This window comes from Pinus tabuliformis, chromosome 3_1 (assembly GCF_031772625.1).
Source record: "Pinus tabuliformis cultivar Carrire ecotype Pingquan chromosome 3_1, CPIR1, whole genome shotgun sequence".
NCBI lineage: Eukaryota > Viridiplantae > Streptophyta > Pinopsida > Pinales > Pinaceae > Pinus > Pinus tabuliformis.
In genome coordinates, this window is record NC_142301.1 from 418,512,346 (window position 1) to 418,584,434 (window position 72,089).

General features: G+C 39.2%; 1 pseudogene; it reads right to left on the bottom strand.

The window, feature by feature from the left end:
* Nucleotides 1–18,663: 18,663 nt before the first annotated feature.
* LOC149187518 (F-box/kelch-repeat protein At1g80440-like) lies at nt 18,664–26,354 on the bottom strand (annotated as a pseudogene).
* Between the last annotated feature and the right edge of the window lie 45,735 nt (nt 26,355–72,089).

Genomic DNA, 72,089 nt, shown 5'->3' on the forward strand with positions numbered 1-72,089 from the left:
CACCTCCCTTTTCTCTTAATTTCCATTATTTTCATAAATAAATGTGTCAAAATTCCTTTTAATGCCTTAGTCATTGCATTTGCCAATTTAATCAGTAATAATTAACCACATGAACACCCGCTAGGACATCTTGCCCAACATTCAGCTTCGAATAAGTGTCCCAGTCATCCGTGGTTATTTTTTTAACTTTATTACATGGAATTTTCACCAGGGTTGTTATAGTTATACAAGATATCGAAGGTAGCCCTGCCTATTGCCATCTCTTTGATCTCTGCTAAGAAAAGAAGTAATATCATCTCCCAAACTGGGAAACTCAAAGTAAGGGGAAGGTTGTAGCCACATCCATGGCCCCCAGGAAGGGTTCCTCCATGCAACAGAAGCAGGTGGATATAATTGTGGAAGAATACAGGGACATCTTCTCCTCACCCACAGGGGTATCCTTACACTGTTAGGTCAAGCATCCATGAACCTGCGATGAGAGTCTTCCCTATGTGCAACATAGTTATAACAAAGCTCTCCATATCTTGACTGGTTGCAGTCCCTTTCAAGTGGGTCTAGGATTTCAACCATTGTGTCAGATTGATGTTGTCATGCCTCATGTGACTACATAGAAAAAATCCACACATGTATTTTTCAAGGTTGATGAAGTGACCAAATTTATTGAACACATCAAACACATCTGTCAACAGGTTCACAACATGTTGGACAAGTCAAATTCCAAGTACAAGCAATGACATGATCAACATCGAGTGCCCTACAAGTTTCAGGTGGGCAACAAATTTTGGTTGCAGTTGTAGAAAGAAGGCCTTACGAGAGCCCATCAGAAGCTCAGAACACTCTGATATGGTCCATACACCATTACCAAGGTTGTGGGAGACAATGTGTTTGAGCTTAGCATTCCCCCATTCCTTGGCTTGCACCCAGTGTTCAATGTGGACCGCTTTCGACCATACTTCCCACCATTATTGGACACATCGGACATTGCAGAGAAAATCACACCAACATAGTTAAACCCAGACTGCATGGAACAGGTCACAACTTATCAGATCATGGAGACACATATAAAGAACACTCACCAACAGAATATCCAACTATATCGGGTTGTCAAAGCTGGCCAACGCTTACACCAAGGAAAATGAGTCTCCAGGGACCAAGTTCAGTGGAAGTTTCCCCATCTCATGGAGGCACTCAATGCAATGGGGACAATTGCTTCCTAAGGGAGAAGGACTGATCCACATGGATGTTGGTGGCCACCCATCTATTCCACTTGGACCCCACCACTGTCTTTTTTAGTTTTTCAATTTCCTTAACTGTAGCACAATTTACTATTTTTGGCATTTTTTCGGGTCCTCAACTTCGAGAACCATTTTGAGGCCCTAAACGAAATTTTGAGGCCCTAAACAAAATTTTTGAGGCCCTAAGTTGTATTCCTCATATAGATCATTATTGTGCGTGTTAAACAAAGATTTTAGGTCAAAGTTACGACCTCAAGAAGTTGATGTACCAATTTACCCAAACAGGGCCCATAGTTTTGGCGCTTCATCTCCTAGGGTTAGATTATTAGATGTTTAGGGTTATCCATTGTTTCTTAATAATAAATAGGCCTTATATCCTCATTGTAACACAATTTAGAGGCATGTAGTCACCAGATCTCTTCTCAAAGATAAGCTACAATCACCCGAGCTAGTCTTCTTTCCATTATGTTTGTAAGCATATTTCAGTATTTGATATTAAAGAAATGAAGTGTTATTTCTACTTCATCTCTATATTTATGGATATATCTATAATTTTTTGCATTCCTGTTTAAGTTTAGATTAAGATTGTTCATAGCAATATTTCAACTTCCTAATCGCATCCTCAAGTGTCTGTGGTTCATCAAATTCAATTCGGTATTTAAATGTTAATAGCACCTGATTGATGTACCGTTGAATATTTTCCTTTTCATTCTTGAGGTAGGGTACATATCTCAACAACTCTAGAAATTTAGTGGTATACTCTTCATCTATTATTTGTCCCATCTTGAGTTCATAAAACTCTTTAGCTTTGTTATTGAAGTATCTCTCAAATAGGTACTTGCTCCTAAAATATTCCTCAAATTTCTTCCAGGACAACTATTCTTCTTTTACACCTTTTATTTTTTTCATATCTCCCCCCAGATATCAGCCTTTCCATTAAGCTAAAATTACCTACCTTCAGTTTCATGTTCTTTGAATAGTCATGAATTTGGAAGAAATTTCTCATTCATTGTAGCCAGGCTCTGACAACTTATGATTTCTTCATCTCACCATCAAATGTGGGTATTTTGTGATCCAGGTGGATATTGGTGGCCACCTTCATATTCCACTTAGACCCCCAACATTATTTCCTTTTAGTTTCCTTAATTCTAGTGAAACTTTCTATTTTTGGCAATTTTTCGTGTCCTAAACTTCTAGAGCCGTTTTGAGGTCCTAAAAGACATTTTCAGAGACAACGAAGAGTCTAGAAAAGTGTCAAATTATGTTTCACATATTATTTTTTTTACTCCTCTTCAAGGTGAGGTATTATGATAGCCAGGCAAATATCATATGAAACAGTTACAATCCCGGGAAGTTGGTAGTCCCACTTACTCCAACAGGGCACAAAACAGTTAGTGCCTCATCTCCTACGGTTAGGGTTTCACACTTCTTCTTTATGATAAAAAGACCTTTGAGCCTCATCCTCTGTTTATTGAGATAGAAACTTGACTGTTAAAAGCAGTCTCTAAGGTAGAATTCTTATTTCTATCTACCTTCGCCTCATGGGATAGAAGTGATCCCATCAATTCATCAATTGTCAGCGTTGTCAAATACTTGGCTTCTTCTATGGATGCTACTACAACATAAAATTTTGTAGAAAAATATATGAGGACCTTCTTAATCAATATTTGATCTTCTATGTAATCACCATAAATCCTTAACTGGTTTACAATAGTCAGAACTCAATTCATGAATGAATCGGTATCCTTTGTTTCCTTCATCTGTAGACTTTAAAAAATTCTCCTAATATTCTGCAACTTAATAGTATTGACTTTGGTAATACCTTTATAGCTCGTCTCCAAAGCCTCCCATGTTGTCTTTGCGGAAGACGTGGTGATAATCTTCTAGAGCACTGCTTGGTCCACTCCTTGTTGGATAAGCCACAATGTTTGTGCATTCTTCTTTTTATGTATCCTTAATTACTCCCTCTCTACATGTGTGAGGGTTTGTTCTTCTTTTTCATCCTTAGGTTCTGGAAATATAACCCCGACATACTCCAAAATATCATGAGCCTTTAACGTGGTCTCCATCTTAATGACCCACATGTCAGAGTTCTTCCTTGTAAGTGGTGGAAACTGTGGGTAAAAACTTGATTAAGCCATCTTTAAAAGAAAACCCTTCAACAAAAGAAATTAAAATATATAATTTTGAAAATTTTATTAATTTTTTTATATATAAAATCTTCATATAAAAAAATCCTTATAATAAAATTGTTCTATTAAAAAAAATTCCTTTATAAACTTAAAAAAAAAAAAAACTTTAATACACCACTTAATCAAGGTCCTTTTAATAAACACTTTGCAATAGTGTTCAAACCCACTTGTCTAAAAAGTTTTTTTTTTTAATAATAAAAAATCATTGTGACCTATTAACATGTAACCTTAGAACACAAGTTTCTTCACTTTTGTATTTTCTCATGAATAAAAGCTAAGTTGCACGGTTACCGCTCCCGGCCATTGGCGAGAACGTACCCTAAGCTCCGACGCTCTTGGGAGCTCGGGAGCTAGTACGAAACATTCCAAAATTGGCGAGAGATTCGTTTGGTACTTTGAAGTATTTTGGGAACTTGATGATTTAGAAATAGGTGTTCCAAGTACTAGTTTCTATCGGGAGTGTGGCTCGGGAGCCTCTGGGAGCTCCCGTCCATCGAGGAGCGGGTTTCTGTGGGGAGTGTGGCTTGGGAGCCTCTGGTTGCTCCCATCCATTGAAAAGCGAGTTTATGTGGGGAGTGTGGTTTGGGAGCCTTTGGGAGCTCCCATCCATCGAGGAGTGTCTGTTGGAACTACTACACACCTACATGCAGACTCTTAGTTAGAGCATGGGATTTCATGCAAGATTCCTTTTGCATGATTTACTCCTTGATTTTCTCCTTCTTTAACTCCGCAACTGACTAGTTATCTCCGGAACTTGTTGTAGGTGTTGAGTCTTCTCATTGATCACCACTATAGTGCATTACCTTGGGATCTTCACCCAGTGATGCTATATCATGAGCATTGTAACATATTTTCGAACGTATCATTCTTTTCTTCTTTCAATTTTCTTTTAGTGTTTTTGCTCTGCAAAGCTGTGTGTTCAACCTTTACTAGCTAGATTCATCTGTGCAAGTTTTCTAACACATTTACATGGTATCAGAGCCCACATGTTGCTAGATAAAAGGCGCACCAGTACTTTATTTTGCAAGTATTAGAACTTGGAGATCGAAGATTGACAGAAAAATGGAGTTTCCCAAAGCATCAATCCTAACATCGTACAACTATCATGAATGGAAGGACCAAATGGCTTGATACCTTCATCATAAAGGGTTGTACAAGATTACCATGGCTACAGAAGTGGAACCCACTTCAGCCATAGAGAAATCCAAGTACCTCAACCGTATGGATGAGGCCCACGGATCCATATGCATGTGCATCTCTCCAGAGTTGCAGTTTCATCTATCTGCCTGAAATACTCCCAATGAGATTTGGAAAAAGGTTGAAGATCTCTACGGGAAACAGGATGAGATGAAAGGACATCTTCTCGAAGTGGAGCTGCTATCATTGGATCCACGGAACTATGACAAAATTCAAGACTTCTTCACCAAATATAATGATCTATTGCTGCAACTCAAGGGTTGTGGAATTGACAAATCCAAGGAGGAGAGTCGCCAAGTTCTCTCTATTATGTCAAAGCTCGGACCGGAATACTTCGTCTTTGTGTCTACATTTCATTCAGTAAGGCTCGCAATAGGTAAATATTACACTATGCCTTCTCTCAAAGAATTTATGGAGTCCCTTATTTTTTAGCAAGATAAACTCATTGGCATGGGGAAAATCAAACCTCCAAAAGCACATGCACTTGCTGTGCATGATGGCAGCCACAATAAAAATCACAGATCTGATTCAAATCAGAAAAATCAGTAGCAAAAAGACAAAGGAAAAGCACATTCCCATCCAAAGAAGGAAGGGTACACCAAGCCCTTCAATGACTCCTCCGGCTTGAGAAATGAGAAAGGGAAGAAAGGAAACAGATGCACCTAATGTCAAAGAGGATTCCATCCAGAATCCTCTTGCATGAAGAAACAAATTGACCAAATGGCAGAAATCCTTCAGAAGCACAACCTTGGGGACCACATCCCTCAGGGTGCCAAGAAGAAAACTGAGGATCCGCCACACGGGAAAGGTAACAATTTTCATGCTTTAGTTGCAATTAATTCTTCTCCTGAAGCATGGATTATAGATTCTGGTGCATCACATCATATGGCTGCTGCAAAGGAAGTCTATTCCTCTTTGGATGCATTCAAAGGACCTCCCATCCTCATGGGAGATGACTCACCTATTGAGGTCACTGGAAAAGGTAGAGTGGAACTTTTACACGGAAGCTTTGAAGATGTGTTTCATGTTCCAAAACTTTCGGTAAACCTGCTTTCAGTTTATCAGATCACTCATTCCGGCACCAGAAAGAGAGTGGAATTCACTTCAGATGTAGTGAACATATATGATCTACATAACAGCGCCAAAATTGCAACTGGTGAGGTAAACAATGGAGCCAGACTGTATACATTTTCTGAATTTATTGAATCTGAATCCTCCTTATTGCTTACACATGCTGATGATAGTAGTAGGCTTTGGCACGAGAGGTTTGGTCACTTAAATTACAGGTATATACAGCAGCTAAGCAAGAATGAGATGGTGCAAGGCTAGCCAAATATCAATTTCTCCAAATGAGTTTGTGAAGGGTGTGTTCTTGGCAAACATCCCCGAGAAAAGTTTGACACCGGCAAGACTCACAGAGCATCCTCTCCTCTAGATCTGATCCATAGTGATCTCATGGGGCCTTTTCCTCATCCTTCCATCAACAAAGCAAGGTATGTGCTTACATTTATTGATGATTTCTCACGGTATACTTGGGTGTATCTTCTCAGGAACAAATCTGAAGTTTTTGAGCACTTTGAAGATTTCAAAGCACTAGTTGAGACACAGTCAGAGAGAAAGATCAAAGCCCTCCGTACAGACAATGGGGGGGAATATGTTAACACAACACTTCGAAACCTTTGCCTTCAGTCTGACATACAGTTGCAGTACACAGTTCCATACACTCCGCAGCAGAATGGAGTTGCTGAGAGAAAGAACCGATCTCTCAAAGAGATGGCTTCCTGCATGTTGCATGCCAAGTCACTGCCTCATAAGCTCTGGGTCAAAGCACTTAATTGTGCTAACTACATCCAGAACATATCTCCTCATAGGTCTGTCAAGGATCAGACCCCCTTTGAGGCTTGGAGCGGCACTAAAATAGAGGTCACTCACCTCCGTGTTTTCGGCTCTCGAGCATGGGCCCGGATCCCCTCTGAAAAGAGGAAAGCTCTTGATCCACAGAGCATTGAGTGCATCTTTGTTGGATACCCTGTTGGTGTGAAGGGATATCGACTCCTCATTCCCTCTACGGACAAGCTCATCATTGAGCGAAGTGTCAAATTTGAGAAAAGTTTCTTGCATGCACCTCAAGCACCGCATGCAGACACTTTTTATCTACCTCATGTCCGAGATGATGACTCAGTGCACTCAGATGCAGATACCGATCATGCAGATGCCAAGGAAGAGCATGCAGATGCAAAGACAGAGCCTTCAGATACAAATCTAGTGCATGCAAATGATGATCCACATCCAAGCCCAGATCGGGCTTCCAGCAGTGAATCATATTCCCCTGTCATAAATCAGAGAACAAGGAGCTTATGTGAGATATATGCACAAGACCAACCAACTGCTAGAAATGGTCTTGTGGGGGATAATTCTGATCTGCATAGGACTAGCTCAGAGTTTATTGAGCCTCCTCTTGTCCTCACTGCCACTGAACCATCGCCCTCCCGACATTGTCATTTGGTTCAGTCTTCTGATCCACAGTCTTATGCTGAGGCTGCTGGGCATCCATCTTGGGAGTCCGCCATGGAGGAGGAGTATAACTCCCTCCTCGAGAACCAAACTTGGGATCTGGTCCCCCTTCCTTCAGGAAGGAAACTTGTCCGATGCAAATGGGTCTACAGGACCAAGAGTGCTGCAGATGGGCAAATCACCAGACGGAAAGCAAGGCTAGTAGCCAAAGGCTTCCAACAAGTGCATGGCATTGATTATGACGAGACCTTTGCTCCAGTAGCAAAGATGGATTCCATACGCCTTACACTTTCAATTGCAGCTGCACAGTGGTGGGAAGTACATCAGATGGATGTGAAGAATGCCTTTCTTCACGGAGACCTATCTGAGGAGATCTACATGGAGCAGCCACATGGTTTCATTCAGGATTCATCTTTGGTCTGCAGACTGAAGAAATCTCTCTACGACCTTAAGCAAGCCCCGAGAGGTTGGTAGGCGAAGATGGATTCTTTTCTCTTATCACAAAACTTTGAAAGATGTAAGTCTGATCCGAATGTTTACATGCTTAGGACACATGATTCTCTTCTTATCTTAGTTTTGTATGTAGATGATCTCCTAATCACTCGCATCTCAACTTCAGCCATTGCTACAGTCAAGAGGGCCTTGCATGATAGGTTCTTGATGACGGACATGGGTCCATTACACTTCTTTCTTGGTCTTGAGATCAGCCAGAATGCCACAGGCATCAAACTCTCTTAGGCTAAGTATGCACGGGATCTCCTCAAGAGATTTCGCATGACTGACTGCAAGCCAGCACCGACTCCTTTTTTGTCTGGGGTCTGCCTTGAGAATGGAGGTGAAACTCCATTAGTTGACAGCACTCTCTACCGACAGCTAGTGGGGAGCTTATTGTACCTCACCCACTCTAGACCAGATCTCTCATATGCAGTAGGGGCAGTTTCCAGATACATGTAGGAGCCGCATGAGCTACACTGGAATGCTTCCAAGCGCATCCTCCGATATGTGCAGGGCACCATCACCTTCGGGATTCACTATGCAGCAGGCACTGCATTGAATCTCCTTGGCTTCACAGATTTTGATTGGGCGGGAGACAACATTGATCGCAAGTCCACCTCCGGATATTCACTCAATCTAGGATCTAGCCCTATCTGTTGGTCGAGCAAGAAGCAGGCTGCTATTGCTCTCTCTTCAGCTGAGGATGAGTACCGAAGAGTAGTCAACATCACCATTCAGGCTCTGTGGCTACAACACTTCCTCACTGAGTTGGGCGTCCAATTCCACCAACCCATTGTCATTTGGTGTGACAACCAGAGCACTCTCAAATTTTGCAGGGATCCAGTACAGCAGCAGCGGACGAAGCACATAGAGATCCATATGCACTACATCAAAGACTTAGTACATGATCGGGTCATTGATTTGCAGCTCTGTCCTTCAGCAGAACAGACTGCAGACATCTTCACCAAGACATTCACTGAGCAGAAGTTTTGCTCTTTGCACGATAGTCTTGGAGTGAAGGACACGATTGCTTAGAAACTGTATTTTTCTTCCTCTTTTCTTTTGATTACATTGTATTTTGAGGGGGGGTTTTTCCCATGAGGTTTTCCCTCTTTCCTCAATTTTAGTACAAGTTGCACTGTATTTTGGGTGACCTTTGGCCTTAGTTGCCAGGGCCCATTTTCTATTTTTCCCCATAGTGGTGTTCAGGGGGGGTGTTGGAACTACTACACACCTACATGCGGACTCTTAGTTAGAGCATGAGATTGCATGCAAGATTCCTTTTGCATGATTTACTCCTTGATTTGCTCCTTTAACTCCACAACTGACTAGTTATCTCCAGAACTCGTTGTAGGTGTTGAGTCTTCTCATTGATCACCACTATAGTGCACTACCTTGGGATCTTCATTCAGTGATGCTATATCATGAGCATTGTAACATATTTTCGAACGTATCATTCTTTTCTTCTTTCGATTTTCTTTTAGTGTTTTTGCTCTGCAACGCTGTGTGTTCAACCTTTACTAGCTAGATTCATTTGTGCAGGTTTTCTAACACATTTACAGTGGCTAGCTGCTCTTCAATGGATGGGAGCTCCAAGAGGCTCCCAATCCATGCATACCGCACATTCCGCAAAGCCAAGGAAAAACCCATGAAAAAACCCAAGGAAAAACCCAAGAAAAAATGGGGTGAACATTTGGTGGCAAATCATTGGTACTTTTCTATATAATCAATCATCCAAAGTAAGTCAAGCCATCATTCTGATTTACCATTTCTCAGACTCAGCATGGGTGAGGGACACAGTTATGTGGTGAGGGAGACAATGAGGTTCTAACAGTTGCAAGTGCTTAAAAGGCACAAGTGCTACAATTGTCTAGGTACCTGTCATTTATGCACAGAGTATTCCATCGTTGCTGTTGCAATATGTCTTGATTTTAGTTTTATGATTTATCATTATGATTAATAACAGGTTGAATCGATTTCTGAAAATATTTTTAAAGACTTAGCGAGCTATTTAAACTTTAATCATGTGATGAGTGTTGTATAGTGTATTGTCTATTCTGCCTTCTACATTACAAGGATCAACTATGTTAAAGTTGGATTCTCTTATTTTTAAGGATAGTTATATGAATAATCCTTTGACACGTGGTCTTACTCGCTATGATCACTATTATGCTCAAGTGTTTCACAGTGTTTGTAGTGTTGCAGATCTTGGCAATTTTTTGTGAGTTTTCTGAGTTTTTCAGGTCACCTAGTTCTTGTCTGCAAATGCCAAAAAATCCCGAGTTAGATGCTCTTTTTTATATGGGCCAATTTCCAAAAGAAAACCCTGTTTACTATTTAGTTAATTTTATTGGATGAGAAATTAGAGTCCTCTCCCATTGTTCGACGATTTTCGCAGAGATTAGTGTTAGATTTCAATTGAAATTTCTTCATTTCCGGGAAGTTTTTTCAACAAATATGTCGTGATGTTGAGCATTGTACCACATAAAAGTTAAATTTTAATAGTTTGCTGACCTTAGCAATGAAACAAGGTCTCACTAGCAAGTTTCAATGGATTTGAATTTTGTTAATATTTGACTTTTGAAATAATGGAAGTAGTTTGTTAATTGCCAGGAAATAAATTAATAATGAAGTAGTTTAATGAGATTTTGTCATTGCACTTACTTTAAAAATATTTGTGGAATGTTTAGTTTAACATCCAATTTATGAGCCAATTTCATTGTTAGCAGACAATCACACTGCATTATAAATAGTGATATATCATATTTTTAATGCTATTTTTATATTCAAAGTGAGCCTTTGCAAAATATGTGACAACTAACAGTGCGATGTTTTGATTCACATATAAATGGGAAAATATTGTTAATAAAACAAACCTTGAATGTAGGTGTATGAATAAAGAAATACTATTACTTATTTAAATATTTTCATCTAAGTAATTTTTTTAATTTGCTGCACTTTTGGCATTTTTTTGGTAGCAGAACTTATAACACCACCGCCTAACATGTCTGATTGATAGCTTTTAGTTTTTAATATTTTATTATTTTAAGAGTATGAAATATAGTATATACAATACAATTATGAATTTACTAATTTAAGCTTATGGGGCTTTAGATTGACAATGAATGGGTGCATGTTAAGGCACTCCTTGCAATAGGTCACTGGTTCAAATCCCCCGTGGGTGCTTACCTACCAAAAAAAATTTAGTGATTTAGTAATTTTCTTTGTTTTTAAAATTTTTGGGTTTTAACTTGAACCTACAATCATGACGGCATTAACAATGTTAGTAGTTACCATAACCTTGAACTTAATTAAATTAGGAATTTTTGAAATATTTTGAAATTTATTTTAATTAATATTAGACTGTTAGTTCTGGATTTAAGACCTCTGTGGTACATTATTTTCAAATTAGTCACCAGAGATTCCACAGTAAGAACATTTTTCTGCTAACTTTTCAAATCCCAACCGGGATCCATCATCAGAACAACTTGAATGCTTGATAGAAGAAGAGCAGATTTTTAGGGTTAAAATAGAAATGAGGAGAGAAAAGAGGGGAAGGTCGGCTCTCAATTTTTTTTTTTTTTTTTGAGAAGTCGGTTGCCTCTTGATTTAATTAATTCATCTAATTAATTAATAATTTTTTATTTTTTTTTGAATTTTATTATTATTATTAATATAATCATTAGTAATAGTAATATTAATTAATATAAATTATTATTAAGATTAATTGAAAGGTTATAATAATTTTAATAGGATAATTAGTAGTTAGAAATATTAATTGTAATGATCAAAATTAATGATTATTATTACTTTAATTATTATTATTAATATAATAATTAATATAATAATTGATATAGTAATTAATATAATAATGGGAAATTAGTAATACTTGTAATATCAAATCAATAATATATATTATTTTTAAAAATTAATTGAAATGATTATAATTATTTTAATTATTATTATTAATATAATAATTAATTATATTAATTATTATTAATATAGTAATTAATTGATTATTAATATAATAATTAATTATATTAATATAATAATTAATTATTTTAATTATTATTAATTAAAAATTAATTATTATTATTAATTAAAATTAATTATTAATAATTATTATTATTAATTAATATATTATTATTAAAATTAATAGAAATGATTATAATTACATTAATTATTGTTATTAATATAATAATTAGTAATTAGTAATACTTATAATACCAAATCAATAATATATCTTATTAAAAATAATGGAAATGATTATAATTATTATAATAACTATTATTAATAAAATAATTAATTATATTAATTATTATTAATATAATAAATAATATAAAACTTAATTAATTATATTAATATAAATATGATAGTTAATTATATTAATTAATATTAATTATTATTGATTATTATTAAATTTTATAATTATTTGAAAGAATAAATATTTAATGATTATTATTATTATATTAAAATAGATATTTTTATAATAGGAAATTAATAAGGGTGATTAAATTAAATACCTAATTAATTAATATTGTAAAGTTTAAAGGAGAATTATTATTATTATTATTATTATTATTATTATTATTATACTGATATCGGGTTAATTTTCCTGATTAGGGGAAACCAGCTTCCACTAATCTCCATACCATTGTCTCTGTTGAGATTATGCGGGTGTTTGATAATTTCAAGAGCTTCTCTGATCTTTCGCTTATGGTGTTGCTCTTCCTTAGCGATAATGGAGGCGTTTTCCAAGAAGACGTGGTGCTTAGTTTTTGACGAGTGTTCTGCGAGGGCGGAAGAACGAGACCTTTCATTTTTAATATCAGCTCCATGTTCCTTGAGTCTGGTCTGCAGAGAGCGACCTGTTTCACCAATGTAGCTTTTTCCACATGAGCAATCGATCTTATAGACCCCTTTAAGTTGATGTTTATCAATATTATCCTTAACCGATCTCATACTTTGCCTAATTGTTCCAGGGGCTGAGAATTGCGTGCTTATGTTTTTCCTTCTTAGGACTTTCGCAATCTTATCTATAACTCCATGAATGTAAGGAAGAAAAACCCTACCCCCCTCAGGTAGACTGTTAGTTATTTATTTTTATTTATTATGTTTTTAAATTAAATAATTTTAAAATATTAAAAAAAAATTCTTTCAAATTTTATTAGATTAGAAAATTCAAAATATGAATTTTGTTTATTATTCATTTTAAAAATTTAATTAATATCATTTAATTTTTTTATTTTTAATATCTTTTAACTGTTTAACACTTTTAAATTCCTAGTAAGTTCTACTTCTAATCCTTTTTGTTTTTGATGAAAATTTCCAGTATTGATACCATGGATAGAGGGTTGGGTAGACAACCGGGGGGGAAACGGGATGAGACCCCACTACCTCCACAAGCCCCACAAGCTGAAGAAAAAATGCAGAGACAATGATATCTACCCACACTCAGTCAAGCAACGTTTCCAAGACGCGCTTACTAAGTTTCATGAAAAAAGATAACACAAAACAAGGCAAAAATAGTAGCGATTATGAGGAATGGAAATGTATTTTGTGTGATCATGTATTTAAGGGTAGATATACAAGAGTATGACATCATCTTTTGGGCATACCTGGGTTAGAAGTGAAAGGTTTCACTTGCAACCTTGAACAAAGAATGAAGATGACTAAGCTTCACATGAAAGCTAATGGAAACAATGAATGTGATAGTAGCACAATATCTCCTAATAAGAGAGGTAAACATGAAGATTCATCCAAATGTTTGAATGAACAAAGTCACATCCAAATTGAGCCTACTTAAGGGGGTTCTAGTACGAGGAGGACTAATATAAGTGAATCCATTCAAAAAATGTATGATTTCTTGCATAGGGATGAAGCAAATGATGCCATAGTATATTTTTTATGACAAATGGAATTTCATTCAATGCCACTTGTTCACTATAATAAAAGAAATGGTGAGAAAAAGCATAGTTGCACAAAAAAAATATGCACCCTTAGGTTACAACAAAATGAGGAGTTCATTGTTAGATAAAGGGTGACAATAATGCATGGACTTATGGAGGACCTAAAACAATCTTGTGTTCAATTAGGTTGTTCAATTGTCATGGATGGTTGGACAAATATTCAACAAAGACATTTGTTGAATGTTATTGTCACATCACTAGTACGGCCTTATTTTTTAAAAGCAATTGATTGTAGTGGAAAAACTAAACATGCTACATTCATGTTTGAAATTTCTAGGGATGCAATTGATGAGGTTGGTCCTTCAAATGTGGTACATGTCATCACAGATGCAACACCTATTTGTAGAGTAGCAAGATTGATGATCTAAAGTCGATATAGACATATATTTTGGACTCCTTGTTGTGTACATGCCCTTAACCATCTCTTAAAAGACATTGGTAAAATATAGTGGATTTAAAAAATCATTACAGATGTGAGGGAGGCACAAATGTTCATCTGCAACCACCTTGCTTCCTTGGCAATTTACAGGATGTATTCAAAGAAGCATTTCTTAAAACCCGCAGAAACAAGATATGCCACATACTTTATTTTTCTTGAGCACATGGTTGAGGTCTATGCATCATTACAAGACACTGTTGTTTCTTCATAGTGGAATTCATGGATTGAGTCTAAGTCACCTCAAGTGAAGAAGATAAAAGAAATGCTTCTTAATTTGTATTGGTGGGTTGATTGTAGATATGTTGTCTCTTTCACAACTCCAATTATGGAGTTTATCAGGTATGTTGATTTAGATTTTCCTACCCTTGGAGAAATATATGAATGTATTGATACCATGGTGAGCAAGGTAAAGCACATCATTCGCCAAAGAAACCCTTCTTTGGAGTTTTTCCATGAAATCCACAAGCTAATTGAGAAAAGATGGATTAAACTCAATACCTCCCTTCACATGCCTGCATATGCCCTTAATCCACAGTTGTATATGGAAAGACCAAATAGAATTCTTCCTATTGATGATGAAGAGGTAAAAAACGGGTTTCTTGATGTTATAACTAAGATGTATATTGTTGATGAAGCAAGTGTGATACATGAGAAATTTATTGATTTTGGTACATTAAGCCCTCCTCTATTCACCCAAGATGCAAAGACGGACATCAACCATTATGCTTAGAAGAAACCCCTTGGATGGTGGACAATGTATGGGGGCTAGGTCCCAGAGCTCCGAAAGCTTGCTTCACATTTGCTATCTCTATGTTGCTAGTTCCTCAACTTCTGAAAGGAATTGGTCCACGTATAGCTTTATACACTCTGTTAAGAGGAATAGACTTACCTCTAAGAGAGAAAATAAACTTGTTTATGTGCATAGTATTCTTCAACTTTGTTCAAGGAAGCTACCTGAATATTTAGAAGGACCTGTCGCTCGATGGAATGTGAATGTTGAAGATGCTACCCAAATTAACAATGATGATTACAATCCTTTACCAGATGCAAGATTGGTTGGCATACATTTATATGACATTGTTTCATCTGATGATGATGATGATGATGTTGATCCAGTCCCTAGTGAGGCTCAAACTTATATGGATCTCCTTGATGCTAAAGATCATACTCTATGATCATCTTAAGCTTTATATTTTTGTTGCTATATTTTGGCTCTTGGGCATTTTGAATTATGTACTACTTTAGGCTTTTGCCTTTTTTCTAGTATGAACATCAATATGATTTGGGTGGCTTTTAGTTTTGGTTTTAACTTTTTATGGTTGTCTCTTGAATCATTTAAAAATTCAATTTTGTATGTACATTTAATATTTACACTTTATTTATCTATATATATATATATATATATATATATATATATAGATATATTTTAAATTCAAATTTTTAATATATATATTATTGCCACTCCAACTTGATGCTTCCTGTAAATTTCAGCAAAGCTTCTAGGCGTACTGGATACTCGTTCCCACGTACCCAAAGAACCCACATATTGGAAACTCGTGCAACATAGAATAAAAGTCTTCTTGAGGAAACTTGCGATGAACCACAAGAATTTACAAAATCGTAAGTTTACCCTAAATCATCGTACCTTTTACCCTTCAAACATACGATGGTTACACCTTATCTTTCAACAAAGTGTCACACTTGTAATCTTTTAAACCTGGATGATTATGTCGTTATGATTTTTAAAAAATTGTTAGTCTTTTTCTCTCTTCTTAAAGCTCTATTGGCTCCCTAAATATTGTAATCCTTCCTGAGCTTTGCTACCAATTTGTTGGAAAGGCAGATGAGGAAAGACACAAAATTTCACACACAACAATAACACGAGTTATGACTCTTCTACTGATAACACAAACTTCATGATTACAATGAACTTGGTGAGGGGTATTTATATTTTTTTGACTAGTGACTCACTCAAAATAACTTCAACATGCACACACACTTTAAAGTCAACTCAAAGTCACTCACACTTGACTCAATTAACTAACACTCTAGATTTAGAAAACTATGCACCCATGTATTCGAAACTCGTGCAACATAGAATAAAAGCCTTCATGAGGAGACTTGCGATGAATCGCAAGACTTTGTAAAATTGTAAGTTTACCCTAAATCATCGTACCTTTTACCCTTCAAACATGCAATGGTTGCACCTTAGCTTTCAACAAAGTGTCTCACTTGTAAGCTTTTAAACTTGTGGTGATTCTGTCTTTATGATTTTTGAAAAATCGTTAGCCTTTTTCTCTCTTCTTATAGCTCTATTGGCTCCTTGAATCTTGTAAGCCTTTCTCAGCTTTGCTACCAATTTGTTGGAAAGGCAGATGAGGAAAGACACAAAATTTCACACACAAACAATAACACGAGCTGCGATTCTTCTACTGATAACGCAAACTTCATGATTACAATGAGCCCGTGAGGGGTATTTATATTTTTTCTACAAGCGACTCACTCAAATTAACTTCAACATGCACACACACTCTAAATTCAACTCAAAGTCCCTCACTCAATTCACTAAAACACTCTAAATTTAGACAACTCTACACCCACATATTGGAAACTTGTTCAACATAGAATAAAAGTCTTCGTGAGGAGACTTGTGATGAACTGCAAGAATTTTCAAAATCATAAGTTTACCCTAAATCATTGTACCTTTTACCCTTCAAACATGCGATGGTTGCACCTTAGCTTTCAACAAAGTATCGCACTTGTAAGCTTTTAAACATTTTTTTCTTTATGATTTTTGAAAAATCGTTAGTCTTTTTCTCTCTTCTTATAGCTCTATTGGCTCCTTGAATCTTGTAATCCTTCCTTAGCTTTGCTACCAATTTGTTGGAAACGCAGATGAGGAAAGACACAAAATTTTACACACAAACAATAACACGAGTTACAACTCTTCTATTGAGAACACAAACTTCATGATTAGAATGAACCCAGTGAGAGGTATTTATATTTTTTCAACTAGACTCACTCGAAATAACTTCAACATGCACACTTTCTAAATTCAACTCAAAATCACTCACACTTGATTTAATTATGTGACACTCTAAATTTAGACAACTTTACATGCTGAAATAATTAGCTATCTTTAATAATTATTTTCTTGTCTATAGGTTAAAAGAAGAACGTCGGTTATTTAAATGTTTGCATATCAAAGTTTCTTACAAAAAGATTGCATCTATGGGGTTTACACTTATTTTGTACGTTCTAGTATTTGATATGTTTCGTCGGAGGTTGTCAGATTAAGGGATGCATATCTGCATTACATGAGAGGTTTTCAGGTGAAAACTGTAATTTGGGGATTAAGGGTGGAGTTCAATACGAATCCTTGGAAAGCCTTTAATATTACTTATCTTCTACTTAAGTTAGTTTTTATCGCCTCATTGCACAATATTTATAATTTGTTAAACTTATGAAGTGCCATTTGAGATTTTTATCATGCTATTATCCATGCCATTCTCTGAATGTATGGCAACACAAGGATTTCGTAGTTTTAGGTCTTAAGTTTTAATGTATTTTGACAGATTTTATTCTTGTGACTGGTTGTGGGTATTTATGTTATTGTTGATACTTATGACATAGATCGCACAAGCTCTCAAGAACAAAAGCCACGACTTCTATAAAGTTTTCATTTCCAGTGCTTCGGGTAAAGCTCTATTTCTTGATTCCATCGACATGGACGAATCCATTGAGCATAAGTGAACCCATACAAGGAGGGCGAAGATATTACTGCAAAGTGGTGCCTGTAATGGCTAGACTTGCAACCCGCCAGATCAGTGCGGTTCGTGAGCTTTTGACAGTAGGGTGGCCATTTTAATCTCTCTGATAGTAGAACTCGCGGGGTTAGATGGGAATGGGAAACGGTTGCTCTAGGTGTTGAGACCTTCTATGGTGGTCAGCGAGGGATTCATTTCATCGAAGTCTATAGCCCATCACAACTAGAAAATCCGCGTACAGTACCGTCCTGGGAAAGATTCTGGCACTCGCAAGCGGGTTCCACGTGTCAGAAAATGAATAAGACAGACGAAAATGACAATCGGCATTATGATGAAGAGTGTTTGCCCAACCCAGTTATAACAGTCCTATAATCACTTCCGCTTTGTGCTGTCCACACTATTTTACATGCGATTAGCCTTAAAAATCAACCACTCACATCCTACGGTCAACAATTACGCCTCCATCCATATCGCTATATTATAACTTTTTATTTTCGCTTGCATTTGCCATTTAAAAGAAACTTCAGTGGTGATGTTATTTTTGGCGATCTTACTGTGTATATGAATGTTATAATGGTAAAAGGACTGCCTTCAAATTCTAGAATGGACACGCCACCATTTTCGAGTATCAAACGAAGGACACAAAGTCTTATGCAATGATATCTTAAACAAATCAAATTTCTGTGTTTAAAATTTAAAACCATGCATACTTCCCAATAATAACCGGCAACCTTCCAGACAGGATAGAAAATACATTAAATATGTTTAATAAACTGCAAGTTGTTGATCATGGAAAACTACAGTGGATGGATTCCAAACATAATGGCATGGATATATAAAATATTTCCACAGGAATCATTTTGCAATTTGGTCAGCCTGCAGAACTAACGGATTTTTCATAATTCCACTGTGCACACTTATCATAATTGAGGACCGATCAGAATATGCTAACAATTCCACGGTTATTTCACTCTGAATAAATCTTTCAATGTCATGTGGTTTCTCAACGGGAACCGACTTCCCAGAGTTGTTGAACATGTAACACACCTGCTCACCCCAACGCTTGCGGCTTGGTAGAGCCGCTCAGGAATATCTTGTCATGCCACATTGTAGCGTAGGTGGCAACGTCCATACTTTCAGGAAGAGAGGCCACCATTTGTCAAACATTCTCCTTACTATTAAATCGCATCACTTGCCGAATATGGAAGAAATACAAGTGCCCCAAGGCAGCTAAGCACGACCTCGGGCTTCCCCAAATAGTCCACATATTCTCCACTCTTCTCCAAACGGCTGAACTGGGATCGAATTCTTCCGCACTCTTATCGCATCGACCCTGTGAGTCTGTCGCGTAGCCGCTTATCACAGTGAATTTTCCATCCAAAAATACTCCGGGCATCGGTCTTGCTCTTCTCTCATGGCAGGCAGAACCTCCCACTTGTCATGTTTAACACTATGTGCATCTGCAATCCGTAGAGCGCTTTTCTTGCTGTCCTGTCCTCCGGCGAAGCAGATAAGCCCCTCCGGAGAAACAAAACAAGCGAAGAAGGATCGACTGGTTGGCATATCGGCTCAGCGGCGCCAAGTACCAAACATGAAGTCATAGATAAAGACAGAGTTCATGGCCTCCCAAGCGGAGGAATTCCATCCCCCAATCATAATTAGTTTATGATTTACCCAAACGCATGTTGAATGTGTAATTTCAACTGCGCAGCCGTACCATCGCCAGAAACCGTTCACGAAGCCTGCCTGAAATATTTCAAGCCTTCCGGCGAAGGAATATTCAGGTGATCGACTCCGATACGATATGGTGGCGACACGTGGCTCTCCCCATACGTCAGCCAACTTAAAATTTTGGAACGTATTGTTCAGTCATGTAATGGTTTCCGATATTGTTGTCCACCATCCGATTCGCTTGAATGTTCTCCGCCGTTGATCGTTTGAAGCTGCATACAAACCAACATCGAATTAAAACATTGAGTGGAGTAAAAGTTTTTGGGTTGACAGCCGTTAAAGTAATTTAATGAAATTAAATGTGTTGGTAGGATGGTTGGTAAATATTTTGTTTTTAATATTTCTTTTATGCACGAACCTATGGAGAACTTAAAGATAGGTATGGTGCATTTAAAGAAAAGCATGGACTTTGTGTTAATTTTTGTTTTTACGCAATGTAATATCCAAAAAGAAGATGGAGCTCATTTTTTTTTGTGGTGGACCATTTTTGAAAAATGGAGAGTTGTGCCTGCGCGTGTTTTTTGTGTGGCATGTATTGAACGCACAACAGTGCGAGAAATCATATAGAACAGAGATGTATTGTATTGGTTTGCCATCGCAGAACCAAGAAATAGCATGAAATCGTTTTGTAATATCCACAGCAGTGGAAAACAAGAAGTGGAAGAGTGCATGGTGTGAGTTTTTTTTATAACTGAATGTAATGAAATTTTTACTGTGTATATAAAAATTTGTTTTACAGCAGTAATGTAAAATGGGTTTTACAGCAGTAAACCCAGCACAGTAAATTCTCATGTGAAAACAGAGTTTTGGTTGAATGTTGTTTATGGTGAATCCCTCTCAGCAAAGAGGATGAAGTTTGTATCAGAGATTTTGTTTTAATGAATAGAAATCATTTTATGGTGGTGTTATACTCTGTTCCTCAGTAAAAAAAATTTAAGCTTCCCTGTGCACAAAAAGATCCTGTGGAGGTGAAACAGAGCATTGCCTCTGTGTTGTTTATTTTCTTTGTTTTTGGGATTTTCCCATTAAAAATCCCCAACAGTGGTATCAGAGCAGGTTTAGGCTCTTTGAAGGTGTTCAAGAAGCTGAAAGGAGGAGTTTGTTGCAGCAGTAAAACTTCTCAAGCAGAGTGAAGGCTCAGTCAAGAAAATACTCAGGTATTTCACAAAGTTTTTTTTGTGTTGCTGAAGAAGCAGTCAGTTGTTTTAAAATACACAGTCAAGAAATTGAAGCATAGTTGAGGCTACAAGAATGGCTGGCACAAGCACCAGTAATAGCATGGGTATGCAGCTCCCATTATTTGATGGTAAAAACTATGACTATTGGGCAATAACAATGAAAGCCTTGTTTGCTTCCCAAGACTTATGGGAAATAGTTGAGGAAGGTTTTGAACAACCAGCAGATGAAAATGAGTTTAATGCATTAACTCAAGGAGAGAAGGATCTGCTGAAGAGCTGCAAGAAGAAGGATTCAAAAGCCCTTTTCTTCTTGTATCAAGCAGTGCATGGAAGCGTGTTTCCAAGGTTAGCAGCAGCTAAGACATCCAATGAAGCATGGCAAACCCTCAAGACAGCCTATCAAGGCATGGAGAGAGTGAAGACAGCAAAACTGCAATTGCTGAGGAAGGATTTTGAGAATCTGAACATGAAGGAGTCAGACAACATTGACTCATTCTTCACACATGTTATTGGTTTGGTCACACAGATAAGGACTCATGGAGAAACCCTTGAAGATAGGATTGTGGAGAAAATATTGAGGGTCTTACCCTCAAAGTTTGATGCGATTGTCACCACCATTGAAGAGACAAAGGATCTCTCAAAATTTTCAGTTGATGAGCTTCATGCATCACTGATAACACATGAGCAGAGGTTGAGTAGGAATGAAAACTCATCTCTAGAGCAAGCCTTCAAGACCCAGATGTCCTTTGGAAGAGGAAGAGGTCAAGGCAGAGGAAATAAAAGAGGAAGAGGCAGAAGCCAGAACAGAGGTGGAAGGAACAGTCCAGCAAATGCTCAAGGAAGAGGCAGTAATCCAAATCAGAACCAAGGCCAAGGCATCAGCCAACAAGGAGGACAACATCATGCTCAAGGACAAAGGTATGAAAAATCCAATGTCCAATGCTATTATTGTAAAAAATATGGGCATTATGTCAGTGAATGTAGGAAGAAGCAGCATGATATGAGTAATAGACAAAATGCAAATGTTACTAGAGAAAACAGCAGCCAAAGTAATGTGTTATTAGCTTGTAACATGGCTGAAACAAATAGTGAGGACATATGGTTTTTAGACTCAGGTTGCAGCAACCATATGACAGGAAACATAGCCTTCTTTTCTGCTCTAGATCAGAATATGAAATCAGAAGTTACACTAGGAACTGATAGTAAAGTCTCTATTATGGGAAAAGAAGAGGTAAAAATATTTACAAAGCAAGGAGAAAGGAAAACCATAGCAGATGTCTACTATGTCCCTGGAATGAGATGTAACCTCTTGAGTATTGGACAGCTTGTCCATAAGGGGTACAATGTTTTCTTTAAAAATGATGTATGCACCATCATGGATATATCACTCAGCAAACGATGCATTGCTGAAGTAAAAATGACAAGGAATAGGATGTTCCCTCTCAGGATAAGGGCAGATTTGAAAAACAAAGGAGAAATTGCAGCAGTTACCCAAGAGGCTTTCCAAAGCGTGCCAAAGGATGATAATTGGTTGTGGCACTTGAGATTTGGACATCTCAATTTTGGAGGTCTTAATTTGTTGAGCAGGAAAGGAATGGTAAGAGGATTACCATTGATAGAGAAACCGGACAGCCTATGTGAAGGCTGCATATTGGGGAAACAACACAGAGAAAGTTTTCCATCAGGTAAAAGCATAAGGGCAAAGGCACCCTTAGAGATCATCCACTCAGATTTATGTGGACCAATGCAAGCTCCATCATTAGCAGGCAGCCAATATTTCCTAACATTCATTGATGATTTTACAAGAAAAACTTGTATATTTCCTTAAAAACAAAAGTGAAGTGTTTGAGAAATTCCAAAATTTCAAGGCATTTGTGGAAAACCAAAGCGCGCTGCATATTAAAGTTTTGAGAACTGATAGAGGAGGTGAGTATATCTCCTCCTAAGATTTTGTAGAGAAAATGGAATTCACAAACAGTTTACAGCTAGGTATACCCCACAGCAAAATGGAGTTGCTGAAAGGAAGAACATGACCATCATGGATATGGCGAGGAGCATGTTGAAGGCAAAGAATTTGCCAAATGATTATTGGGCTGAAGCTGTAAATTGTGCAGTGTATATTTTGAACAGGTGTCCTACAAAAGCAGTGTTGAACAAAGTGCCGAAAGAGGCATGGAGTGGGAGAAAGCAAGGAGTCACCCACATGAGAGTTTTTGGATGTGTGGCCTATGCACACATACCAGATCAGCTAAGGAGGAAGTTGGACAGCAAAGGGGAGAAATGTCTTTTCATTGGATACAGTGAGGAATCCAAAGCCTACAGGTTGTATATCCCATCTACCAAGAAGTTTTTTGTCAGCAGATATGTTCAATTCATTGAAGAGGAAGCTTGGGATGGAAGCATAGAGAAAACAGTGAATGTTAAAAATTGTTTGTCTCATGATGAAGATGAAGAGGAAGTGGCTGAAATGCATCCCCAAACAACAGCGCCAACACAAGGACAGCAAGGGACACCATTGAGGATAAATGAGAGTGCTTCTCCAAGCACACCACAAGGAGGAAATTCAAGTGCATCTTCAAGCACTTGCACACCAAATGAAAGAGGTAAGAAATTTAGAAATCTAAGTGATATTTATAATGAAGGAATGAATTCCTTATTTGCCTTGTATTGTCATGTTGATGATCCTATTCATTTCGAAGATGCAATCAAAGATAAGAAATGGATAGAAGCTATGGATGAGGAGATGAATGCCATAGAGAGAAACAAAACATAGGATTTGGTTGAGCTACCAAGAGACAAAGAAGTCATTGGTGTGAAATGGGTCTACAAGACCAAAAGCAATGCTGAAGGCAAGATAGAAAGGCACAAAGCAAGGCTGGTTGTCAAAGGGTACAAGCAGCAGTATGGGAGAGATTATGAGGAGACTTTCGCACCGGTTGCAAGAATGGAAACCGTGATAGCAGTGCTGTCCATAGCAGCACAAAACAAATGGAAAGTCTACCAAATGGACGTGAAGTCAGCATTCCTAAATGGAGTGTTAAAAGAAGAGGTGTACATTGAACAGCCTCTCGGCTATGAGAAGAAAGGTGAAGAGCACAAAGTGTGCAAATTGAAGAAAGCTCTTTATGGGCTGAAGCAAGCGGCAAGAGCATGGTTCAGCATGATAGATTCATATCTATTGGATAATGAATTCGACAAGTGTGAAGGAGAACCCACCGTCTACATCAAAGAAAAAGATGGTAAAATTTTGATTGTTGTCTTATATGTTGATGATGTGATTTTCACAGGTAATGATGATCAACTCATTGAGAATTTTAAATCAGTCATGAAGGAAGAATTTGAAATGACTGATATGGATTTCTTGAGATACTTCTTAGGCATAGAAGTAGATCAAAATGAAAAAGGAATTTTTATCTCACAAGCAAGATATGTAAATCAAGTATTGAGCAGATTTAACATGCAAGAATGCAAGGCAGCGATCACTCCCACAGTAATGGGATTAAAACTCAGCAGAGAGGACAGCAGCAAGGATTTTGATCCTAGTTTGTACAAGAGTATTGTTGGCAGCCTTATGTATTTAACAGCTACTAGGCCTGACATTATGTATGCTGTTAGTTTAATTTCCAGATTCATGGAGAGGCCAAAGGAGGCACATTGGCAGGCAGCAAAAAGAATTTTGAGGTATGTCAAAAGTACCAAAATGTTTGGAATTTTATATAGTGTCTCTGAACATTCAGATTTGGTTGGATACACTGATAGTGATTGGGCTGGAAGTGTAGATGATTGGAAAAGCACTTCCGGTTATGTTTTTTATATGGGTTCAGGAGCCATTTCATGGGCTTCTAAGAAGTAGTCCATTGTAGCATTGTCTACAGCAGAGGCTGAATATGTGGCAGCTACAGCAGCAGCATGTCAAGCAGTGTGGATGAGAAGAATGTTGAGGAGCTTAGGCCAAGAGCAGGCAAAAGCGACAATGATCTTTTGTGACAATAGCTCAGCTATTGCATTGTCAAAGAATTCAGTGTTTCATAACAAAACGAAACACATTGATACAAGGTTTCACTACATTAGAGAATTGGTGAACAATGGAGAAATTGTCCTAGAACATTGCAGGACTCAAGAACAGGTTGCAGACATCTTGACAAAGCCTCTGGATCATAAAAGCTTTGAATTTTTGAGAAAGTGTTTGGGTATGACCGAATGCCCAGCAGTTGAAATTAAAGGGGAGTGTTGAATGTGTAATTTCAACTGCGCAGCCGTACCATCGCCAGAAACCGTTCACGAAGCCTGCCTGAAATATTTCGCACCAGCCTTCCGGCGAAGGAATATTCAGGCGATCGACTCCGATACGATATGGTGGCGGCACGTGGCTCTCCCCATACGTCAGCCAACGTAAAATTTCGGAACGTATTGTTCAGTCATGTAATGGTTTCCGATATTGTTGTCCACCGTCCGATTCGCTTGAATGTTCTCCGCCGTTGATCGTTTGAAGCTGCATACAAACCAACATCGAATTAAAACATTGCGTGGAGTAAAAGTTTTTGGGTTGACCGCCGTTAAAGTAATTTAATGAAATTAAATGTGTTCGTAGGATGGTTGGTAAATATTTTGTTTTTAATATTTCTTTTATGCACGAACGTATGGAGAACTTAAAGATAGGTATGGTGCATTTAAAGAAAAGCATGGACTTTGTGTTAATTTTTGTTTTTACGCAATGTAATATCCAAAAAGAAGATGGAGCTCATTTGTTTTTGTGGTTGACCATTTTGAAAAATGGAGAGTGGTGCCTGCGCGTGTTTTTTGTGTGGTATGTATTGAACGCACAGCAGTGCGAGAAATCATATAGAACAGAGATGTATTGTATTGGTTTGCCATCGCAGAACCAAGAAATAGCATGAAATTGTTTTGTAATATCCACAGCAGTGGAAAACAAGAAGTGGAAGAGCGCATGGTGTGAGTTTTTTTTATAAGTGAATGTAATGAAATTTTTACTGTGTATGTAAACATTTGTTTTACAGCAGTAATGTAAAATGGGTTTTACAGCAGTAAACCCAGCACAGTAAATTCTCATGTGAAAACAGAGTTTTGGTTGAATGTTGTTTATGGTGAATCCCTCTCAGCAAAGAGGATGAAGTTTGCATCAGAAATTTTGTTTTAATGAATAGAAATCATTTTATGGTGGTGTTATACTCTGTTCCTCAATAAAAAAAATTTAAGCTCCCCCGTGCACAAAAAGATCCTGTGGAGGTGAAACAGAGCATTGCCTCTGTGTTGTTTATTTTCTTTGTTTTTAGGATTTTCCCATTAAAAATCCCCAACAACGCAGTGACAGAAGATGGGAATGCCATCAAAAAATTGGGGAATTGAAGGGAGCCGATCCCAGGTACCTTGTAGAAGGTCATACAGAGTTAACACTTAAACGAGGGCTCTCTGCCACTTATCCTTCTTAGTGGAATTCCCTTGAGGAATAGCCAGAATCAAACATATCAACTGCTCGCTAATCCCCTAGATCTTTCTGTCTTTGTAAAACCGAGAGCTACACAACATATCCTCCCAGTGTCTGCACACAACAGTGTAAGGGACTCTGAGCAGGCACTCTCGACCAATTTCGTATGGAATATTAGGTATAATATCCATGGATATCAGTATAAATCCATATATTACTCAAAATCAAACCAAAACCAGTCTATAGTTAAATCACAGGGATTTGTAACCATTCGTCTATCCTAAAAACAAATGAAGGCTATCAGCAAATATGGAAGGAGAAAAAAAAAGGAAAATCTTGCTCTTACCATCTGAAACTATTGTGCTAAGAACGAATGCAGGTCATGGCCAAATATGGAGATCGGAAAATATTGCACTAAAAACACCGGAAAATCTTGCCTTAAACAGGAATGAACAATATGAATAAATATGGAGAATACAACAGATGAGCTTGAGCAATTACAGAGAAGACAATGGATAAGCTTACGCCAAAAACATCGGAAATTTTGAGCTAAACCCAAATGAAGAGTCTCAAAAAATATGGGGGATACACTGGAAGAGCTAAGCACAAGAAAATCTTGCACTAAACCCTAATGAACAGTATAAACAAATATGGAGAATCCATCGGAAGATCTTCCGCTAAAAGCGAATCAATTATGTAAAAGTCATAAAGGAAAATCTTTCACTAAAAACACTAGAAAATATTGGACTAAACGCGAATGAAGAGTATGAACAAATGTGACAGAATACACAAGAAGACCTTGCGCTAAAACCAATGAGAAATTACCGAGAAGACAACGAACAATCTTGCACGAAGATCAACTCTTTAAAGCGAGGAGAATGAGAGACGTGCGAAAATATATAGAAAGTGAAGGTAGCCTAAATTTTCATATTTAAACTCATAAAATCACCGATGCAATCGAAGATGTGAGCGGTGCAAATATTTATGTATTCTCACACAACATTCCTGTGTCTGACGTGGTTCTTCAATCTTTGAAGGTATTTCAGAGCTTATCCGTTGAGTCGTGAAAAAAATTAATAACATCTCCTTGGGCACATGTTTCTCGAAACGCGAATAAAATATACTATTCTCACCATTTGGTAAAAGAGACTTGTGCTTAAATTAATTGTCGATTCCCTGAATATTTTGAGATCTTAATAAGTAAGTTATTTGAGCCCAATGGAGCTCCATGTATGATCAGCTCTGATGGTTAAGCTAACGCACTTGACCACAGTTTGTAGAAGAAAAACGCGGAACTAGGCTTCTATGGGAATACACAAATAATTTTCGCAAAGCCCACACTACATAGCGTGATATCACTTATGTAGTCAAACAAGGCGTTGGGGTTTGGAATTACCCCATCTATAATTGGTGGTATTTAGTTTAAATTGTTTACTTGGGACATAGCTTGAAATACAAAAACAACTTAGATCGTGATTTTTATTATTTTGTTTTAAACCATCAACAGTAGTAGTTTATCTAGCAGTATCCTATATAGCATCTGGCCCACCAGCGGTAGAGAAAGCAGAGGTGGGTAATAGGTTGGTAGGGGCTGCCTCGATATGTTGTGCCTTACTTTTTCCTCTGTCTCTGGAATCATGATTGACTAGTAAGTTAGGTCATGATTTTAAAAAATAAAAAATGGGGTGGGGGAGAATGGGAATATGAAATCCGTTAGATCTATGGAGATTTGAGTAATTTAGGGGTTATTAGTTTATAAGCAAATAGTTTAAAGTAAATGTGTGTCTGGACAAATATTGGAAACTCATTTTTAGTTACAATATTTCAATATTCAATCCTATCATATACTAATTTTTTGTTGTTGTTTATTCCATAAGAACCTAAAAGCTTGGTTGAAACTAATTAAGTTGTTTTTTTAGGACTTTCCACAATCACTTTTAAAAATATGTTTTATTTAATGATTTTTCCATCCTAAAATATCCAATAGCCATGTTTAAATATCCAATATTTAGTGTTTTATTTAATGATTTTTCCATCCTTACTATTATCATCACCGTCACCATCACCTTAGAAAATATGTTTTATCCATTATTTCCCTCCACTTTCACTATCTTCACCCTTAAATAGCTCCCTTTAAATATCCAATATTTAGCCTCACCCCATCCTTATCCTCACTTACGTTTTATCCAAGGTTTCCCCTTACCCTCACTTATGTTTTACCCAATATCTTCCCAAAAGCCCATCCCCATGCTCAAGAATACACTTTATTCAATATTTCCCCAACCCGCCTTCATTCTCAAAACATATTGTGCTTTATCTAACATTTCTTTCCACTCCTACCTTCCCCCTGACCCTCAATATGCTTTATCCAATATTTTTTTCCACCCCCACATTCAAAACTACGTTTTATAGAGTATTTCTCCCAAACGTTACCCTTAAAATGTATTATGTTTGAGGATAGGGGTAGGGGGAAATATTGGACAAAACATAAAATGTTTTGAGGGTGATGATACCCAATATTTTCCCCCGCTTGTCACCCTCAAAACATATTAAGGGTGAGGAGTGGGGGGAGTATTGGATATCATCACCCTCAAAACATATTATGTTTTGTGCATTTTTGGTTCCCAAGTATGATCATTATAGGGAATTAGGAACTCAATGGTCTCTGCCATATTTTGAAACACTTCAATCAAATCTAACTTACAACCAATCCACTCTTCAATGGAATTTGCACCAAAAAAAATAAAAATTACACAATAAATATATGTAACAAAAGAAACTTTCCAAACACTTCAATTAAATTTGAATGGACGATCTTGCCAAAACATTTTCCCCAAATTTCTAAACGGTCTTGGAAAATAAGCAGCTCATTGACATTTTTATGTGGATAAAAAAATGATGGTTCACTATGATTGATTGTTGTGGACAAAGAAAATCAGAACCAATATGGTTCGGTCTCTTCCCAAACTTAAAATTTGTGGGTTCAAATATGCTTGAATCGAAGAAATGTTCACAACTTGCACTAGTGCTTGAAATTGGACCATTCTAGCAGATTTGTCTGGGAAGAGATTAAAAAATATATATTCGATACCACTTCTCCACAAGTATCCATGAACTAATGGCTTTTCCAAGGTAGAGGGAAAGTTACCACAATGATCAAGGTTGGATCATATTTCAAGGTGACCCATGGATATCTACTATCAAATCAATGAATGTGTAGTGAGATATAAAAAAACATGGGAAGTTGGGGGAAATTGGGTATGGTCATTTCCATAGCGCAAAGTTCATAGCTGGTAGAATAGTGCAGATTGAAAAATTGCAAGTGCATGTGAATAAGCTTGTTGAACATCGGGGAACATTGTATAAGATAAACACAGATATTTTCCACCAGCAACCACTACATAGATTTGAAATGCATCCACAAAGAAACTAGACTAAAAAAAATAGGTGCCACAGAAATCCATGTAATCCATATATTCAGTATCTCTAAGATCAATATCTAGATTTGCACACTAGATCTCAAAGAAACTCGATTTTGTTTTTTAATTGCTTCTTCCTACCATATCGGATAAAATCCAATTGTTGTACAACAGATATATCACAAAAACAATGAAAAGGGCCTTATGATCATTCTCTGATGCTATGTAGATGTGAAAACAATACCTAAGGACCAAATTGTGAAACCAAAACACTCTTACAAAGAGAGATGATTGAAGAACAATGGAGAAATTATCTTCATTGTTTAAGGAAAAAACTAAAAAACATTCCAATTGAGTTGAGAGGCACCGTACAACCTAGTACAGGGGAGATGTGTAGATGTAATGTAAGTATATCAACATTTTTTAAATATCAAGAATATCTATCTATATATATATATAGAGAGAGAGAGAGAGAGAGAGAGAGAGAGAGAGAGAGAGAGAGAGAGAGAAATTAAATGTTGGTTTCATATGCTTTAATTAATATTTAAATTAAAAAATATATACATGTAAAATGTAAAATACAAAATGTAAAATGTATGACACAAAGCTACCAATTTGATCAAAATAAATTGTTATGTCTATAATATTAAGTTAACATACTATTATTTATTTAGATGGTTATTTCTTTCTATATCATTATTAGTATAATAATAAATATATTCTTGATTTGAGGCTTTTGCGATCTATATTCTGTGTAGTTTTGTCTTCCAGAGTCATCACATTTAGGTTTTGTTGTAATCGACGTTTCGAACCAACCTCTGTGGTTCATCATCGGGAATTAGATCCATGAGTGAATAAATCAGAACTCGATAAGTTTTAATTAAAACCTATCGAGTTCTGACTTATTCACTCATGGATCTAATTCCCGATGATGAACCACAGAGGTTGATTCGAAACGTGGATTACAACAAAACCTAAATGCAATGACTCCAGAAGACAACACTACACAGAATAAATATATTGATTATATTATTCTAATATATTATAATAATAATCATCTCCATTATAAGTATTATTATATTATAGTGAGAATTCAGTCATATGCATGGAGGGGGAGAGAGAGAGGGTGGGATGGGGGAAGAGAGATGGGGGAAGGAGGGAGAGAGAGTGAGGGAGGGGGGAGAGAGAAGGAGAGAGGGCGGGAGATAGTGACAGAGCTGAAAAGCAGAGAAAGAGAGAGAGAGAGGGAGAGTGATGTGGGGTGAGAGAGAGAGAGAGAGAGAGGTGGGAGAGAGAGGGAAAGAGAGAGGAGGACAAAAGGATGGAGAGAGAGATGGAGTTGGAGGGGGGGAGCGGGAGGAAAGAAAAAAAAAGAATTTGAGAGATAGAGGCAGAGAGAGAGAGGGAGTGATGGAGATAAAGTGAGGAAGAGAGGAGAGAGAGAGAAGGGGAAGGGATAGAAACACATAAATATGGAGGGGGGATTGAGGGGGAGAGAGAGAATGAGAGAGGGAGGGAGATAGTGACAAAGTTGGAGGGTAGAGAGAGAGAGAGAGAGAAGGGGAGGGGGAGATAAAGGACTTCAGAGAGAGGAGAAAGGGAGGGAAGAAGGAAGAAATCAAGAGGGAAAGGTGGAGAGAGAGAGAGAGGGATAAAGTGACAAGGGAGAGATAGAGAGAGAGTGGCGGAGGCAATAGAGTGATAGGGGAGAGAGAGAATGATAAAGAGAGGGAGAGAAGGAGAAGAGAGAGAGAGAAGGAGATGAGAGAGAGAGAGAGAGAGAGAATGGGAAAATAGAGTGAGGGATAAGAAGAGGGAGGGAGAAAGAGATAAAGAGATATGGAGAGAGAGAGTGTATGTTTGGGGGGTGAGATAGAGAGACAAACAGGGAAAGATGGAGTTATAGATATAGATAGCGGAGAGAGAGAGAGAGAGAGAGAGAGAGAGAGAGAGATGGGGAGAGAAGGAAGAAGAGAGGGACACACAGAGACAAATACATATATTATATATTAATATATAATATTGAACATTATTAACCATAGAGGAAGAGAAAACAACGATTTTACAAAAGGTAAAAGTAGTCACGATTTAGAAAGCCATGAATATTTTGGTTTTTCACTGAAATCTCAATGTAGATAGTGAATCCTAATCCTATTTTATTGATTTCATTGGATGCACTTATTTTAGTGTAGTTGTTGATTTCTAAGCTTATTTGATTTCTTGTATTCGATGCATTGATTTCAGTTTAGATGTTAATTTCTAATGCAACTATTTGATTGCTTGCACTAGATGCATTGATTTCTAGGTTACAGTAATTCAACCACAAATAAAGTACTTGAATTTTCATCTTAAAATACTTGAATTCCTATTTTCCATCGTTCAACATTATTATTCACTTTTCTTTCAAACAAAGAAATATAAAACAATTACGATTGAAACTTATTTGGGGTTTAACACTCCATAAGTCACAATGATTGACTTCAAAGAAAGCTATTGTTAATAACCATTTTCTATTATTTAACATTGTTAGTCACTTTGCATTCAAAGGAGGTAATATAGAAACACTACCATTGAAAATTACTTGGATTTTAACACTCCATAACTCTCAATGATTAACTTTGGAGAAAGATACTATTAATATTGAAGAGCAAGAGAGACAACGTATGAGTTTTACTACAATAGCTCGACTTAAAGATTTGAATTGTCTACGATTTCAACTCTCCTTTTCACTTGATCAATATGAAAAGATGTCAAAACTAACTGGTGTGGCAATAAGAATAATAAAATAAAATAGTTTGAGATTGATCACAACAAAAACTATTGACTACATTCTTATTATTCTCATTTCTATCATTCAACACTCTTACAATGTCACTTTTCATTCAAAAAACATATGTCATCATTTTTCATCATTCAAGTTATTAACATTCTCTATCATCTTAACAAACTGAGACAACTGAGCAAATTTAAAATTAAAATGACCAAATTAATCTTAGACATATTTAGCATATTTAAAATTATCAGAATAATTAGGTATTCAACAAATTTTGTGATTGTGCATGACTGAAACCAACGTAGATCCATCTTAACCACAGATATATCAAGCACTCAGAGGGATCAAAACCCTTGAGTTGTTAACCCTTCCTCAAGTTTTTCCCTCAAAAAAGATGTTTTCACCTCAAGATATTTGATCCCTCTTAGCGCTTGATAGATACGGGGTTAATATGGATCTAGGTCGGTTAATAGCCACAAGAAAAGCTTCTAGTGATGGCTAGAAGATATGTCTTACAATGCAGCACTATGTAAACTTAACAAGTTCCAATGTTCTTTTATTAGGACTATAACAATGTATAATATTATTGATTGAAATGTTAAAATACTCATAAATTTCTATTTCAAAATGTGTTCAAACAATTTTTATTATTTGTAAGGTCTTCATTTATTACAATTAGTACTTTGAAAGTTGAAATTGTCTATTCCTCTTAAAAATAGACTATAGTTAATGAGTTTGATGAAGCTATTTGAAATCTTTTCTAAAAATGATTTTAGCATGAATTGTAAAATATTAAAAATTGTATGAAGAGTAACACCAAATCATTGACTATTTTTTTTATAACCAACCTAGATCCATCTTAACCCCGAATCTATCAAGCTCCTAGAGGGACCAAATCTCTCGAGGTGCAAAACTCTTGTTTTAGTGCAAAACTTGAGGAAATGTTTGTACCTCAGGATATTTGATCGCTCTTGACGCTTGATAGATCTAGGGTTAAGATGGATCTAGGCTAGTTAAATAATACCATATAAAATCCATATTTGTATATATGTGTCTCTATATTATTCCCTATCTCTATCTCACCCCCCAAACATACACACTCTCTCTCCACACCTTTTTGTTTCTCTCTCCCTTCCTCTACCTCTCCCTCTCTCTCTCTTCCCCTTCTCTCCTCTCTCTCCTACTCTTTCTTTTCCCTCTCGCTATGCTCTCTCCCTTACTCTCTCTCCATCTCTCCCTTTTCACTACCTCTCTCTCTCCACATTTCTCCCTCTATGTCTTTCTTCTTCCCTTCATCTATGTCCCCCTCTAACTCCATATCTCTCTCCTTCTCTCTCTTGAGTCCTCTCTCTCTTCCTTCCTCTCTCTCCCTTTATCTCCCACCTCCTTCTATGTCCCCGCTCACACACACTTTCTCTCTATCTTCCCTCCAACTTTGTCACTATGTCCCTCCCTCTCTCCTTCTCTCTCTCCCCTTCTCTCCCTATCTCTCTTCTCTCCTCTCTCTTACCTCCTCTCCTCTCTCCCTCACTCTCTCTCCATCTCTCCTTTGTCATGCCCTCTCTCTCTCTTTATTCATTCTTTCCACCCTCTCTCTCTCAATCCAACTCCATCTCTCCCTCTCCCTTTTACTTCCTCTCTCTTCCACCTCCCTCTCTCTCCCTGACCACTCCCGCTATCTCTCTCTCTCTCATATTTACCCTCTAGCTTTGTGACTATCTCCCTCCCTCTCTCTCTCTCTCTTAAATTTGATCCCATTGCATCGTGTTTAGGAAAGTATCTAAAAAAAAAAAAATTGGTTGTAAAATATTAAACCTATATTTTGGATCATTCATATAAAAAAATACAATAATGAAAACTTAAACAAATCATACACTATCTTTCCTCTATTATTGTTAATCTTACACTATATTTCCTCTATCTTGGATCCTTAGTTAATATGGATTTATGATAGTTTTTAATAATATTATTTATATTACATAAATTTCACCTAATTATATATAAAAGTATTCTCATTTTTAATTTTATTAAAACCTTGATTTAATTTCTATGGGAATATTTTTAGTAGTCATGAGGATAAACTGTTTAGATATATATCAAAATTAATTATAACATTTTTCCTTTTAGATTCAATTAAAAAAATGTTTTTGATTGTGAAATAAGTTATGGTTTGTGGGCATGTGGTATGTTAAAGTGGGGTAAATATCAATGGTTAAGAATCTTTTCATATTGTTATAAAATATTTTGATTGTGAAATAAGTTACGGTTTTTTGGCATGTGGTATTGATAAGCCATGGTATTGTAACAAAGCCTATTTACAAGTTAATAATATCCATGTTAAAGTGGGGGTGAATATACATGGATAAGAATCTTATCATATTGTTATAATATATTTTGATTGTGAAATAAGTTATGGTAACTGGGCATGTGGTATTGGATTTTATCATTTTTATCACTCAACATTTAAACATTTACAATGCAGTTTATATTAATTTTAAGTTTTATTTATTACTCTTAACTTTTTAACAATAATTGAGCAGAGAGGCTTGTTGGAGCCCGCCTTTGTACCCCTCGCTTTACTCTTTTTACCTACATATTACTCTCTTTTACCTTTTTGTACTTCACCTTCACTGACAAAACCTTGACATTTTGTGACTAGAGGTAAAAAAAAATTTACTTAAGCATTATTTTTAGTGATTTTATTAAGTTTAGGTAGATTCATAAGATCGTGCTTATTCGGTTATTTCTAACTATCTATCACTTGGATTCGTAGACTTGAAATTTGTTGATAAGTAGCTGGTATTTGAACATCTGGATAAAGACACATGGAGACAGACACCTCATCATCCAAAGCATTGTTCACCATTTTGTACCTAAATCGTATTTTTTGATTTTGTACTCAACTAAGTAGTTGGTGTTCAATGACTCTCCATGGTTCTATACCTAATACAATAATCAACGATTCACAGGATATCTTGGGTTATCAGATACCAATGTCTTCATGCTTAAGATGGAGAGCGGTTTTCCAAAACATAACGCGACCCAAATAAGGATCAATCATGAGAAGGATATCATACAACCCATAACAGTTTGATGTTAGAATTGTTTTCTATCTATAGAGTAACTAGTTAATTTTAGTATTCATCAGTTGTCCTTTTAAGGCCCGATGCATTTGGTGTTCAGATAGCGATGAAAAACTATTGATTAATTTTGTAAGGAACACTCTCTTGGGAGATTAAAGTATGCCATTTGTATTGACATTTGAACTTTAATCTAATTCAACTATAGCATTAAGGTTTCCTGTGAATATGATGGTCTTGCTTTAAATTTTATTTACATTGAGTTAATCTGACTTTCTCCAAGAGTGGCAACGGGCCCACCACCTCTGGAAACAAGTCTTACAATTAGTTTAAATCTTAGAACTGTGTTGGTTTAACTAGTTTATAGTGGAAATCTGGTGTGAAGAATTATTGATCAAGTTTCTGAATTTCTAGATCGATTTTGTACTTAAATTCACATTGTGTTGTCATAGATCTGAATTGACAGAAGTAAATCTTATTTCTCATTTGATTTAAGCCAATCAAGGTCTTACTGGATGATGTTTTTGGCATGTCACTGTTTCCTTCATGAAATCCTGCAATATAGAAGAAAATCCAATCAAGGTCTTACTGGATGATGTTTTTGGCATGTCACTGTTTCCTTCATGAAATCCTGCCATATAGAAGAATTTATGAAGTATTGTTAATTTGAGTTTATAACTAAAACATTGGAAATAATTTAAGTTATACTCAGCATGCTTCTGAACCTTATAGTGTCATGTTTACATATGAATGGTCAGATATATCTAGTTTCACATTCCTTTGATTGCAGATACAAAAAAATGAGGGAAGGATTCAATTGAAATTGAAGTTTGGTGTGTATCAATATAGGATTTCCCGAGTTTTATTTTGATAGTGTTAATTTGAGATTTGATTTTCTTGAGATTTATTAAAATAGAATTTGCATAGAATTTCGTTGGTGTGGAAATAGTTAGAGGTATGCATTTTGCTTCTCAAGTCAAAAGTAGTATATCTGTGTGACCTGAGATTTAGATCTAGTTTTCATGTTTTTCATTAGAATAGGATTCTCTGTTTTAGCATCAAAGTGTGTAAATTGAATTTTGCTTTTATTTGACATGGTCTTGATTCCATAAGTAATTTATAAGCATTTCATAATTATTATGTCAATGTGATTTCATTGTCAAGAAAAGTTAGTGTTTTGAAGAATGATTTGTTTTGTTTAGTTTTTAAGCTCTAAGTTATAAGGGTAGCCTGTAGCAAGCACTTTGTAGTTACAATTTCTTTACTTAAACAAGTGATTTCTCATATGCTTAAATATAGTGACTAGTAAGAAGTGAGGTTTGGTGAGTGAATTCTTTAGGATTTGGTAAGTGAGCCTTTTGAATGTTAGTAGGTGAATTCTTTAAGTATTGTGTTCTTTAAGTTAATAGATAGTGTGATTCTTTGTAGGTAGAAGCTCAATCGTTTACATAATAGAATGGTGTGATCAATAATGTTTATGTTGGACTGTTTTGAGTACTTAGATTATTATTTAAAGGTTTGAATAAAATAGAACTAGGGTAAATAGGCTTGTTTACTTCAACATTTTAGAAATAAAATCAAATACTCTGTATTTAACTCCGAATCTAAATAATACGCAATGTGACTCAAAGACTATAATCCTTGGTCGATAATTTACTATTATTGGATTTAGAACAAAAAATAAAACTCCTGACATTTTTAGTGTCATTGCTAGGGAGTTGCAATTGGTTCAGGTAATAATTTCTTTCACAGAGTTACAAAGATATTTGCAGGACAGTAAGAGGGCGGGGAGTGTATGGTAAGATGTGATTGAAGAGCCACACATCCACTTTAGTAGGGGTTGCTCCAAAGTTTGGTTGTCTTTGTGAATCTTTTTATTATTTCTTTGCTTATGCGTAGAAGTAAAGGTAGACCTAGAGATGGCAAATGTAAGTTTATTTCTAGCACAAAATTGTTTTCAAAAAAATTTTGTCTGGTAAAAACACCACCAACTAATCCTGCTAATTGTTACATAGGGATCAGGGAAGGAGAAAGAAGTACTAGCAACAAAGTGGCATCAAAAAACGAAACACCAATTCAAGAAGGAGTTGAGCGACCACAAACATTACTATAGCAAGTACAAATTATAGTGGGATCCATTACAGTCACACAACTAGTGCTAATTCCACAAGTGGAATCAGTAGCAGGAGGACCTCACAAAGACTTGGGACCTGAAAACACTAAGAGTCATTCAACTGAATCCTTCTCTAGTCGAGTCAATTCTCCAAAACCTACTCCTGAACCTCCAGTAAACATGGCTAACAGAAGAGGAGGAAAAAACATAAATAATGAGAAAAATTAAGAAGAAAATTTATTCGAGGGAGGAAACAATGACCGAGGGGATGGACCAAGAGGTGGGCCAAAGGAGCTAGAGGAAGATGAAACAACTTTTCGATTTCCTAGCCTGGATATCACTAGGGAGATCCAAATGGAAAAGATCCTGTTGGCATCTCTTCCACTCTTTCACGGTATGTCCTCTGAGGACATATATGCTTTTTTATTCAAACTTGATATTTTGTGTAGAAGTTACAACTATTATAATGGTGCACATAAACTCAAATTATTTCCTGCTACCTTAAAAGAATCATCCCTAAGATGGTTTATGAGCTTAGGGGAACACACCATTTACTCTTGGGACCAAATGAAATCTGTCTTCCTTAAAAAGTATCAAGACTTCTGCAAAAGTAGGGATATAAATGACATTTTTAGGATGCAACAGATGGAAGATGAGAGCTTGGAAGAATATCTAGAGAGATTCCTCTACAACTATCATAAATCAAGTGGGGGTAACCTAGATGAAAAAACCATTAGCACAATTTTCTTGAAGGGATTAAAGGGAAGAATCCGTTGAGATACTTAACCTCTTGAGTGCCAGTGATGTCTCTAAAAAATCTTTTGCCGAAGTAACTGAATTATGTCACACCTACTTTAGAAGTCAGGCCAAGGTAGGTAGAAGATTCCAGGAAAAATCAAGAGATTATGTGCCCAAGAATTTGAAATTTGTATCTAATGTTGTTACTAAGGTTGAGCTGGGAAATCTGTTGGAAAACTTTAAAACACAAATTTAAACTACCATTGGTGACCAGTTAGACACTCTAGAAATCAAGAAGAAAGAAGAGGAGGAGAGAGCTTCCATGGAAACCTTCTGGCCTAAATGCAAGTGGAAACATATGGAAAGGGAATGCACTATAAATATGGTTGAAGTATGTGGATTCTGGGCATTAGAACATGCCACCAGAAAATGCCCAATCATTCCTGGTCTCTAAGCCATTTACAAAGGTGGTATGGAGACTAATGACCCATCTCAAGCAAATAAAAAGCCTCTATGGAGAGGGCCAAATCAAAACATGTATCAAGATCCTAATCCACAAGGCTTCATTCAAAACTAGTCATGGAACTTTCAGCCATCCTACCCTCCTTGGAGTAATCAACAACCTCAAAATTCACCATGGAACCAAGGATGGAGGGGAAAATTTTATGGGAATACATTTCAGCCCCAAAATTAGCCATATCCTCATTATCAAGGCATGCCTAACATGCCTTACACACAAAATATCCCTCTGTTTCAGCAAGGGTACAACCCAACTTACTATCAGCAACCCTCGCTACCTCCACCTCCATTGCACCAACTTTTACCCTCAAGCTCTAACTTGCCACCTCAGCAGGCACCACAATCATTTAATCCACCTCGTCCTACTTTGCTGCCTACACAACCTATTTCTAACCCCAATAATAAACCTCCTCAACCTGTGCAAAATATGGAATTGTAGCCTTTTCCTACCTATGTTATTACTGTTGTCCCCGTAAATGAAATTCAATTAAGATAAGGGAAAACAGTCAATAGGGAAAAGTCAGCTATGATAATTCAAGAGGAGGACCCTCAAAAAACATCTGAGGACAAAATTCACCAAAAAGAAAATAAAAAATATGATGAACTATAATAACCAAAAGAAACTCCTTACCCGGAAAGGTTACTTGTTAAGAAAACAAAGATCCCTATGGAATATGATTTGGAGACAGAATTGAGGAATGTTTGGATAAAGATACCTCTGTTACAAGCTATAAAAGACATTCCCATTTATACCAAAATCATCAAGGACCTCTGTATCAAGAAACCAGGGGGAAAGAAGAATAAAAATCAGAAAGTTAAAGTGGTAAGTCAAATGGCGGAAATGATATCTGACTTACCATTAAAATTCAGTTATCCGGGAAACCCTGCAATAACAATAGAAAATAATGGCACACTTTTACTGAAAACTATTGTACATTTAGAGGCAGCCATTAATGCCATGAAAATTGACACTATGATATCCTTACAATTGCAAGGAGTTAGTCCTACCCTTATAGTGCTCGAATTAACAGACAAATCTATTGTTAAACAGGTGGGAATCTTGGAAGATATAGCGGTGACCATAGCTTACTAGTAGTATCCCATTAATTTTATTGTGATTTCCCCAAAAAATCTAGGCCTAGACATCCAGTAGTTTTAGGGCAACCATGGTTGACCACCATTGATGTTGTCATTGGTTGTAGGCATGGGGAAATGATTATTTCCAATGGGGTACAAAATCAGACATTAACTATCTTTCCACCTACTCAAATGGCTACTGAAGTACCTTTTTGGTTAGAAAATCCTTATGGAGAAGAGGATTGTATGTTTCCTCTATTAACTTTAGAACAATCTAGAGGACTTCAGGATCACAAAGAAGAACATGTTTTACAAAAAAAAATTCTGATATTACTTGCATTAACTACCCTATTTCTTTTAACGGCTATCATCATGTTTTCAACAATGAGTTTCAGGAAACCTGTCATCTAGCTATATTTGCAACATTCACTATGGCAACATTAGTGGATAGCAGTGAAATAACTACTGAACCTATTAAAATCAGTGATGGAAAGACGTTGTACATTGGCACCAAATTGAGTACAGAACATAAAAAGCAAGTGTCAAATATGCTTCAACAACAATATGGAGTATTCTCTTGGGACTACTTAGATATGAAAGGTATTTATCAAGAAACATGCACCCAACATATTTATACAAACGATGAAATGAGACTTGATAGGGAGCCTCAAAGGCATATGAATGCAACCTTAAAAATTTTTGTTAAAGATGAGTTGCAAAATATTTTAAATGAAGATTTCATTTATCCCATTTCCGATAGTAAATGGGTATCACCTCTGGTGGTGGTCCCAAAGAAAACTAGTAAATGGCGAATATGTGTCGACTATAGAGAGTTGAATAAAGCTACTTTGCATGACTATTTTCCCCTACCATTTATTGATCAAGTACATTATACACTATTGGGGGAAAAGTACTTCTCCTTTCTTGATGGTTACAACGATTACAAAAAAAAAATCAAATAGCCCCAGAGGACCAAGAGAAGACTACCTTTACCTGCTCATGGGGTACCTATGCTTATCGAGTGCTTCCTTTTGGTTTGTGCAATGCCCCAATGACCTTTTAGTCAGATTTTTTGGCCATCTTTTCTGACCTGATACATGATTGTGTAGAAGTCTACATGGACGACTTCATGATATATGGAGATGATTTTTCACAGGCTCTAGCAAATTTGGAAAAGATATTGATTCGATGTTAAGAATCTCATGTAACCCTTAGTAGTGTTAAATGTAAAATGATGTAAATTAAGGGAATTGTTTTGGGATATCATGTATCATCCGAATGGAGAAAAGTCGGCCCTGCGAAAATAGAGGTAATCTCACATATTTCAACTCCTACATCACAAAAAGAGGTAAGAAGATTTTTGGGATACATAGTGTACTATAGAAGATTTATTGAAAATTTTACAAAGATGGAGGAACCCTTGTTTAAACTGCTTACTAAAGATGTTGATTTTATATGGGATACTAACTGTCAGAATGCTTTTTAGGAACTACTTCTCTGGTATTACAAGGGTCAAATTGTTCCTTTCCATTTCATATTTGCATAGATGCATAAGACACTGCCCTTGGAGTAGTGTTAGGAGAAAGGGAGAATAAATTTCTTTATGCTATTTATGAAGTGGAAGAAGTATTCGATAATGGTTTTGTCTGAATCAAAACTATTGATGTTGATCAGACCTGATTCGTGGTAAATGGCCATTAACTCAAGTTATACCATCAACCACTTTCTTGCTAGGAATTTTTACAGCAAGTGATGCAAGATCCTAAGATGGAAGTAGTTCAAGGAAAGGACTCAACTTCTGCCTACCCTTCAAACTAATTTTATTTTTATATTTATGTATATATATGTATATATTATAAATAAGCAATGAGCTGACATGTTTTTTATATTTATAGGTGTTCTCCTCATAACTCATGTAGAATAAAGGAGAAATCGGTCTTGGGTAAGTTTATTCTTTTAACCAGACTTGACAAATTAATTATGGAAAAGGATATTTTGGAGTCTTCATCGAACATTTCAGACTCTCAAAAATTGAAGGTTCCGAGCAGAAATTGATCTAGGCTCATAAAAACTAAATGGAACAATAATAGTTCAGGGATCCACTGAGTACATAATTATTCTTTTCCAGGCTCAGTGGAATATTTACGGAAAAATAAACCCCCTTGGAGTCTACTTTGGTTTATTCATACTCTCTAATAATCAATTCCTCGAGAACATGGCTACTTCAGGCTCATTAAACTAGTGAGGTGGCGTAGTTAGGGATCTGTTGAGCATAGAATTACTCTTTTCCGAACTCAAAAGAATAAGTATTGAAAAGAACAACCATGGAGTCTTCTTTAGGACATTTCAGACTCTCTAAATGTGAAATGCATCAGGAAAAAATCATCCTAGGCCTGGTCAAAGTCCATGTGATGATATTTCAGGATTTGCATGATGTTTTGAAGATAAAGTTTACATTTAGCTATATGAAGATATTCCAAAAAAGAAGCATTGTTTCCAAATGCAATTCAGGATGATTTTGTACTTAACTGGGCACTATTATAAATTATGAAGTTTTAGAATGTGAAATTATAAGAGCAAAGGCAACATGTAAATATTCAGAGACAAACATGGATTGCAGGGTATAATCTTTCCTAACTGCTCTTAATTGCTACTATGTTTTGATTAAAATCACGATCAACTTGATTGTTCTTGTCTACGAGATCTAACATCATTATCAGTTAGGGCCAAGGTATGCGATTATCTATTTTCTTAGACTAAATTAGAAACATCTAATTATAATCTATGTAATAATTTATCTCCACTAATTACCATTATCCTACCATCTTTTCCTACACTAATATGACCACTTCTTCCCTAATTATGATGACACATGCCAATCTCTAATTTACTCTTGCCATGATTATTTCCTTATCATTTCGAATTATGATCATCTATTGGCCATCAAGACAAACAAGACTCATTCCCTTCACCGTCGCCCTTCCAACCATCCCATGAATGTACGGACGTCGTTGGGTACCGATTCATCATTTCATGAATGTGCAGGCTATCAATTCTGCATTTGAAATGACTTCTTTTATAAATTTTGACAGGGCCGAAGGATCAATGTGGTAAATTTATGTTCAGGGTATCGAGAAGTTGGCTTTGAGAGCTAATTATATAGTAAGAAAAATCCTTGAGACCTCTTTTCATATAGGCATGGGGGCGGTCAACACGAGCCCACCTTCGTGCAGTTCTCTAAGAGTCCAGATTATGAACTGTGTAGAGAATTGTTGGAAGACAAAAAATGGATGGGGTTTCTCATTAAATTCTAGGGATATAATGATAAGGTATCCCTAGCCTTCGCACAAAGCTTCAATGGTGAAACTATGGAAGTAGGGTATTTTAAATTTAAAGTAATAGAGGGATCTATTAGTAAGGTGATAGGGTTGTCTCCTACGGGTGACCTATTCTTCAAAGGAGGACACTTTGATGTAACAAACTGTACAAAATTTCTCAAGCCTGCATACTTGACACTAAGTTGGTCCAAGGGAGTGTTACACAATTGTTTGGAGGAAGAATGGTACCCACTGGTCACGATATTGCAAAGGTTCATTACATGTGAGGGAAGGTATGTTGTTGTCTTCTTATATCACATTAGATCTATATTACACTTCTGTTACACAGTAATTTGTCACCGTTGGTCACCGTCCCTATCGCCCCGTTTCCATACATTGGAGGACGCATTCCGGGACCTGTGGGCAGTGACATAACCCAAAAACACTTGCATTATGTTCACCTGAGTATGTACTTCATGTTCCCTGAAGACACCTTCTGCAAATTATCCCTGAAAAGTGATCTTTTTCCATTGGCGCAGGTCCACAGTATCTTACCCGCGCCAATAACTGAGATCCTCAAAAGAGGGCGTGACCACTGGCGCTCTGTCACAGAACAACACCCGTGCCAGCCCAGTTTAGTAATGATTTTTGCCAAAAGCACGCCCATATGATTTATTCCCTTCAGATCACGAAGCCTTTTGAGGGAAAAATCCAGTGGATAGAGGTCGAGAGTCATCATCTATCCTTGACAACTATCCACAGTAGCTTTTCCGAGATAATTCCAATCCACAATGGGTGTCCTGGTTCATCGAATCTTTCTACCTTCTCCATCTATAAATATTTGTCCTCATGCATTAGACAAGCTAGTGCTAGTTGTTGAGTTCTTGAGTTCTTGGAGGAATGCTAGTTGGGATTATCATGAGTGATAATGAAGCATAGAGAGGTTATGCTGCTAGAGAGGAGATACATTGCAAGACACATATAGTTGCTCGCCCAGCCAGAGGAGAGGTTCAACGTCAAAACCTTGGTTGTAACTTTTCCTGTCTATTATTAATTAATGAGCGACTGCTATTATAGTTCCAATCTCATTGTCTATTATAGTGATGTGTTGATTTATTTCCTTTCTGACTGAAATATAGTTGTGCCTTGGTAGATTTTATGTTGGTATCTGTTTCTTCCTTTATATGTGCAGGTGTCCGTTTATGATCTGCTGGAGCGAGGGAGCGGGAATATCAACTCTGCTTTGACCATAGCGTTGGATTCCAGGTTGGTCTTCTTAATTCACCTTTGATGCATAACTAGGAACTTGCGTGGCAGCGTGGTTTGATTGTGGCTAGTTCTGTTTTAGGCTAGTGGGATCGCCTCTGTCCGCAGAGGGGATTTACCTATCCAACAATTTGGCGACTCCACTGGGGAGAAGCTATTTGGAGTTTGTCTTGCATGTTAATTTTCTCTTGCTTGCTTGAGTGAATGAGCTTCCTGGGTCAGTTTTGAGTTTATTCTTTACTGTTTGATCCATCTGAGCACTGTCAGCCCGACCTGAGGTCGTGTTATTTATTTTTCTAGCCGGCAAGCTTAATTGGCGCGGTTATTACTCTGACAGTCGTGCCAGTTGGCGCATGTTGCTCAAAAGCAACTCGCGCCAATCCTTTGGTAGCGCAAGTTGCAGGCTGACAGTCGCGCCAGCCCTGTAAATTTTGCCTGTGTATGGGTGGAAAGCTCTTTCAGCTTTTTTTTATATCTCTTACAGCCTCTGGAAGTGTGTTGAACCTCTGTTTGACTGGTTTTAGCCTTTATCCTTCAGTTGTTTGCTTATTTCTATTGTTTTCGTCTCAGCCCTAGAACATCTAGTGACTTTGCATGTCTAGCCTTCTGTGGAAAGTTTCAGTCTCTTGATTATCTAGTCAACTTGTTGGTTGTGTTCCGCACCTATCCAGTGATTTGTTAAAGCTTGATCTTCTATGCTCTGAGTGATTCACTTCTAGCCTCTTTGGATTTTACTTGACTTCATTCGAACTTAGATTACATGGTTCATTGAAAGTCTTTGTGTTTTTCCTTGCTTGCATAGTTCATTTTGGTGTTTCAGAGTTGGTTCTATTTCATTGAGTGAACTTGGATTGTGTATATCTCTTAAGATTTGTTTAAATGCATCATGCCATCTTAAAGGAAAGAAAAACAAAATATCTTTTGCATCATATTAGTTAGTGTTTATTGTTATTTGTTGCTATTAAAAAGAAAAAGAAAAAATTTCATTTCTTGTTATTAGCTGCATTAGGATCTTTGTTGTTTTTTGAGTGATCATTTCGTTTGTGTAAAGATCTCAACCCTCCTGTAGATAGAATTCATCGAATCAAATGATATAGTTTTGGCATATAGTTTGCATTTAAGAAGTTTTTGAGATATCACATACGGTAGGACCAAAAAACTGAAACATAATCGAAGATAAACTTTAAAATAAACTCAATGAACATAACAACGCATTGGAACATAACGCAAATACTCTAGAGGTCTAGGTTAGAGACGTGTTCCGGCGTCTTTAAACCTGGTAGTTTATCGTCGAGTGGTTGGGTGATTCCTCCACGGTGAAACGATAGGTGCCATTACGGACTGAGCTCCCACGTACCGTCGCGTATATACGGGAGACCCCACTAGGCTATTATCCTTTATCCATAGGAAGCCGAGTCTGCCGCCTTACAAGCCGTAATGCACTGAACACAGCATTCGGGAAGATTGACTGCAGTACGGGAAGTCCTTGGTTTTCATCTGATTGCCAAGGTGTATAAGCAGTTTTACGGATTGTTTGGTAAAACTTTTACCTAGAGTCTCCATAGTAGTCACTTTTGATCCTTTTCGGACTCCCTAAAAGAAAAGGTGCATGTGAGAGTCTTGTCACTTCGTGCTCATTAAATATTCGAAGGAGACTAGAGTCATCTTTTATCCTTTTCTCGACTCATAAAATATGAAAAGGTCAAGTTCAGTGTCTTAAAATTTATTGGCCACGATAACATCTACCCAATTAGCTTTTGTTTGTGTTCGTTCGAAGTAGGGGTTGTCTCGGTAGATTTCGTAAGTTTCATCCTGGCGGAATTACCAGTTTCGTCTTCTACTGAGACACTGGTTGTGAGTCTTCCTGTGGTTCTAAGTATACAACCACTTAGTTCTCGTGCCCCAGGTGACGAGACTTACCAGTTTCATTGGAACCCTACGTGGGAACCTTTTGAGGACGGTGTCCCTTTTTGGGACCATACCTCTCCTCGTGTGTCAGTCCCACCTGTTTCATCTGACATGGATGATTTGTCCCCTACAATGACCGATGAGTCCGTTGCGACGAGTGGTGAAATTCACACCTCAACGGACCCTATACATGTTAGTAGTATACCTACTACTACAAATTTACCACCAGGCTATAAAGCTTTAAGAGATACTATGCCGTCTGGAACTCCGTTCACGGGTCCCATTTGGTCATCACACACTTTTCCTACTACGGAGCCTTTTACTCCGCAAAGTCGCAGTCTATCTGTTACTACAGTCACAACCGCTCCAACGGTTTGTGCAGCCTCTTCGACTCCTATTTCTAGTCGTCCCTCGGCTTCCTTGTTTGGAGTCTTTGATCCCATGACAAATGTCCCAATACAGGGGCCATATGATCCATATTTGTCATCTCAACCGGTTTTTGAGGTATCAGTTCCATTGTCAATTGATTGGACCTCCACCTCTTTCCATGGTGGTCAAGTTTCATCTGCGCAATCTCCAAGACAACCCCCTCAAGACCAACCAGAGCAATCCTTTCGTGGAAACCCTTTCGCTACTGGTGCTCCTTTTTCCTCTTCTTATATGCAACCTTCTGGTAACTCAGGTCAGTCGTCTTTTCAACAAGTCCAACCTGGTATCCAGCAAGGTTATCCCGTTGGACAAATTGGTCAACAAACTATTAACCCAAACCAATCCAATGTCCAGTATAGTCCAATGTCTGGACAAGTTACTCAACCACTTGGTCAGCCTACTGTCCAGTATTCACAACCCTCTGGGCAAGCTGGTCAGCCTCAAACACAGTTGGGCCAACCAACTGCCCAGCCCTCTCAGCCATCTAGTCTATTGGGACAATCTTCAGCTGCGCAACAACAGTTCCAATCCCAACAGGTAGGCCAACCTCAGTATCAGCAGGTACAACCTTCTGGACAGGTCGGCCCACCTCAGTATCAACAAGTTTTTCCTTCTAGCCAGATAGCCCAACCTATAGGACAGCCTACTGGCACTGCTCAATCCGGTCCGTGGCCCCAAACGGGACCCCAATACCCATCTGGTCTTCAAATGCAAGCTGGGTCTCAATCACAAACTTTTTATCCAACCCAGCCTGGTCCTCAAACTCAATTTGGAGCCCTACCACCGTATGGCTACCAACAACCTCAAGGGAAACCTTCGTTTGCCCCATACCAGAACTACCAACAACCGCAAGCGAATCCCTCGCAAACTTATCAACAGCCATATGGCACATCTACAGCATCGTTTGGTAATCCTTATGCTGGGGGGCAATATTCAAATCCCTATGGCCAATACACTATGGGGCCAAATCCGTCCGGACAAAATCCATGGGGGCAACCACCACCTGGTTGGAACCCTGGTGCTCCACCCTACCAGCAGCCCCAGATGTCTTTCAATCCTCAATTACCATTCTTAGCGACTTTAGAATTACCGGATGTATCCAAATTAACCAATGATCCTATTCTTCATAATCCTTATTGGCCTCCAGTTCCAACTAAAATACCTAGTGACTGTCCAAAATTCGATGGTAAAGCCAATGAAGACCCACAAGCCCATGTTATGACTTATCATTTGTGGTGTTCATCTAATTCATGGCTTGACGATTCAATTCGGCTTCGACTTTTTCAAAGGACTCTCACTAGCTCTGCCGCTAAGTGGTATATCGAACTTCATCCCGGGTCCTTTCAAGATTTCAATTCTTTGGCTATGGCATTTCTCACTCATTTCCAGTTACCCATTCGATACGAAACGGGTACACACCTCCTCACTTCCTTAAGACAAACGACGGCTACGCATATCTCTGATCATATCCATGAATGGAGACGGCGTAGACGTATGATCAAATTTTGGATTCCCGACCAGCTTCTTACCGATTGGTTTACGACTTCGTTCGTGCCTCCAATAGCTCGGGATATCGCCATGGGGGCGTGTGTCACTGAAGAGCAAGCTATTGCTCGAGCTCAGTACCTTGACTTGGTTTATTCTCAGTCAGGTACATTATAAGATTATTTGCCTGATGTCCCAAGACCAGGAACGTCTAAAACCCCGCCAACACCCACTGTTGACGGTATCATTGGTTCGGTTAATTCATCCTCAAAGAAAAATCCCGCGAACCCTGCAAAGCAAAAACCATCTGCTTCGAATGGACAACCTTCCCAGGCATCGCCTAGTTCGAATGTTACTTCTGAGGTTAATGTCGTTCAATCTAATACGGCAAACAAAGCCTCGAAAGAGAAGAAAAAAGGGAAAGCGAAAAATAAGCCAGAACAACCTAAACAGGAAACCCCAAAACCTCAACCTGAGGACGGCACTAAACGCAAACCCAAGTATCCTTGTTTTATCTGTGATGAGGATCACTATACCAAGGATTGCCCGAGGCGGTCCGAAGTTAGTCGTTTGTTAAAAGGCACCCCTGGGACTCCTGCGGTGCTCAAAGAGCCCTTTCCCACCCAACGCACTCAAAAAACTCAAATGGTGGCTGACCCTACTCAGCCTCCCTCTTCCTTTGGTTCTCAAGTGTTTATGGCTGGTACAGTACCCATTAATATCAGTACTCGAACGAAAGATTATCCGTCATCTGCCGGGAAGGAGTCTGAGGTTCCCTCGAGTGCTCCTCCGTTCAGTTCAGGTCCACTCCACATCGAGAGACCTACCACTGAAACCCCTCTTCGACCCCCTCCAAAAGGAGTACTCCGGAAATCCTCGTACAATCCGAATGCTCGTGCTGCACAGCACTACAACATCGTTGAGGACTTAGCACAGACTCCGTCGGTTATGTCCGCTTTAGAGGTTCTCCAGAGCTGCCCTTCTCAGAGGAAGTCCATGCTATCTTCCATTGGTGGCATAGACCCAGCCGATTCGGATTTAATAACTTTTGACTTAGAACGCCACACTCAGAGACTGACTCCCCAAATCGCCTTCCTCATACAGGTAATTATTGATTCCAAGACGATTCATCGTACAGTTATTGATGAAGGTGCCTCAACTTGCATCATGTTTGTTGCCTGTTGGAAAGCTATTGGATCTCCAACGTTGAGCCAGTCTCCCACTACCTTGGAAGCTTTCGATGGAAGAGCGTCCCGTCCTTACGGTATACTCCAACGTTTACCAATCTCTTTGGAAGGGAAGACGGTCGAGATGGAAGTTGAAGTCGTTGATGCTACTCTAACCTACAACCTCCTTCTCGGACGTAGCTGGATATACGCGATGCAAGCTGTTGCTTCATCTTTCTTCCCAATCATCCGTTTCCCTCATCAAGGGAATATCGTTACCGTTGACCAGCTCTCCTTTTTTGCTTCTTCTTCCGAAGGCACCATCCCGTTTGTGGAGCATACCTCCAAATTACCTAAGAGTCTGGGAGCTGGACTTTTCAAAGATCCCGATCTTATGGGTGTTTTTCCACTCCCTCCTCTAAATATCGCCTCTGTCAATATGATCACTACTGGCTCTGATCCGTGGATCATCCCTCCCATTGACCAAGTAGATTCTTGGGGCGACAAAATGCCGTTGAGTCCTGTCGAACTCAACTACGTTGAGATTATTGCTGCAACGACTCCCTTTTTCTGATTCCTTCGATCTATCCTCAAGGTTTGTAGATGAGACTCCTTCGGATTCTTTGCAAGAAACATTCTCGTCCGATGAAGCCATCATTGAGACTATGTCTCTCGAGGAACTTCCTTGGCATGACTTCATCATCGCTCCTCGTTCCTCCCTGCCCCTCAGGATATTCTCACTTTCCTTGTACGATTTGCTCCTTGTGCTCCTCCGCGGAAGGTCATATTTCCTTGTAAGTTATGCAAGGAAAACCATCTTCTCCGCGATTGTCCTGGTATTCCCAGGGTTTTAGAAGTATGGTCTCATGATCCGGACCGCCCTGCATCGTCCTCTGTCGATCATGGCGATGTTACCTTATCACCTGGAAACGGTAAGTGAAAAGAGAAGATTCGAATCCCTTGTAAACTTTGTGAAGGCAATCATCCCCTTCACCTTTGTCCATTCATGGATAGAGCCACTATTGTATTGGAAAGTCTTACAACTCCCTCAACCCAACTTCCCACTGGTTATCAACGTCTTTCTGCAACTGCAGAACGTTCCCCTGCTAACAAAGAAATCAACCAAGATTCCTCTCTTGTCCAGCCTCCTCTTCCTGAATCTGGTTCTGCCAAGCCTGTTCCAGACCAACCATTGGTCGGAAAGAGTGTCGACTCGAATTCATCACCCGCCGACCACTCTATTTTGGAAGAGCATCATTCTCCTGTTCTTCTCGTCTCCTCATATTCTCCTACATCTGAGAGTCCTACTGCACTCTCTCCCGAGCAGGGGGGCAATCATACGATTCCCCCACCAAGTAATTCAGTCGCTTCCTTTGACTGGAGACGTTTGACTACCTTCTGCCTCCCATCTCATGTGCCTTTTTGGGTCACGGTACACGCCTATGACAAGGCAATACCAGGCACTGTTTTGGATGAGGGTGCATATGTTAGTCTTATGTTTGCCACTACTTGGCAAGCTTTGGGTTCCCCACAGCTTGTGCCCGTAGCATCGAATCTGACCGCTTTTGACGGAGGAACTAGTCAACCATTAGGGATTCTTCCAAAGTTCCCTATTACTTTGGGGGGCAAAACCGTCTATATAGACGTATCGGTTACCCAAGATGCTTTAGATTTCAGTCTTCTCCTTGGCCGTGACTATGTTTATGCCATGGGGGCCCTGGTCTCTTCACTTTTCCGTGTGGTTTGCTTTCCACACGATGGAAGGATAGTGACTATAGATCAATTATCGTTCCTTCGTCTCCGGGTGCCTCCTACGCAGTCGTCATTCCATCCTGGTTTTAATCCACCAGTTGCATCTGCCCCACCACAGATCAACTACGTGGCCACCTATCCCATGCCTGTATCCATCGATGCCGCCGTCGTGCATAGTGTCCTGGGGGCATTGGGTCCTGACTTCCGAGATGTTGACCTCCCACCGGGAGAGGCACTCTTGGAAGCCCCGACTTCCTGTTCATTATGATGAGGGTCGGGTGGAGCACAGTTCCTTATCTTGTGTCAAGCTCGCTAAAAAATGAAACAAGGAGGCTCGGAGCATAGTTCGTTTTCCTATGTCAAGCTCCTTAAAAAATGAACCTAGGTGTCCGGAGCATAGTTCTGATCTCGTGTCAAGCTCATTAAAAAATGAAACAAGGGTTATGAGGATAGTTCTTTTACTGTGTCAACCTCATTAAAAAATGAAACACCTCCCTTTCCAAATCAAGTCTTTTGATTAAGATCTCGTAAAATACAAGTCGAGTCTTTCATAGATCTTGAGAGTGAAGCTTCATTCCATCCACTCTGTGAATGCCATGAAGCTTGGGGGGCATGTACCTCGATTTGCATTATCATGCTGGGGGCATGCAAATTTATAGCAAGCATAGTTTTTCGTTTCAAGCTTGTGTAAACATGAAACTGAATCCAAGCAAAGTTCTCCATGGTTCAAGCTTGTGTAAAAATGAACCCAAACCTGATTTACAGCCCGTGATTACCTTTTATCTGCTAAATTCTGCTAGATGATCCTTGGTTGTTTCATTCCATCGCCACCATCTCTTTGGCCGATCATATGCTTTCACCTGGTTGTTTATCCTTTCCTGAGGAACCGCAGCGATGAGTGGTTTTATTAGCCAGCCTCTTGACCATTACATGTTTCGAGCAAGTTCCACCATTACTGGAACCAGTAGCTACCCTTTATACCACTCGTTCCTTCAGGACGAGTCGCCTTTACGCTCTTTTCTGACTCGTAAAATATGAAAATATTGCCGAGTATTTTTCCTTTTTGACTCGTTAAAGAAAATAAAAATGGAGGTCTGCTTTCAGCTCTTTTCTGACCATTTAAAGAGGAAAATATTGCCGAGTCGCTCCTCTTGACTCGTTAAATGTTAATAAGGGGCGGTCGTTTTAAGTTCTTTTTGTCGACCGTTAAAACATAAAAAGATTACCGGGTTTTTGTCGTTTCAAACTCGTTAATGGTTACGAAACGACGTGGTTTTGACCACTTTTTTACTTTTTCAGGTCGAAATCACTAATTATGAAAAGTACTCCTCGATCGTAATGATAGGGCGGTTCTTTCGGGTATTATTTTATACTTTTTCGGGCCCGAGAGACACAACTTTACGAAAAAGGACATCCCTGGAGTTTCCTTTTCTGCTGTCTTTTCAAACTCTCTAAACATGAAAAGACGCCGAGTTCTTCCTTTGTCAGACTCGTTAAAACTTGATGACATCGGATTTTGTCACACCACAAGCATATGCTATCCCCATCAAGCTTGTTAAAAAATAACTGGGGTACTCGCCAGAAATGGCGGGGGGAAAAGAAAATTTTTGAACCATAATTATTACCGTGACGGCAGTATGTCGCTCTTGAACATGGCACTTTTCTGCTTTCGTGTCCAGGGTGGGGATATCTCATCTCATATCTTTCACTTGCTTCCATGGACTTGGGTACCTCATTTGACCTCTCATCCACTCATTACCTCGTCATCATGACCTTTGATACATTGATGTCAAAATACTGCCGATTCCATTAATGTGCCGCCGATATGTTCAAGAGAAGTTGACCTCTGCAAAGAAACAACCTCCCTCTGATAGTTCGTACAATCTTGATTCACAACATTATCTCTCTATCTCGTGTCGATGATGTGGGAAACATTATGGCCCACCTTCGATCAAGGTCACTTCCTGTCGACTTCAACTCATTATCCAGGAAGTTGATCTAGAGACTCCTTTCCGGTGCCTTGGATCCTGCATGCCTCAATGGCAGGTTCTTCGTGTTCAACGTGAGGTTTTCATCATTGGCCTCCGATCGAATGATTCTATGGGTGTTCGACTTCAGATCATTAATTCACACGCCGTAGATTGTACCTATAGTACCTTGAGGGCCATTGTCATTATTGGTGGTACCTCTCGCGTTTGTTAACAGTTTCCACTATTGACTGGTAATCAGACGATGTTCATGCGTGTTTGACTTCAGCTTATATATTCACATGCTTGAACTTGTACTCTTGTTCGGGTCGAGATGGAGCGCAAGACCCTGGATTTTGTCTGTTGTAATCCAGGCGTGATTCTTGATACTTGACTCATTCACTGGATGGCTGCGACCATACCTGAGTCAATTCATTGATCCTAACCAGATGGCTGCGTCCATACTATGGATCTAGATTATTTATGTACTCTCTTATGGATGGCTGCGACCATACCACGTACATCATGTAATTGAATTATCAGTCATGTCTTTTAACACAGATCCTCGGCGGCAGCTCTATATATGTGTTCTTGTGTGTTCTCGTAAAGCATTTCACCCCTCTCTCTACCTCTCGGACTTCATGCTTTAGGGGGCATCTGTTACACAGTAATTTGTCACCGTTGGTCACCGTCCCTATCGCCCCGTTTCCATACATTGGAGGACGCATTCCAGGACATGTGGGCAGTGACATAACCCAAAAACACTTGCATTATGTTCCCCTGAGTATGTATTTCATGTTCCCTAAAGACACCTTCTGCAAATTATCCCTGAAAAATGCTCTTTTTCCATTGGCGCAGGTCCACAGTATCTTACCCGCACCAATAACTGAGATCCTCAAAAGAGGGCGCGACCACTAGCGCTCTGTCACAGAACAACACCCGCGCCAGCCCAGTTTAGTAATGATTTTTGCCAAAAGCACGCCCATATGATTTATTCCCTTCAGATCACGAAGCCTTTTGAGGGAAAAATCCAGTGGATAGAGGTCGAGAGTCATCATCTATCCTTGACAACTATCCACAGTAGCTTTTCCGAGATAATGCCAATCCACAATGGGTGTCTTGGTTCATCGAATCTTTCTACCTTCTCCATCTATAAATATTTGTCCTCATGCATTAGACAAGCTAGTGCTAGTTGTTGAGTTCTTGAGTTCTTGGAGGAATGCTAGTTGTGATTATCATGAGTGATAATGAAGCATAGAGAGGTTATGCTGCCGGAGAGGAGATACATTGCAAGACACATATAGTTGCTCGCCCAGCCAGAGGAGAGGTTCAACGTCAGAACCTTGGTTGTAACTTTTCCTGTCTATTATTAATTAATGAGCGACTGCTATTATAGTTCCAATCTCATTGTCTATTATAGTGATGTGTTGATTTATTTCCTTTCTGACTGAAATATAGTTGTGCCTTGGTAGATTTTATGTTGGTATCTGTTTCTTCCTTTGTATGTGCAGGTGTCCGTTTATGATCTGCTGGAGCGAGGGAGTGGGAATATCAACTCTGCTTCGACCATAGCGTTGGATTTCAGGTTGGTCTTCTTAATTCACCTTTGATGCATAACTAGGAACTTGCGTGGCAGCGTGGTTTGATTGTGGCTAGTTCTGTTTTAGGCTAGTGGGATCGCCTCTGTCCGCAGAGGGGATTTACCTATCCAACAATTTGGCGACTCCACTGGGGAGAAGCTATTTGGAGTTTGTCTTGCATGTTAATTTTCTCTTGCTTGCTTGAGTGAATGAGCTTCCTGGGTCAGTTTTGAGTTTATTCTTTACTGTTTGATCCATCTGAGCACTGTCAGCCTGACCTGAGGTCGTGTTATTTATTTTTCTAGCCGGCAAGCTTAATTGCCGCGGTTATTACTTTGACAGTCGCGCCAGTTGGCGCATGTTGCTCAAAAGCAACTCGCGCCAATCCTTTGGTAGCGCAAGTTGCAGGCTGACAGTCGCGCCAGCCCTGTAAATTTTGCCTGTGTATGGGTGGAAAGCTCTTTCAGCTTTTTTTTATATCTCTTACAGCCTCTGGAAGTGTGTTGAACCTCTGTTTGACTGGTTTTAGCCTTTATCCTTCAGTTGTTTGCTTATTTCTATTGTTTTCGTCTCAGCCCTAGAACATCTAGTGACTTTGCATGTCTAGCCTTCTGTGGGAAGTTTCGGTCTCTTGATTATCCAGTCAACTTGTTGGTTGTGTTCCGCACCTATCCAGTGATTTGTTAAAGCTTGATCTTCTATGCTCTGAGTGATTCACTTCTAGCCTCTTTAGATTTTACTTGACTTCATTCGAACTTAGATTACATGGTTCATTGAAAGTCTTTGTGTTTTTCCTTGCTTGCATAGTTCATTTTGGTGTTTCAGAGTTGGTTCTATTTCATTGAGTGAACTTGGATTGTGTATATCTCTTAAGATTTGTTTAAATGCATCATGACATCTTAAAGGAAAGAAAAACAAAATATATTTTGCATCATATTAGTTAGCGTTTATTGTTATTTGTTGCTATTAAAAAGAAAAAGAAAAAATTTCATTTCTTGTTATTAGCTGCATTAGGATCTTTGTTGTTTGTTGAGTGATCATTTCGTTTTTGTAAAGATCTCAACCCTCCTGTAGATAGAATTCATCGAATCAAATGATATAGTTTTGGCATATAGTTTGCATTTAAGAAGTTTTTGAGATATCACATACGGTAGGACCAAAAAACTGAAACATAATCGAAGATAAACTTTAAAATAAACTCAATGAACATAACAACGCATTGGAACATAACGCAAATACTCTAGAGGTCTAGGTTAGAGACGTGTTCCGGCGTCTTTAAACATGGTAGTTTATCGTCGAGTGGTTGTGTGATTCCTCCACGGTGAAACGATAGGTGCCAATACGGACTGAGCTCCCACGTACCGTCGCGTATATACGGGAGACCCCACAAGGCTATTATCCTTTATCCATAGGAAGCCGAGTCTGCCGCCTTACAAGCCGTAATGCACTGAACACAACATTCGGGAAGATTGACTGCAGTATGGGAAGTCCTTGGTTTTCATCTGATTACCAAGGTGTATAAGCAGTTTTACGGATTGTTTGGTAAAACGTTTACCTAGAGTCTCCAGAGTAGTCACTTTTGATCCTTTTCGGACTCCCTAAAAGAAAAGGTGCCTGTGAGCGTCTTGTCACTTCATGCTCATTAAATATTCGAAGGAGACTAGAGTCATCTTTTATCCTTTTCTCGACTCTTAAAATATGAAAAGGTCAAGTTCAGTGTCTTAAAATTTATTGGCCACGATAACATCTACCCAATTAGCTTTTGTTTGTGTTAGTTCGAAGTAGGGGTTGTCTTGGTAGATTTCGTAAGTTTCATCCTGGCGGAATTACCAGTTTCGTCTTCTACCGAGACACTGGTTGTGAGTCTTCCTGTGGTTCTAAGTATACAACCACTTAGTTCTCGTGCCCCAAGTGACGAGACTTACCAGTTTCATTGGAACCCTACGTGGGAACCTTTTGAGGACGGTGTCCCTTTTTGGGACCATACTTCTCCTCGTGTGTCAGTCCCACCTGTTTCATCTGACATGGATGATTTGTCCCCTACAATGACCGATGAGTCCGTTGCGACGAGTGGTGAAATTCACACCTCAACGGACCCTATACATGTTAGTAGTATACCTACTACTACAAATTTACCACCAGGCTATAAAGCTTTAAGAGATACTATGCCGTCTGGAACTCCGTTCACGGGTCCCATTTGGTCATCACACACTTTTCCTACTACGGAGCCTTTTACTCCGCAAAGTCGCAGTCTATCTGTTACCTCAGTCACAACCGCTCCAACGGTTTGTGCAGCCTCTTCGACTCCTATTTCTAGTCGTCCCTCGGCTTCCTTGTTTGGAGTCTTTGATCCCATGACAAATGTCCCAATACAGGGGCCATATGATCCATATTTGTCATCTCAACCGGTTGTTGAGGTATCAGTTCCATTTTCAATTGATTGGACCTCCACCTCTTTCCATGGTGGTCAAGTTTCATCTGCGCAATCTCCAAGACAACCCCCTCAAGACCAACCAGAGCAATCCTTTCGTGGAAACCCTTTCGCTACTGGTGCTCCTTTTTCCTCTTCTTATATGCAACCTTCTGGTAACTCAGGTCAGTCGTCTTTTCAACAAGTCCAACCTGGTATCCAGCAAGGTTATCCCGTTGGACAAATTGGTCAACAAACTATTAACCCAAACCAATCCAATGTCCAGTATAGTCCAATGTCTGGACAAGTTACTCAACCACTTGGTCAGCCTACTGTCCAGTATTCACAACCCTTTGGGCAAGCTGGTCAGCCTCAAACACAGTTGGGCCAACCAACTGCCCAGCCCTCTCAGCCATCTAGTCTATTGGGACAACCTTCAGCTGCGCAACAACAGTTCCAATCCCAACAGGTAGGCCAACCTCAGTATCAGCAGGTACAACCTTCTGGACAGGTCGGCCCACCTCAGTATCAACAAGGTTTTCCTTCTGGCCAGATAGCCCAACCTATAGGACAGCCTACTGGCGCTGCTCAATCCGGTCCGTGGCCCCAAACGGGACCCCAATACCCATCTAGTCTTCAAATGCAGGCTGGGTCTCAATCACAAACTTTTTATCCAACCCAGCCTGGTCCTCAAACTCAATTTGGAGCCCTACCACCGTATGGCTACCAACAACCTCAAGGGCAACCCTCGTTTGCCCCATACCAGAACTACCAACAACCGCAAGCGAATCCCTCACAAACTTATCAACAGCCATATGGCACATCTGCAGCATCGTTTGGTAATCCTTATGCTGGGGGGCAATATACAAATCCCTATGGCCAATACACTATGGGGCCAAATCCGTCCGGACAAAATCCATGGGGGCAACCACCACCTGGTTGGAACCCTGGTGCTCCACCCTACCAGCAGCCCCAAATGTCTTTCAATCCTCAATTACCATTCTTAGCGACTTTAGAATTACCGGATGTATCCAAATTAACCAATGATCCTATTCTTCATAATCCTTATTGGCCTCCAGTTCCAACTAAAATACCTGGTGACTGTCCAAGATTCGATGGTAAAGCCAATGAAGACCCACAAGCCCATGTTATGACTTATCATTTGTGGTGTTCATCTAATTCATGGCTTGACGATTCAATTCGGCTTCGCCTTTTTCAAAGGACTCTCACTGGCTCTGCCGCTAAGTGGTATATCGAACTTCATCGCGGGTCCTTTCAAGATTTCAATTCTTTGGCTATGGCATTTCTCACTCATTTCCAGTTACCCATTCGATACGAAACGGGTACACACCTCCTCACTTCCTTAAAACAAACGACGGCTACGCTATCTCTGATCATATCCATGAATGGAGACGGCGTAGACGTATGATCAAATTTTGGATTCCCGACCAGCTTCTTACCGATTGGTTTACGACTTCGTTCGTGCCTCCAATAGCTCGGGATATCGCCATGGGGGCGTGTGTCACTGAAGAGCAAGCTATTGCTCGAGCTCAGTACCTTGACTTGGTTTATTCTCAGTCAGGTACATTATATGATTATTTTCCTGATGTCCCAAGACCAGGAACGTATAAAACCCCGCCAACACCCACTGTTGACGGTATCATTGGTTCGGTTAATTCATCCTCAAAGAAAAATCCCGCGAACCCTGCAAAGCAAAAACCATCTGCTTCGAATGGACAACCTTCCCAGGCATCGCCTGGTTCGAATGTTACTTCTGAGGTTAATGCCGTTCAATCTAATACAACAAACAAAGCCTCGAAAGAGAAGAAAAAAGGGAAAGCGAAAAATAAGCCAGAACAACCTAAACAGGAAACCCCAAAACCTCAACCTGAGGACGACACTAAACGCAAACCCAAGTATCCTTGTTTTATCTGTGATGAGGATCACTATACCAAGGATTGCCCGAGGCGGTCCGAAGTTAGTCGTTTGTTAAAAGGCACCCCTGGGACTCCTGCGGTGCTCAAAGAGCCCTTTCCCACCCAACACACTCAAAAAACTCAAATGGTGGCTGACCCTACTCAACCTCCCTCTTCCTTTGGTTCTCAAGTGTTTATGGCTAGTACAGTACCCATTAATATCAGTACTCGAACGAAAGATTATCCGTCATCTGCCGGGAAGGAGCCTGAGGTTCCCTCGAGTGCTCCTCCGTTCAGTTCAAGTCCACTCCACATCGAGAGACCTACCACTGAAACCCCTCTTCGACCCCCTCCAAAAGGAGTACTCCGGAAATCCTCGTACAATCCGAATGCTCGTGCTGCACAGCGCTACAACATCGTTGAGGACTTAGCACAGACTCCGTCGGCTATGTCCGCTTTAGAGGTTCTCCAGAGCTGCCCTTCTCAGAGGAAGTCCATGCTATCTGCCATTGGTGGCATAGACCCAGCCGATTCGGATTTAATAACTTTTGACTTAGAACGCCACACTCAGAGACTGACTCCCCAAATCGCCTTCCTCATACAGGTAATTATTGATTCCAAGACGATTCATCGTACAGTTATTGATGAAGGTGCCTCAACTTGCATCATGTTTGTTGCCTGTTGGAAAGCTATTGGATCTCCAACGTTGAGCCAGTCTCTCACTACCTTGGAAGCTTTCGATGGAAGAGCGTCCCGTCCTTACGGTATACTCCAATGTTTAACAATCTCTTTGGAAGGGAAGACGGTCAAGATGGAAGTTGAAGTCGTTGATGCTACTCTAACCTACAACCTCCTTCTCGGACGTAGCTAGATATACGCGATGCAAGCTGTTGCTTCATCTTTCTTCCCAATCATCCGTTTCCCTCATCAAGGGAAGATCGTTACCGTTGACCAGCTCTCCTTTTTTTCTTCTTCTTCCGAAGGCACCATCCCGTTTGTGGAGCATACCTCCAAATTACCTAAGAGTCTGGGAGCTGGACTTTTCAAAGATCCCGATCTTATGGGTGTTTTTCCACTCCCTCCTCTAAATATCGCCTCTATCAATATGATCACTACTGGCTCTGATCTGTGGATCATCCCTCCCATTGACCAAGTAGATTCTTGGGGCGACAAAATGCCGTTGAGTCCTGTCGAACTCAACTACGTTGAGATTATTGCTGCAACGGCTCCCTTTTCTGATTCCTTCGATCTATCCTCAGGGTTTGTAGATGAGACTCCTTCGGATTCTTTGCAAGAAACATTCTCGTCCGATGAAGCCATCATTGAGACTATGTCTCTCGAGGAACTTCCTTGGCATGACTTTCATCATCGCTCCTCGTTCCTCCCTGCCCCTCAGGATATTCTCACTTGCCTTGTACGATTTGCTCCTTGTTCTCCTCCGTGGAAGGTCAAATTTCCTTGTAAGTTATGCAAGGAAAACCATCTTCTCCGCGATTGTCTTGGTATTCCCAGGGTTTTAGAAGTATGGTCTCATGATCCGGACCGCCCTGCATCGTCCTCTGTCGATCATGGCGATGTTACCTTATCACCTGGAAACAGTAAGGGAAAAGAGAAGATTCGAATCCCTTGTAAACTTTGTGAAGGCAATCATCCCCTTCACCTTTGTCCATTCATGGATAGAGCCACTATTGTATTGGAAAGTCTTACAGCTCCCTCAACCCAACTTCCCACTGGTTATCAACGTCTTTCTGCAACTGCAGAACGTTCCCCTGCTGACAAAGAAATCAACCAAGATTCCTCTCTTGTCCAGCCTCCTCTTCCTGAATCCGGTTCTGCCAAGCCTGTTCCAAACCAACCATTGGTCGGAAAGAGTGTCGACTCGAATTCATCACCCGCCGACCACTCTATTTTGGAAGAGCATCATTCTCCTGTTCTTCTCGTCTCCTCAGATTCTCCTACATCTGAGAGTCCTACTGCGCTCTCTCCCGAGCAGGGGGGCAATCATACGATTTCCCCACCAAGTAATTCAGTCGCTTCCTTCGACTGGAGACGTTTGACTACCTTCCGCCTCCCATCTCATGTGCCTTTTTGGGTCACGGTACACGCCTATGACAAGGCAATACCAGGCACTGTTTTGGATGAGGGTGCATCTGTTAGTCTTATGTCTGCCACTACTTGGCAAGCTTTGGGTTCCCCACAGCTTGTGCCCGTAGCATCGAATCTGACCACTTTTGACGGAGGAACTAGTCAACCATTAGGGATCCTTCCAAAGTTCCCTATTACTTTGGGTGGCAAAACCGTCTATATAGACGTATCGGTTACCCAAGGTGCTTTAGATTTCAGTCTTCTCCTTGGCCGTGACTATGTTTATGCCGTGGGGGCCCTAGTCTCTTCACTTTTCTGTGTGGTTTGCTTTCCACACGATGGAAGGATAGTGACTATAGATCAATTATCGTTCCTTCGTCTCCGGGTGCCTCGTACGCAGTCGTCATTCCATCCTGGTTTTCATCCACCAGTTGCATCTGCCCCACCACAGATCAACTACGTGGCCACCTATCCCATGCCTGTATCCATCGATGCCGCCGTCGTGCATAGTGTTCTGGGGGCATTGGGTCCTGACTTCCGAGATGTTGACCTCCCACCGGGAGAGGCACTCTTGGAAGCCCCGACTTCCTGTTCATTATGATGAGGGTCGGGTGGAGCACAGTTCCTTATCTTGTGTCAAGCTCGCTAAAAAATGAAACAAGGAGGCTCGGAGCATAGTTCGTTTTCCTATGTCAAGCTCCTTAAAAAATGAACCTAGGTGTCCGGAGCATAGTTCTGATCTCGTGTCAAGCTCATTAAAAAATGAAACAAGGGTTATGAGGATAGTTCTTTTACTGTGTCAACCTCATTAAAAAATGAAACACCTCCCTTTCCAAATCAAGTCTTTTGATTAAGATCTCGTAAAATACAAGTCGAGTCTTTCATAGATCTTGAGAGTGAAGCTTCATTCCATCCACTCTGTGAATGCCATGAAGCTTGGGGGGCATGTACCTTGATTTGCATTATCATGCTGGGGGCATGCAAATTTATAGCAAGCATAGTTTTTCGTTTCAAGCTTGTGTAAACATGAAATTGAATCCAAGCAAAGTTCTCCATGGTTCAAGCTTGTGTAAAAATGAACCCATACCTGATTTACAGCGCGTGATTACCTTTTATCTGCTAAATTCTGCTAGATGAGCCTTGGTTGTTTCATTCCATCGCCACCATCTCTTTGGCCGATCATATGCTTTCACCTGGTTGTTTATCCTTTCCTGAGGAACCGCAGCGATGAGTGGTTTTATTAGCCAGCCTCTTGACCATTACATGTTTCGAGCAAGTTCCACCATTACCGGAACTAGTTGCTACCCTTTATACCACTCGTTCCTTCAGGACGAGTCGCCTTTACGCTATTTTCTGACTCGTAAAATATGAAAAGATTGCCGAGTATTTTTCCTTTTTGACTCGTTAAAGAAAATAAAAATGGAGGTCTGCTTTCAGCTCTTTTCTGACCATTTAAGGAGGAAAAGATTGCCGAGTCGCTCCTCTTGACTCGTTAAATGTTAATAAGAGGCGGTCGTTTTAAGTTCTTTTTGTCGACCGTTAAAACATAAAAAGATTACCGGGTTTTTGTCGTTTCAAACTCGTTAATGGTTACGAAACGACGTGGTTTTGACCGCTTTTTTACTTTTTCAGGTCGAAATCACTAATTATGAAATGTACTCCTTGATCGTAATGATCGGGCGGTTCTTTCGGGTATTATTTTATACTTTTTCGAGCCCGAGAGACACAACTTTACGAAAAAGGACATCCCTGGGGTTTCCTTTTCTGCTGCCTTTTCAAACTCTCTAAACATGAAAAGACGCCGAGTTCTTCCTTTGTCAGACTCGTTAAAACTTGATGACATCGGATTTTGTCACACCACAAGCATATGCTATCCCCATCAAGCTTGTTAAAAAATAACTGGGGTACTCGCCAGAAATGGCGGGGGGAAAAGAAAATTTTTGAACCATAATTATTACCGTGACGGCAGTATGTCGCTCTTGAACATGGCACTTTTCTGCTTTCGTGTCCAGGGTGGGGATATCTCATCTCATATCTTTCACTTGCTTCCATGGACTTGGGTACCTCATTTGACCTCTCATCCACTCATTACCTCGTCATCATGACCTTTGATACATTGATGTCAAAATACTGTCGATTCCATTAATGTGCCGCCGATATGTTCAAGAGAAGTTGACCTCTGCAAAGAAACAACCTCCCTCTGATAGTTCGTACAATCTTGATTCACAACATTATCTCTCTATCTCGTGTCGATGATGTGGGAAACATTATGGCCCACCTTCGATCAAGGTCACTTCCTGTCGACTTCAACTCATTATCCAGGAAGTTGATCTAGAGACTCCTTTCCGGTGCCTTGGAGCCTGCATGCCTCAATGGCAGGTTCTTCGTGTTCGAGGTGAGGTTTTCATCATTGGCCTCCGATCGAATGATTCTATGGGTGTTCGACTTCAGATCATTAATTCACACGCCGTAGATTGTACCTATAGTACCTTGAGGGCCATTGTCATTATTGGTGGTACCTCTCGCGTCTCTTAACAGTTTCCACTATTGACTGGTAATCAGACGATGTTCATGCATGTTCGACTTCAGCTTATATATTCACATGCTTGAACTTGTACTCTTGTTCGGGTCGAGATGGAGCGCAAGACCCTGGATTGTGTCTGTTGTAATCCAGGCGTGATTCTTGATACTTGACTCATTCACTGGATGGCTGCGACCATACCTGAGTCAATTCATTGATCCTAACCAGATGGTTGCGTCCATACTATGGATCTAGATTATTTATGTACTCTCTTATGGATGGCTGCGACCATACCACGTACATCATGTAATTGAATTATCAGTCATGTCTTTTAACACAAATCCTCGATGGCAGCTCTATATATGTGTTCTTGTGTGTTCTCGTAAAGCATTTCACCCCTCTCTCTACCTCTCGGACTTCATGCTTTAGGGGGCATCTGTTACACAGTAATTTGTCATTGTTGGTCACCGTCCCTATCGCCCCGTTTCCATACATTGGAGGACGAATTCCGGGACCTGTGGGCAGTGACATAACCCAAAAACACTTGCATTATGTTCCCCTGAGTATGTACTTCATGTTCCCTGAAGACACCTTCTGCAAATTATCCCTGAAAAATGCTCTTTTTCCATTGGCGCAGGTCCACAGTATCTTACCCGCGCCAATAACTGAGATCCTCAAAAGAGGGCGCGACCACTGGCGCTCTGTCACAGAACAACACCCACGCCAGCCCAGTTTAGTAATGATTTTTGCCAAAAGCACGCCCATATGATTTATTCCCTTCAGATCACGAAGCCTTTTGAGGGTAAAATCCAGTGGATAGAGGTCGAGAGTCATCATCTATCCTTGACAACTATCCACAGTAGCTTTTCCGAGATAATGCCAATCCACAATGGGTGTCCTGGTTCATCGAATCTTTCTACCTTCTCCATCTATAAATATTTTTCCTCATGCATTAGACAAGCTAGTGCTAGTTGTTGAGTTCTTGAGTTCTTGGAGGAATGCTAGTTGTGATTATCATGAGTGATAATGAAGCATAGAGAGGTTATGCTGCCGGAGAGGAGATACATTGCAAGACACATATAGTTGCTCGCCCAGCCAGAGGAGAGGTTCAACGTCAGAACCTTGGTTGTAACTTTTCCTGTCTATTATTAATTAATGAGCGACTGCTATTATAGTTCCAATCTCATTGTCTATTATAGTGATGTGTTGATTTATTTCCTTTCTGACTGAAATATAGTTGTGCCTTGGTAGATTTTATGCTGGTATCTGTTTCTTCCTTTGTATGTGCAGGTGTCCGTTTATGATCTGCTGGAGCGAGGGAGCGGGAATATCAACTCTGCTTCGACCATAGCATTGGATTCCAGGTTGGTCTTCTTAATTCACCTTTGATGCATAACTAGGAACTTGCGTGGCAACGTGGTTTGATTGTGGCTAGTTCTGTTTTAGGCTAGTTGGATCGCCTCTGTCCGCAGAGGGGATTTACCTATCCAACAACTTCTCTAAGAATAAAAGAATTAATTTTGGTTACTTTTTACATCAAAATTTGCATAAAATGGCTAGAGGGGCTCAATTTGACAGTAAAACCCCTGAAACTACTACATATCACCATAGTTTGATTAAAATGATAATAATGAAGAGTTGAGCAAACGACAAAAGTCTTGGGAGGACTTCCTCATTGGAAATTTTCTAGGGAAAGAGATATAGATTAAGGGTCGACAACGGCTCATTAGACCTATGACGAAGCACTCAAGCTTGAAGGATGAGACTCCTTAGAGTTCTAAACCTAACCCAAGTCCAGAAACAGAGTTTACCCTTCCTTTGAAAGAGAACCTCACAAAGAAACCTCAAGAAGTAATGCTGAGTTCCAGTGTACCAGATAAGAAATCATCCCCAAAGGCAAGGAAAGGAAAGAAGCGGAAAGGGAAAAAGGGCTAGAAACACAAACCTGGGAATAATGAAGAACTTTCTAGTCAAATGTAGGCAGATGACTAGAAGGAACCCCTTCTAGAAGATGAAAGCCCCGTTCCTAAGGCCACTGAAGCGCAAGTTGAGAAGGTCCAATCCACCCTCAAATGGAAATGCAATCGATTTAGAACCAATTATTACTTCGTCACAACATCCAGTAGAAACTTTGACCAGTCTCTAAAGTCAACGTTGCACCAGGGGTATGAGTAAATAGGGATTTCCTATTTCAGATAATCAAAGTTTGGAACCCATCAATGTTGTATCCTCTCCTAACTCAGACACTGAAGAGCATGATCTGAAGAATGAAGAAATGAAAGCATCTCTATTTGAAGAAAGTATTCCACAGGAAATTTATCAAGATTTTTCAAACAAATCCCCACCTCAACACCCGCTTAGTGGGAGTACTAATAATAAGAAACAGGGCTCTAACCCTGATAAAAATATCACTGGCCTAGTTCGAGGTGGGAGCACTTCCCAACAATCTATGACACCAATTCAAGAAACCCCTACTATTGATGAAGAAGACTTGCAGCTACTTGTGGCCAAGCTACAGAAGAAGAACACGAAACTGCGGGAGTGCACACACAAGTATAATTTTTTGTTTCGTTATGTACGAGATGTAAATAAGAAGTGCCCGAAAACAAATCTTTCTCTGATATCTCAAAAGGATGCATTAATTCAGAAGAACAAACAACTGATTCGATGGAAGTCAGCTGGACTAAAATCTGCTAGGAAACATAATGTTCAGAAGCTGGCCCTACATTTTCAAAAGTCTTCAGTAACAACTAGTCGTGGCTTGGAGGTTTTAGTTAAAGCAGCAGGAGTTTGAAGTATGGATTCCTCCAATTTTGTCTTTTTGGTGATGAATGAGGGCATGCCTTTTTTCGGCATGGGGGGATTTTGGAGCTCACCTTTGTACCCATATGTACCCCTACCTTTACTCTTTTTACCTACATATTACTCTCTTTTACCTTTTTGTACTGCACCTTCACTCACAAAACCTTGACATTTTGTGAGTGGAGGTAAAAACATTTACTTAGGATTACTTTTAGTGTTTTTTATTAAGTTTAGGTAGATTCATAAGATCATGCTTATTGGGTTATTTCTAACTATCTATCACTTGGACTCGTAGACTTTAAATCTGTTGACAGGTAGCTAGAATTTCAACATCTGGATAAAGACACATGGAGATAGACACCTCATGTTACACACCATTTTGTCACTGTCCCTATACTCCCTGTTCCTCGATCCTGGAAGACCTCTACAGTGAACCTCATATGCTTTCCTATCATGAATAACATGTCTTTACATCACTCTTCATCCGCAGAACATTTCCCTCTTACATCATTTCCATAGAACATTCCTTCAAACTGATTTTTAAAGGCCGACATTATCCCTCCGTTTCTGCCCCGCATCGATTTGCAGAGTTTAACATTGAGCCTATCGAAAATCAGTGCTTGTATCCATCCATTACTCGCATCGACCCTGTTTTGGAATTTTTTTAAAAACTAGAGTCGAAGCTTCTAGGTCTAGAAACTTCATGAACGAAAGTCTAGTAAATGGTCAGTTGAGATAGAGCTGAGAGAGACTGTTTGGGATCCTTTCCCTTATTAAAATGGAACAAACCAAAAGGGATGAGACCTCTCCCATCATAAGAGGATCCATGTCCCCTCTCTCAAGCTATATAAACTTCTCCTATTCTAACCTCAACTAATGAATGGAAAGGCTTGAATAATCTCCAAAATCTTGATAGCCTAAACAACTCTTGATAGCCTTAGCCTTCTAGTTTGCGCTTGTAAAGGGAGAATAAGTTTTTAGTTTGTTTGGTTTGGAGAAAAGACGAAGAAGCCTTTAACTTCCATTGTTTGGTTTGGAAGGAGTCATTTTTATCATGATTTGCATATGATTGATGTTTGGTTGTTTGAAAATTTTCATTGAAATGTTTATGTGAAAGATTCATTCTAGCATTCCATTGAAGAAAATACATCATTCTAGTTTGTTTAATTGATATGTTGCATTAAGTAGCATCATTGAAAGCTAGAATTACATCATCATGAGCAGTTGAAATGAAATGAACTTCTTTTACTATTAAAAGGACTAGTTGAAGTGCATCTGATAGGAAGAGTAGGAAGTGGAAAGAATTTTCATTGTTTTGTTTTCAAAATCGAAGTAGTGAAGAGTCATCTTACTTTTAGTTGCTTGTTTGTTGCATCGATTGTTTTCTCATCTCTCAATTGGTGTAAGAATTAATGGAATTGAAAGGTTTTTTTCTCATATAGCTACACATAAGAGTTTTCTAGGTGACATCGATAAGAGCTAAAAACTGAGACTTAATTTCAAGATAAACCTTTAAAATATATTCAATTAACCTAAGGAGAATTTGAAACATTAACGATCATATCTAGTGGTCTAGGTTAGAGACGTGTTCCAGTGTCTTTAAAACTTAGCAGTTGTCATTCGCTTTGACATTAGACAACGCTAGCATGGACTTGTGCTCCTCATACCGTCGCGTATATAAAGGGAGACCCTCATAGGTTGCAAATATTTATTCGTAGGAAGCCGAGTCTGCCACCCTGCAAACGTGAAACACCGAACACAACATTCAGGGAGATTGCCTACACGTACATCAAGTCGTTGGTAAATTTATTTTCTAAGGTGTATATTGCAGGTCACGGTTACTTGGTACTCCTTTTACCTAAATTCACCTAAGCATTCATTTCGATCTTTTTTGAATCTTTAAATTTGAAAAGATCATCGAGCAACTTGTCCTTTCGAGCTCGCTAAACCAACAAAAGAAATTAGAGTCACCTTTTCATCCTTTTCTCGACTCTTAAGAAATGAAAGGGAAATGTTTTTGTTTCAAATTCTAAAATTTATTGACCTCAGAACAACATCGTTCCTGTGGAAATACTCCTTAGTAGATCTTAGGTTAATACCAATGGCAACATTTCCTGAGTTTGCCAGTCAAGGAAACCCCTTTAATGGGAATCCTAGTCCTTTTCCTTCTTTTGGAAATAATAGTGCTCCCTATATGGCAACGTTGTCCCTTCCTAGATTGACCATTGGTCTTCCAGTTTGGCTTTTTTCGACCTCAGTGGTTTCGAGTGTCAAAATTGCTTTTCAACCAAGTTCTCCTCCACCTGAACAATATCAACCTCATGTTGATCCTAAAGTTGGCCCCTCGCCTTCTTCACCCGTTTCTTCACCTCATTCTTTCTCTTCGCCTAGTGAAAGTATGGATTCTAGTAACCAGGAATCTAAGAAGAAGAAGAAGAGGACGAAGAAGAAGAAGTCAAATAAGTAAGGGGGCAACCAAGCAGTCATTGCTACGGATGCAACTGATGAATAAAAATCTTCCAACGAGCCCCAAAAAGTAAAATTCCCTTACATGTTATGTAAGGGTGATCACCTTCTTCAAAATTGTCCTAGTATTCCCAAGGTCTTAGAAGTGTGGTCCACAAGTTCACATTGACCTTTTTCATCAGCCTCTGGCAATCATGCTGGTGACAAACCCTCAACTAGTAATAGTAAAGCTTGTGGGCAAAAGGGAATAGTTAAATTTCCTTGTAAGTTGTGTGAAGGTAATCATCCCATTCACCTTTGTCCTCTTATGGATGAAGCTTCCAAAGAGTTGGAAAACCTTACAGCTTCTCAACCTTGTCTTCCAACTGGGTATCGAAAGTTTTCCCCTGATCCTCCACTAGTTCATCCAGTGTTTGATCGAAAGCCATATTTTATCAACCACACTCTCTCTAAAATTAAGTCTCGTGAGTCTATTCTTGACCAACCATTGGTCGATAAAATGGTATACCTTTCCCCACCTTCAGTTAACCGCACCTTTTCGGTAGAGAGTGAACCTCATACTTCTCAGGTTCTTCTGGTTTCTTTAGTTTCGAATGAACTGGAGGGAAATCCTCCTGTTCCCGAGGTGCATGAGAGAATTTCTCCTATTCCCATATAGAGAAAGGAGGAAGATCTCATGTTCCAATGACACCCTCTATGAGTAGTTTAGTCACTTATTTTGATTGGATTCGAGTGATAGGATATCGCCTTCGAACTTATGTGCCTTTCCAGATTACAGTACAGGCTTACCATATGGTTGTTCCTAGAATTTTCATAGATGGGGTTGCATCTGTTAGTATTTTGTCCTCAACTTCTTGGAAAGCTTTGGGTTATTCTCAACTTGTCCCCCTTACACGCAGAATCTGTTAGCTTTTAACAGGCGAACCAATCAACCGTTAGGGACCCTTCCTAAGTTTCATATTACTTTGGGAGGAAAGAATGTCTATATAGACGTAATGGTTGTCCAAGACCCATTGGATTTTAATCTACTCCTTGGCCATGACTATGTTTATGTCATGGGATCTCTTGTCTCTTCTCTCTTTCGAGTGATGTGTTTCCCGCATGACGGAAGCATTGTGATCATTGATCAGATTACATTCATCAGTCCTGAATCAGCTCCCACTCAACCATAGTCCCCAAGTGGTTCTCATATGCAGGTGGTATCACCCCTTCCATAGGTTAATTACGTGGCTACTTGTTCCATGCTAGCATTTACTGATGATCTAGTAAGTGATAAAGTAGTGGGGGCATTGGAACCCGATTTTTCATTTAGATCTCTAGACCTGTATCCCTTCCAGAGTGTTGTTCTCCCATCTGATGAGAACCTCTTGGAATCCATGTCCTCTTTTGTTCTGTGACCAAGGGATCTTTTGGAGCAGAGTTCCTTGTCTTGTGTCAAGCTCCTTAAAAAATGAAACAAGGGATATGAGGATAGTTCTTTTACTATGTCAACCTCGTTAAAAAATGAAATAGGTCCCTATGAGGATAGTTCTTTTACTATGTCAACCTCATTAAAAAATGAAATAGGTCCCTATGAGCATGGTTCTTTTACTTGTGTCAAGCTCATTAAAAAATGAAACAAGGTGTCATGAGCATGGTTCTTTTCCTGTGTCAAGCTCGTTAAAAAATGAAACAAATCCCCTTCCAATTCGAGTCTTTGATTAGATCTCATAAAATCCTAGTCGAGTCTTTCATTTGATATCGTAAGTGAACCTTCATTCCATCCACTTAGCTAAATGAAATGAAGCTTGGGGGGCATGTACCTCGAATTGACTCATTATGACGGGGGCATGCAAACTTATCTCAAGCATATTTTATCTTTGTTTCAAGCTTGCGTAAAAATGAAACCAAATCCAAGCATAGCTTGTATTTGTTTCAAGCTTGTGTAAAAATGAAACCATCTTCAAGTATGCTCAAGCATAGTTTCTCATGTTTTCAAGCTTGTGTAAAAATGAAACCATTCCCATTTTACCTCTCGTGATTGCCATTTTATCATCCTGTTTTTGCTAGATGAGCCTTGGTTTGTTCATTCCATTGTCACCATCTCTTTGGCCGATCATATGCCTTCACTTGTTTTTTTTACCCTTGCCTGGGGAACATCTGCGATGAGTGGTTTTATTAGCCAGCCTCTTGACCATTACATGTTTTTTATAGTTCCATCATTACCGAAACGAGTTACTATCCTTTTTTACCACTCGTTCCTCTTCGAGGAGTCATCTTTAAGCTCTTTTCAGACTCCAAAAATATGAAAATATTGTCGAGTACTTGTCATTTCAAACTCATTAAAGTAAATGAATTGATGTCTACTCAGTATAAGTTTAACCCTTTTCTGGACTAAGATAGACTATTGTAAGAAAAAGGGACACCTTAGTCAAACATGGCTAGGAGGTTCTCTCAAGTACTATTTTCTACCTTTTCAAGTTCGAGAGACAACTTTACGAAAAGGGACCTTTCGGAGTTTTCATTTTCGTGTCTTTTTCAAACTCTCTAAACATGAAAAAGATACCGAGTTTTTCCTTTGTCGAACTCGTTAAAATTTAACGACATAGGATTCGTCACCATGACGGACGTGAGCTTATCCTTCATAGGGCTCGTTAATCTTACTAGGTTAGATCCATTCGAAGGATGGATTTATATTATAAGAATATGTTATCCCCTTCAAGTTTGTGATAGAAAATAATTGGGGTACCTGCCAGGAATGATGGGGGAAAATGGAAAACTTTTACCAGTTGTGTCAGCAGCTTGTCACTCTTGAACATGACACTCTTTTTCTTCATGTCAGGTTGGGATATCCTCACTTCATCATTGACCTTCCTGGGTTTGGGTCATGCACTTTTTTCCTTTCCATTTGAGCTTTTCCACGTCATCACGACCTCCGATCCTTTGGATCCAAAGAGCTGCTAAACTCTAGAGTCGTGTCGCCGATATGTTCAATAGTTAATCCTTCTGCAGTTTACACTCATTCCTGATTCTCTGTATCATCCATAATCATTACATCCCCTTGTCTCGCGTTGATGATGTGGGATACATCATGGCCCTCCTTCGACGAGGTCACTTCGCGTCGACTTCAACTCATTATCCGGAAGTTAGCTGAGAGA